General features: G+C 43.0%; 1 pseudogene; it reads right to left on the reverse strand.

Annotated features, from left to right (window-relative positions):
• Positions 1-25,767: 25,767 nt before the first annotated feature.
• Positions 25,768-27,272, reverse strand: LOC147711353 (uncharacterized; annotated as a pseudogene).
• Positions 27,273-72,089: the final 44,817 nt, after the last annotated feature.

The following is a 72,089-nucleotide window of genomic DNA, read 5'->3' on the forward strand; positions in this document are numbered from 1 at the left end:
CCATCCATGGCCTCCATGATGTTTAAATTCAAGACAACCCACAGAAAGACTAGGCCCATGCAAGACTCACTACCCCTGGGCATAAATAAAGGTTGAAAAGTAGGCAAAATGGTTGGAGGCCTAACAACAAAGCCTGCATTCAAAATGGCCACTTGCCTGCCAGCACATGGCCAGTGCCTGTAGCTGCACTCAAAATGGCCACCAGCCACATGGCATGTCCCTCCCCATGAACACCCCCAAAAATCGAAAAACACTGCAAAATCAGCACAATCCCATCCCATCCATGCCCTCCATGATGTTTAAATTCAAGACAGCCCACAGAAAGACTAGGCCCATGCTAGACTCAAATGCCCCTGGTGAAAAGGCCACAAGTACAGGCCCAAAAAACGAAAATCACTGAAAAATCTGCACAATCCCATTCCATCCATGCCCTCCATGATGTTTAAATTCAAAACAGCCCACAGAAAGACTAGGCCCATGCACCACTCACTACCCCTGGTCAAGGCCCCAACAACAGGTCAAAAATCGAAAAACACAGAAAAATCAGCACAATCCCAATTCATCTATGGCCTCCATGATGTTTAAGTTCAAGACAACCCACAGAAAGAATCAGTCCACCCACCACTGAGTACCCCTGGGCAAAAGGCCCCAAAACAGCCCAAAAATCGAAAATTCCAAAATTTTAGTTGCAGCAACTGTAATGCCCCAAACAAACTTACTTGTAAAATTTCTAATCCAACAGTGATCCAAAGAAAGTCAAAAAGGCCTCAAATCCAAAGATCCAGCAGCATCCACAAAAAGTAATCCTTCCAGCTCCACATCCAAATGAAAAGTGACCAGGAGATGGACAAAGCACTGGGAGGAGCCTGCTGAACAGGAACAGGAAGTTGAAGACTATGGGGCACTTCCTTCCTCCCACCCCCCTGCCCCCCTCCCCAAAATGGACTCCTCGCTAAAAAAGTGCAGGCAAATGTCAAACTAAGGAGTTATTCACATAAAAATCATCATTTCTAGAAGGTTTATGCTGCTTGCTGGTGGATTTCTTGTGCAGAATTGCAAATTTATATTTTCGCGCGCCGCATCTCAAATCTCGCAATTGCGAAGTACCGCGAGACGTGATCTCGCCGTACTCGCGTTCACAAACTATCGCTGGCAAGCCGCGATGACGTAATCGCGCTCGCCAATTCCCGCGGGATCACACAGCAAGATCCAAAATGGCGCAGCACTCGCAAACTATCGAAAAAAACAACTCGGCAAACGATGATAAACGCCGCGCGCCGCAAAAATTGTATCACCAACGCCGCGCGCCGCCAAAAAAATCCGCTGCGTGCGAATTTGCGGATTTTGCGGGAAATCCGCAAATCTCGCGGATTGCGGATTTCCCGAAAATCCGCAAAATCCGCGAGCGTAACGGATTTTCCGCCCATGCTTATGCATTACGAATTGGAACGGGTTCACCTCATAGGCCCATGTAACAGTGTAGCATAGGTACCCAGGGCATAGGTGCAGCCAAGGCCTACCAGGGGCTGCAGCATGTATTGTGGCACCCCTGGCCTGGCCTCCACATTTGACACAACTGGCTGATCACTCAGCTGGGGTAAGTTTATTTAATCACCTCTTACTTAGATATAGTATCCCTATATCTAACCTTAACTGGACACATGTTAACCTATAAGCCACTCCTATGGAAGGCCTCTGCAATCCTGGAGGCAGAGTGTGTGGTTACATGTGAGACGGTGCTCTAGCATGAGCTGAGCCTGTCTACAGCTGTCGGGAACAACTCCCTTAGCTGTTCCGGGATATTGCCATACCATATACTCTTAAGCGCATTATAATCCTCGCTGTTATATGCTATCTTTGGTTTGGCTTTATCAAAACATGCCGAGTAAGGTGTCATATGATTTGGAATACTATCCCCTCGACAGTTCTGTCAATGGGGATAGCATTCCACCCTTCTAGAGGGACATGTACATAACCTGAGCCCCGGTTAAAGTTAACCAGAGCCTCAGCATCACAAAATGGATGCTGCCACCACAGACACAAGTCTGACCTCCTGCTGCTGGGAGTCCTTCCAGCGAGGGAGGCTTGGACAAAGGGTCTCCTGCCTTGGGAGGTGGGAGCACCACCCCAGACAGGATTTTGTGTATTGGATAGGAAAGAGCTGAATAGAATCAGACATGCCCGGGGCACACAAGGTGTCCTCGTGCATAAGCCAGTCCAAACAGGTGCTGGGGCCTTCCAGCCCCAGTCCTGGCATGGAGCTGGACAAAGGAAAGGCGGTGTAACCGCCCCCTTCCTGGTCCCACCCAGAGGAGGGACCTAGCAGGTGATCCACCCCTCAGATTGGGAATAAGAGTGGGAGCAGTGCCATAGCACCTCAGATCATCCTGAATCAACTTGAAACTAAGAAGACGACTGGACTTCGACATTCTGCTGCACAGAAGACTGAAGAGCATCTCCCTTGTGGCCTAGGAGTGGCCACCCTGTGAACACAGGCACAATCCAGCAACTCGACGTCTGCTTTGCCGCCACCTCCTGCCGGAGCCCCAGCCCAAAGCCTGATGAGACCCAGACTCCCAGACTTCTCACAGCCCGGTCCACATTCCCTGCAAAGAAGGGACCCGTGGAGGCACCGAGATACGTGGGACCGGACATCTCGAAAGACCCCCGAGAAGCTGACTGCGCAGCACCCGAGGCACCCTCGATGCTGTGCTTGGAGGTTTGAGAAGCCCCACAACTGAGCAGCACTTGCACCAACGATCAGCCCCCCAGCATCTCCATGATCTGTGTGGGGCCCTTTTGCATCGTGCCACTTGACGCACCATCCTGGCCACTTGCCACGTGGTCAGCGGCCATCTTGGCGATGAAACCTACAACTTACACTGCAGGTCTGGTTGCTCCAGATTTGTCCTCGCTCCTGTAAAAAGGAGTACCCGCTCTGACCTTGCTGGTCCGAGTGATACGTTTTTTCCATTTCCTGTGTGGCTTGCATTAGCCAAGGCCTGTTTGCTCCAATCAAGTTGCCGACACCGCCAACAGCTAGAGCCTGCGAGGGACAGCTCGTGACCGATTCCTGGACATCCCCGACCTCTTCGTGTCCACGTGGCTGAGGAGACAAGCTGCACCTTATCGCCTGTTTGCACCCGACATCATCTGGTTCCATCCTGGTTCCACGGTAGTCACTGGCTAGTGACTTTGAACATTGTCCCCTCTGCTTTCAGGTCTTCACCACTTCAGATCCACCATTGGGTCCAACGGAACTCTTCACATCGAGCCGCCTGCATCATCTTCAGCTCCAAGCACCATCGACCTGCGTGACGAAACCCGACACTACTTCGCACCTGTGCACCTGCTTCCTGTGGGTGAGGTAACTCAGCAACGCCGGTGTTCCTACACTGGTACACACCTCTAGTGTCTGTGTCTAAAGTTTCATTCTTCTAGGTCACTCGGAAGGTTCCTTAATAACTAACTTTGTAACTTTTATGCATCATTGACTTTACATTGGTATATGTGTGCACTTTCCGCACTGCACCCGAGTCCCGCGGGCCTTTCCCGACTTCTTCACTGTTAGTCCCGAACACCTCCAGCGATTCCCCAGGCCCTAGGCCTACCTCCTTTCAGCTAGGTGGTTCTTATACCAATATTTTAGTATATGGTTTAGGTGCCCCCTAGGGCTCATCCATATTGTGCAACTTTTGTATATTTAAACTGTGTTTTGTTTTAACGCATTTGCTTCTGTGCTCATAAAGAGTATAGGGGATTTTGTAGTAAATAAATATATATATATATATTTTCAATATATATCTGTGTGGTGTCCTTTCATTTGGTATTCAAGGGGATTGTGTATGGTAAAACAGCTTGCTTCACATACCTTTACAGAGTTTGGCCTAAGACTGCTTTGTCCACGCTACTAGGATAGCTGGTCTATAAGGTTGACTTACAACCAATCATCATAAGGGTTGCTTGGCATGGTACAAGGTGATCACTAGAACTAGTGAGCATCATATACCAGGCCAACTTCTCACAACGTGGACTAACTGACCACCACCCTTGCCCTGGGACCACCCGCCGACCATACCTAACCTGACTCCGCTGCCATCAACCTCAAACAGTGGATCAACCACTGCGCCGATACCCTCGCCACACTCAAGACCTCCGCCACCTATCACAACAAGATTGCCGCATGGTTCACCAGAGACCTCAGGATCTCCAAGTGCACCTGTCGGAAGCTGTAGAGGAACTGGCTCCGCAGCCAAAAACCAGACAGCTACACCGCACACAAGAGCGCCACATGCAAACACCACCAACTCATCAGGACTGCTAACAGGACATCCTAGACTGCAACGCACACACAGCACATCAACATCGTGATTGAACTCACAACTCCCACCTACAACACCAATTACATAGCACTATCACAAGACCTGTGTGACTCACTGTCCACCTTCTTACACCGTATGATCATCGACATCCACAACAGCTTCCACTCCGCTACCCCCGACACAAACGAGTCCACCCCCCCTTAGACCAACACCCACAAAAATAACTTGACCGCCGGGTACAACATCAGCGACAAATACACCATCAGGACCATGGACTCCATCCACTCCGGATCCCCATCTGACACATGGCTTCTCAACATTTTCAACAAATCCAACTAAGCCAGCGCACCCCTTCTCCCAAAAACAATCAACATCTCCTTCGAGACAGCTACCTTCAGTGGGAGCTGGGAGAATACTGAGATCAATGTCTTAGTGAATATACAGAATGCGGACCACAAATACCTCAAGAACTTCAGGGCCATCTCCCCTTCACAGAAAAGGTCACATAGAAGATCATCAATAGACTGCTGACCGGCTACCTCGAAGACAACAACATCATAGGACTATCCCAGTCTGGATTCCGCAGCAGCCACAGCATGGACACCGCCCTCATCACCGCCAACAACGACATCAGCATCTCCATGGATAAAGGAGAAACAGCCGCCCTCATCCTTCTGGACCTATCACCAGCCTTCCACACAGTCTGCCAAGACACCCTAACAGCACGCATCCATGACGCCCGAATCCAAGCGATTGCCCTTGCCTGGGCCACATCCTTCCTCTCCGGCAGAGCCCAGAGCGCCTGCCTACCACACTTCCATTCCAAGACCACTGAGACCATCCGCAGCGTCCCACAGGGATCATCCCTCAGCCCGACGTTGATCAATATCCACATGACACCACTCACCCATGTTGCACTACAACATAGCCTCAACATCATCTCCTACGCCAATTACACACAGCTGATCATATCCCTCACCAAAGAACCACACACTGCCAAAGGAAACCTCCACAGAGGAATGAAGGCCATTGCCAAATGGATGAAGGACAGCAGGTTGAAGCACAATTCAGACTAAACAGAGGACCTCATCCCCGGCCCCACCACCTCAGCCTGTGACGACTCCTGTTGGCCAACATCCCTAGGACCAGCCCCAGAACCCACCAACCACGCACGCAACCTGTGGGTCATCCTCAAATCCTCCCTCTCCATGACAAAGCAGGACAACGCCATCTCAGCTTCCTGCTTCAACACCCTCTGATTGCCCTGCAGGATCTTCAAATGGATAACCTCAAACACGTGAGAAACAGTAATCTGGGCCCTCTCCACGAGCTCACTGGATTACGGGAACGCCCCCTATGCCGCTAAAACAACCAAACTCATGAGACGGCTGCAACGCATCCAGAACGTCTTGCCACGTATGATCGTCAATTTCCCCAACACGGCCACATCACACCACACCTGAGAGGCCTGCACTGGCTCCCTGTCAACAACAGGATCACCTCCAAACTCATCATCCATGCACACAAAGCTCCTAACCACGCCGGACCAGCATACCATAACAACCTACTCAGCTTCTACACACCCACCCACAGCCTCCGCTCTACAAACCTTGCACTTGCCACAGTCCCTCACATCCGGAAAACCACCGTCAGTGACAGATCCTTGTCCTACCTTGCCTAAAAGACCTGGAATACCCTCCCTACAAGGCTACAACAGATCCATGACCTGCTGGCCTTCAGAAGACTTCTCAAGACCTGGATTTTCGATCTGTAGCAGCCCCCCCAGCGCATTGAGACGTGCTCACGGATAGGTAGGGCGCTCAAAAAATGAATAGATTGATGTTTGATAGATGGCTTAGCCAAATTGTGTGTGTAGGATTGGAGAGCTGTAGATGATAGTTACAATGAGGGTGGTCAGGCTGTTGGTGTGATACCGGATGCGCAGATGTTTGACAATGCGGAGTGTGTCCTTGGTGTTGTATGTGATTCTGAGGGTGTACCTCGTTAAGTTGGACCAATCATAATCTGGTTTTGGTGTGTGGTCCCTTTGGGTTTTTGACTATCCGTCTGTGATGGCTATGTAGAAGTTTGTACTACCACGTTACAGTAATGAAGGCGATGTGTGGTGCTGTTGTGTTGACGAGGTAACACAGTACAATGTGGTGCTGCTGTAAGTTGTGTGTGTGCTGTACGAGGCACATGACCTGGTTGTAGGTAGACGCACTGTTATGTGGGGCTGCATCGTGTTGCCAGTATGAGTTGCACACACTGGCTGAGAAGCTGTCATGGGTGTGTTTGTGGTAGCGTGATACCAGGTGGCTGGTTTACTGGTGTTCACTGTGTGGAGGGTGGCTGGAGCAAGAGTCCATTGTGTCACAGGAGTCAGGAAATGAGCTGATTGCCTTGCAGTGTGCTTGTTGCCGGTGCTGACGGACCTGCCTTTGTCATGGAGGTTGTGCAACAGTGGCACAGACAAGCTGCGGCATGCTTTAAGAATAGATGGATGGAGGAGTATCTTGTAGGCGTGTGTGGTGCAGGATCTGGCCACTCGGTGCTGCGTTGTTTCTGGGGATGCAGCAGCAGGAATGAGTGAACACATGACGGCAGAAGGGGTGAGACAACATGCTAAACAAGCACACAAAACCAAGGATTCTAGCAGGGCACAAAGTGACATGTGTATGTGAAGGCTGGAGTGTCTGGTTACCCATGGGTCACCGCAAGCAAAATGTGTGAACAGTCACCAAAGATCATGGGCACAGGATTAGGCAGCCTAAGGCCAAGTGGGGCACAGGACACACAGCGTCAGCAGGTGTAGCCTGCACGTCGTGTGTAGCAAGCTAAACAACACATACACAACCATGTACGTCAGGCACAATATGGTACATTTGCCACTACCAACAGCATGCATGTCGTCACTGTACATGCAAACACATATGAACAATCATCGTAAACAATGCCATATTGAACGCATGCAGACTGGCAAGAGATATGCGTTGACAGCAATGAGGCACAATGTACTGTGGTAAACACACTACCTACACAATAGGATAAAGTTGTTTGTGAGGCCATGCTGCATTAGCCAATGTACATGCCCAGTGGCATTGCTCTGAAGACAATAACAGTCATGCAATGATGTTACCTGTAATGCTGCTGAAAGATTCTCCACACGACTGCCAGAGACTGTCCGTACCTTTGATCATCAGAGTGGTGCGATGCTGAAAGGGTTCCATCCCCAAATAGCCCCTTGGTCTGAGTACAAATGACAGACACAAAAGGGAGATCAGGCGAGGGACGGAGAAGATGGGAACTGCATGGAGGGAGATCTGAAACAAAGGAAAACAAGCCTAAGGATTCAATACTTTTGTCACAGAATCACAGAATACCTTCGGACCTACACTGTACCAATCACACCTGTGAAGTGTAACCACTGCCACTGTACCCTATTGCCCACATGCATCAAACTACTTTTTTGCGATTCCTAATTTGCGAAAATTACGAATCGCAAATTACGAATCGCAAAATGGTATGCATCATTAATTTCGCAATTTTTTAGCGATTCGGTAAAAATCGCACTTTTTACCGAATCGCAAGAAAATTGCGATTTTTTCATTGCGAATTCGCAATTTACGATTTCGCAAATTGCGAATTCGCAATTTGATGCATACCAATGAGGACACACCCAGGAAGCCAGTACACTGATTACACACAGCTGAAGCCCAGTTCAAACTGCAGGAGTGGCTGTTGGCAGTTGGAGCTCTGCTTGCAGCTACAGGAGGAGTGTGTTTGGTGTGCTCTTGAAGGAGTAATGGCTACTGAAAGTGCTGTGGAAGATCTGCATGCCAGAAAACGAAAATTAAAGTTTAGTGACCAGGAACTTGAAATATTAATTGAAGAGGTCACTCTGAGGCATGATCAGCTTTTTGGCAAGGATTCTTTGAAGGTCCCCGAAGGAGTGAAGAGGAGACTGTGGCTGGCCATTCAATCCGAAGTGAATGCTGTGGGGGTTGCCGACAGAGACATCACAAATTTACAAAAACGCTGGTATGATTTACGCAGCCGTGCGAAGGACAAAATTACGACCAGGATTAAAAGTGCAAACAAAACAGGTGGAGGACCCCCAAAGGATAAACCAAACACCCCACCGGAGGACATGGTGGAGGGGACCCTGCTCACTGAAGCAGTGGTAGGAGTGACCAACATAGACACCTCTGAACAGCCTGGTACTTCACAAGGTAAGTGTGTAATTGTTTATTTTATTTCTGTAAATATGTCACATAGACTTGCCTTTTGATTCAACCACAAATGATATAGGTTATCCCCAGCATCTACTCTGACACATATACAAAAAGGGTCATAGTAATTAATGGGAGTCTGCATTGAAGCATTGCATTGTGGGAGATGTAGTTTTCATGTACATTTGTTTAAAAAAAATTGAAGTAAATGATTTCTAAATACGTAAGAAGTCATAGCATATGTGAATACACAAATTTCTTCTTACACAACATGTTTATTTTGATCACAAATGTAATTTTTCCAAATTAGAAGGTAATTCACATAGATTTCAAAAAGTAAACTATACATATATTTTCCATTTGTAGATTTTCTGAAAGAGAGTGAAAGCATGGATTTGGACAACACAGTAAATACAGACATAGAGGAAATGCAAGTCCAAACTCAAAATATATCATCCCCAACAGTTGGAAAAAATAAAAAAAATAAAAGGGTTCAGCAACTGCAAGACTCTGATACTGATGAACAGATAAATACACATGCACATTTGCAACAAGCAGTTGGAAGTAATGCAAAAAAAATTGTTAATCAACGCAGAAGACTTCAACAATTTTACAGGAGAAGGTCACATCCTGCAAGCCAGACAATATCCTCACAAGATGAGTGCCAGGCCAGTGTAGTGGAGAAGAAGCTCCTCAAAGTGCAAAGGTTGCAAGGCAAAGACATCAGGGTCATGAAGGGCCAACTAAACCACATTAATAACAACATTAGCACCATGAGTGACAGCCTTGTGAGAATGACTAATGTGATGGAAAATGCACATATGGCCACAAGTACTAAACTGGAGCGCATGGCAACAGCCATGGAAAGAATGTGGGATGCAATAGAGGCACAGAACATTGCTAATGCCAATAGGCACTTGAGATTAATTTCAAGCATACACACTTACACCAGAGCAATACATCGCTTGTGCAATACCAATGGCAAAATTATTACTACTACACTGTGCATGCAAAAGGATTTAAGGAAATGTTGCAAGACCCTGTCTGAAAGAATGCTTGCCAACACTACTTCCAAGGAGGTCATGCGGGAAGACATGAGTGTGCTTCCATCAATACATGGGGGCAATGTAAATGAAGGTGCAGAAGCAACTTCTGCATCAAAATCAGAAACAGTGGCTGGACGACGCAGCACAAGACATGTCACACTGCAGAGCAACACATCTTCAGCTCTGAGGAATAATAAAAGCAGAGCTTTAGGTGTGAGAGGGAGAAAATAAATTGATAGACTAATGAAGGATTGACAACTTGCCAATACTGGCCTGACACAGTTGAAAATTAAAAGCTACATGTTGTTTTCTTTTGTATATCTTTTGCTTTCATGTTACCTTGGTTTATCATTATTCCTCTTTTCATTTTGAATTAAAGTCAATCTGAATTCATGAATATAACCTGGCTTCTTACCTGTTTTTAAAAATAATGCTCTGTGATTTCTGCTCGCCTTCGCCTTCCTTCAGCGGCATCTGGTCCGCGCATTCTTGCATGTGGTTGTTGTGGCTGGTTGTCATTGTTTGGTAGAATGTCATCTACATCCAGTTCCAAGCCTCTCCGTGTGGCAATGTTGTGCAGTATGGCACATGTCGCTACTATTTTGCAGCACACATCAGGGCGATATTGCAGTGCTCCACCGGTTTTGTGCAGTATCCTGAACCTAGACTTTATGACCCCAAAGGTCCGCTCTACTACATTTCTAGTGGAAATATGGGTATGGTTGTAGTTTTGCTGCTTACGGGTTGTTGGATTGAGGTATGGTGTAAGTATATATGATCTCACACCATATGCACTGTCTCCTATGGGTGTTAAAAAATAGAATGGCAGTTAAGTTATTTGCAACAGAATGTGATTGAAATGTACTTTGAGCAATAGAGCAATATTTACCAAGCAAATATCCATCTCCAAATTCACCAGACAACAGTCGCCCATGGATGGCACTATGTTTGAAAATGTAGGAGTCATGGGCACTCCCAGGGAAACTTGCAACTAAGTCAGTGATTATTGTTTTGGAACTGCACATTACTTGGATGTTTAAAGAGTGATAGTTTTTTCTGTTGCGAAAAATATACTCATTTGTAGATGGGGGACAGATGGGAATATGGGTTCCATCTATGCAACCTATAACATGAGGGAAATTAGCCATGTTGTAGAAGCCCAACTTTGTTTCCAACAACTCTTGTGGATTTCTTGGGAAATGAATGTGATGCTGTATCCTTATCAGTATTGCATTAAGGAAATCATGGACAAATCTAGAAAGTGCACTCTGTAAAACCCCCCCAGCAATTGCTATTACTCCCTGGAAGGAACCTGAGGCTAGAAGGTGTAGACAACATAAGACCTGCACATGGGTGGGTATGGCTAGGGTCCTATGTGTTTCTCTGAAATTGGGTCTAATTCAGCAATGAGATCTATTATGGAGTCAGCATTCAGCCTATACTTGTCATATATTTCTGCCTGTGTCTGACCAAACAAAGTGATGCGCAATCTAAATATCCTTTCACTAAGCATCCTCCTTCTCCTTCCTGCTGCTCTCAACCTCCAGCGACGTGCCAGAACAATGACTGCTGCCATCCTCAAAGAGGTCTACTGCAAATGTAGAACCCCTTAAGTATCCTACTAATTGATTTCACATGTTTCCCTTCCAAAAAAAAAATTTACCGCCTGCTCCCAGTACTTCTAAATTTAGGAATTCCTAAATACGATTCCTTGAAAAATCGCAATTAGCGATTTTTGAGGCATACACTTTTTTGAGAATTTTTTGCGATTCCTTAAAATTGCGATTTTTTAAGGAATCGCAAAAACAATTGCGAATTTGCAAAATGAGAAAAATAAAATTTTTCTTGATGCATCTCAAAAACAGGAATTGCATTCGCAAACGGCCGATTTTTGCGATTCGCACCGTTAGCGAATGCAATTCTGCTTGATGCATGTGGGCATATGTGTGATCATAGATTTAGCAATGAGACTAGATCAGATGCTTGAACACCGACACATAAAAGGTAGTACAGTTTCTCACCTAAACAAAGCATGTGTAACGCTCACAAGGCTGCTACTATGAAATTAGATTCATGCGGCTATCAAATATTTCACAGTGTATGATTGAGGGTCCTAATCTCAGAAAATCTAATGTATAGCAGTGCTACTGACACAAAGCCAACAATCCGTATTTAGCCCTGTGAATCCATAAGGGCCATGACAGGAAAGTAGACATCACCCGCAAGAGCCCTTAGCAGCTCCTCCAATGAGGAAGGGAATGACCTAAACACAAGGAAGCCCCGCAGGAGCCAGTCATTGGCTCTTGCAACTGTGCCCCACTATGCTAAACATGACAAGCAGGTGGGACCAAACTCAACAGCGAGTAATGAGGAACAAAGCCACAAAAGTAAGCCTACCATGACCATGAGATGCTGCACGGCACAAGATAATCATGAGAATAACCTCACTCGACTGGTGCCACGGAGATTTAACATTTGCTACAGCCCAACGTTGTGATGACATCAGCGCAACATACCTGGCCTCATGGGAATGTAAAGTTAACATCAACAGAGAAGGCTAGTGAAGCAGGGTTCTCCACCGGCACTGAGGTAACGACATGACAGTGACATGACATACTGGAACAAGGGGCAATGCATCCATGCAAACAGACTCACAGGACAGTTGAATGAACATGTGGGACATACACTGGCCCACACCTACACAACATGGTTTTTGGTAAATCGAACTGTACTGGACCACAAGATTGAGTGGATGATCCAGACACATACTGCTGCACACAGTGAGGCTGCAATTCCCCACAGAGGCCGAGGTTGTGATGTCCCACACAATGTTAAACCGTGGTATTTGCAATGTGTCGGGGTCAAGGTATACACACATTGATGCATTCACCAGAGTCAAAACTCAACTGCAGATGACTGTCAAGAAGGGTGACTGTCCTGTCATGGGAGTGGGGCAACATGAAATTTGAGACATGGTAACGTTACATGTATGTATGGTCCGACAACATGTGCATGAACATTTACCACACATTTGAAACCATACCAACACAAAACAGCCTGTTTGTAATCCTTACCCAAACTGACATTTCAACTTGTCTGTGCATGTACCGCTGATTCGGCTGACGTTGCTATCTTCATGAGGAATAGCAGGAGGACTAAGATGACACCAACGGACAACAGGCAAGGCGACCTGGGAATGACAGTAACCCAAGGGGTCACGTTCAGAATAATTCCATTCAGACATGGTCATTTATAATACACTAAGAATGTAGTACACTTGTACATTCCATGTTGACACATTGCACGTATTTGTGTGGCATAACATCAGCACTTGTGTGACACTGCACAACAAACAACAAAGTGACATTGCATACAGTCAGCTGGAAACACAGTATGCTACACATGCCACTCTATGGTACAAGCTTGCACAATATTTTACTAGGACTCACCATCATGAGAAGAAGTTGTGTATGAGCTGACTCCGGATATCATCCTCCTCCTCCTTATCACTTGCATCCTGGCCAAGGCCTTCATCCTCAATTGGTGGATGATCCAGCTTATCAGGATCCAGGATGAGTGGCACGGCCTTCTCAACTGCCATGTTGTGCAGCATGCAGCACACAATGAACCTGTTACACACCTTGAGCGGGGTGTATGGGAGGGATCCACCAGTCTTGTCGAGGCACCTGAACCGGCTCTTCAGGAGTCCAAACGTTCTCTCTATCACTCGCCTGGTCTGCCCGTGTGCATTGTTGTACCGCTGGTCTGAAGCTGTTCTGGGGTTGCGGAGCGGAGTCATGAGCCACTGCATGTAGGGATATCCTGCGTCTCCTACAAATTAACATCATGGCAATGAGTGTGTAATGTGATGCCGTGAGAGAGATAAACATAAAATTGAGACATACAAGAGAAACAGAGTTTACCCACAAACAAGACATGCCCGATGGTTGCGCTGCAGCATCATCTGTGGTACCCTGCTATGCCTCATGAAGAATGCATTGTGGCACAATCCTGGAAAACATGCACAAACATGTGAAATCAGCATGTTAGCAAGACACACCACCAGGGCATTTATGGATGGGTAATGTTTCCTGTTGCAGTAGGCCTGCTCCTGAGCTTGTGGTGGCACCAAAGAAACATGTGTTCCATCAATGGACCCAATTACATGTGGCATCCCACCCAGGGCATAGAAATCACCCCTGACACCTGTCAACTCTTCTGGTGTAGGGAATTTGATGAATTCATCAATGTGACTCAACATAGCAGCTAACACATCACGTAGTACACGGCTGAACATGGTCTGTGACATCCCCCCCACATCGGCTATGGTAAATTGAAGCGTACCTGTGGCAAAGAAATGTAGGGCTGCCATAACCTTTACCTTGGGTGTCAGCACAGTTGGACACCTGTGTCGTGGTAGGAGATGTGGTTCCAGCCTGGCCGTCAAGTCCTGAATCAACTGTTGAGTGAATCAGTAATGGCGGATGCAATCACGTTCCCTCATGGCATCCAAGTCTGGCAACTGCCTTGGCAGAGGGGGTGCCCTGCATGACATGTTTGTGGAATAAAGGTGTGCAACTGTCAGCCAACAACTATTACAATGTACATAGCACAAGCAACAATGCTTCAACACATCAAATCACCATTGAGTCTGGCATGGGCAGTACATCAAGGACACATTTGCCAGCTGGCTGGCACTCCTCCCTTAGAACTTATACACCTGTTGTCTGTGAAATGGACATGGCATGCTGACAAATGATATGCTGTGCTGGTCTGAATGAGCAGGACAATGTATCACGTCCGTGACACACGTCACTTGACCTGCATGAGAAGGTTGTCAACACATCCAGACAGCTGGCTGCAAGGCACACACCCATGTCACATTTGCTATTGATTGCACAAATCTGTAATATTGTGAATGAGGTTTGCATTTGATGAACTACACCACAGCCATTATCAGAATGCAGACCTGTATGTTTGGGGACAAATGTTCTATGATGCCATCACACACATAAGCAGTTGAAATGCCCCTGTGGCATGGTGTGCGTACATGGGAAACCCTTGCAATCACGGCACAGACCCTTCATAGATGCACCTACAGCAGATTAAGTTTACGGGATACAAACAGCATGCCTAATCTTTCACATGGCACACACATTACATTGTCACACAGGGTCATGCTGGGCGTCAATTTTACAAATGAGACAGTGCCCCTGTCCCTGGCATCATGTGATAGATGCCCGTACTGAATAGTGAGCTATCACAGTGTTGATGTGTATCACAACATGTTTATGAGGTTACTTATGTGACAAGTGTAAAGGTTATATGAACCACATAGTGCCCTATCACAAATTACATGTCTCAACAGCTCGTCACACATCAACTGTGCCACATGATCACATGCCCTGTGCTATATCACTGTCTGCCACACCTAGGGACTGCTGATGTAAGGATGCCATGCCAATATATACATCGACATACTCATTATGACCTTACACCTACATCCCTGCCATGTGTTTTCCTGGTATCACTATTGTAATGGTGCCATGCGTGAGCTCGTAAAACGCACCGTACACATGCATTCACAAGAGCGTGTCAAATGCCCAGTACCCCAATAGTACGTGCTTTTGCACGGGTCGTTTCACTATTGCATTCGAGCCATACGCGAGCGGACCGTACCCCAATAGTACGTGCGTGTGTTCGGGTTGTTTCACTATTGCATTCAAACCATACACGAGCGGACCGTACCCCAATAGTACGTGCGTGTGTACGGGTCGTTTCACTATTGCATTTGGCCATACGCGAGCGGACCGTACACCGCCATTGCGTGTGTGTGTGCGGGACGTTTCACTATTGAAAAAGTTGCATTCGCGACGGAAAACACACTGCACTTGTGTAGGGATCCCAGAAAATACATAGGGAACATCTAGGGGACGAGTAGAATACCCAGAATGCAGGCTAGTTGTCAAGGAAACAAAGATTTGAGTGTGTTCTACAGGTGGTCTGAAAAATTCAGTTGGCCAAAACTATACAATGTTGCAAAATTTGTTGTGGTGCTCAAGCTCAATTTTTAAACCATGCGTGTGTCATTGCCTTATGTGTAATGGGATTGGATGAAAATTAGGATGCAAACTAATCTGGCCTATCACACTGTACTCCTTGGACCCGACAGCCCCTCAGCAGCACTGATTTAAGGCTGCATGTGGCTGTGAGAGGGCACTTGCCTGCACAACATTGGAGTGAACAACACTGCTGCTGTCTCTGGACCCTGATTTTGCTGACAATGGAGAGGGCACCTGCATTCAGTGAGGAGAAGAACCAGGCCCTGCTGGATGCCCTCCTGCCAAACTCCAGCAAGCTGTATGGGAAACCAGGGGATCAGGTGAGTGATGAATGTGTGAGTGACACTACAGCCATTGTGTATTTATCGAACAGAGATGCAATGTTGTTTGGAGTGAGTGCCGGGTGTGTACATTGTGGTACCTCCCCTGCAGCGAATGATGTGGTTAAATAGTCTTTACTGCTTACCTGCATTGTGATAACTGTGACATTCAATGCAATGTGAAATCACACTTTCTGCTGTGCCACACCTTGCATGTTTTTTTGGCATGATTTACGGAGGTGTAACAATGTTCTCCCCAGAGTGACAAATTAATGTACTCACCGTTGATGATTGTTTTTCATGACCTGATGGATGTTGGAAAAATGCATGCTTTGAAGTCATGGACATTGAAGAGTGTGAATGTTCTTTGTCACCTGGCTAATTGTGTATGTGATGTTTTGCAACACTGATGCGTGACGTATGCCACAGCTGTACCCATCTGATGTGACAAGTATGCAGTGCCGTGTGCATGACTTGGACAGTTAGCATGAACCCTGTGTCACATCTCTCTTGAACAATTCCCTCCTGCTCGGCATGGTCCCCAGTCAGTTCAAGAATGCAGAAGTGGTCCCCATACTAAAAAAACCCAATGCCGACCCTTCGGTATTGGGTAACTTTCGTCCCATTTCCCTTCTTCCTTACCTTAGTAAGGTACTTGAGACACATGTGACCAGCGTCCTCAGCTCCTTCGTTGAGGACTCCAACTTTCTAGACTCCCAGCAAGCCGGGTTTAGACCTGCCCATTCGACAGAGGCGGTTATCCTCTCTGTCATGGAGGAACTCCGTAGAGGCGCTGACTCCAACATCAGTCAAGCCCTGGTGCTCCTAGATCTGTCGGCGGCCTTTGACACGGTCGACCATACCATCTTAGTCAACCGTGTCAAAGAGGCGGGTATCACTGGAACGGCCCTTAACTGGGTTCGCTCCTTCCTGGCGGACCGCCACCAATCAGTCCGTCTTTCCCAGTTTACGGCAGGCAGGATGAGGGTCACCTGTGGTGTCCCACAGGGTTCGTCCCTGTCACCCCTTCTTTTTAACCTGTACCTTTCCCCCCTGATCCGCTCCCTCCGCGGCAGGAATGTCACTGCATTCAACTATGCAGACGACATTCAGCTCGTTTTCAATCTCGACTCCTCGGATGAAGCGGCCCAAGATTTCCAGTCCACGCTTTGCCACATCAGTAATTGGATGGGCGTTCATCATCTTAAACTTAATCCCGACAAGACGGAGCTCGTTCTTGTCGGAGGCCCATCCAATCCCTGGAACTCCACTTTTTAGCCCCTTTCCCTTGGTCCCCCCCCCCTCCCTGCTGACAAAGTGAAAAGCCTGGGGGTTTACATCTCCCAGGACCTATCAATGAAGCACCAGGTTAGTGCCACTGTGTCTTCCTGTTTCTTCCAGCTTAGGAAGATCCGGAAAATCGCCCACTTTCTGACTTCTGAGGCCCTCACCCTAGCACTGTTGGCATTAGTCATCTCTCGGATTGACTACGCCAATGCCCTGTACGCTGGCATCCCACAATATCAAATTAATAGACTACAACTGATACAGAATCAGGCAGCTCGCCTGATTTATCACCAACCTAAACACCACCACGTCCGTCCCCTCCTCAAAGCCCTACACTGGCTTCCAGTCTCAGAGCGCTGTAAGTTCAAACTGGGCTGCCTGACTCATAAATCTTTGGCCGGCATTGGTCCCTCCTTTATTTCCTCTCTCCTGCATCCTTATGCTCCCTCTAGGCTCCTCCGCTCTTCTCATCTTGCGCTCCTCCAGACTCCCCGTTTTAGACGCAAAAAACACGGAGGCCTCAGATTCTCCTTTCTGGCACCTTCATTCTGGAACTCTCTCCCGCTGGAACTGAGACTCTCTCCTTCCTACCTTCACTTTAGGTCTCTCCTAAAAACTCATCTCTTCCGTAGCATCTACACATAAGCCTTCCCCCTCCCGCCCTCTGCCTCTACCAAACAAGTGATCAGCGCCAAGAAACCGTCCGGTGAATGCCGCGCTTTATAAGTAATTTTTACATTACATTACATTACATTACATTACATTACATTACATCTTTCTAAAGTGTGACATGTGCAAAGTGATGTTGTATACATTGTTGACAATGACAAGCAAATGATCTGTGCCAGGGTGTGCATGTGTGGTCTGCTGAGGGTTCTTAGGTGTAGTGGGATATTTTTTTCAGAATCAGAAGTTTTATTTGCATAATTAATTAAAATATTACAAAATTTACATAATAAAAATTACAATACAAAGAATAAAACTGCAGTTATATCTCTCTGTCTCTGTTTTGTTAGGGCCGGTGCATATCAGGTCTTTGGATTAAAAGGGTCCCTGATGGCCCGCCAGTTGGCTGATCCTCCTGTCCAATTGATTCTAAGGCTTTTTTTGCTTTAGCCAAAAATTTGACCCCCCGGCAAGCCAGGATTATAGAGGATCCTCCAAGCCAGCTTGTAACTGCGTGTCTGCAGGAACGAATTTTAAACTCGTTGAGGATAGGTTTCAATAAAAGTCGTCTCTGACTTATCAGGGCCGGACATGTGCAAAAAAGGTGTACAAGTGATTCCGTTTTATACCCACAGAGGCGACATTTTTCCATCTGGTCAGACTGTTACCAGGACGGTAGCAGGTCCTTTGCCACGTGCATCCCCATCCGATAGGCTAGAAATTCTTTTTTTAGGTGGCCGCTGAAGTGTGTTACTAAGTATGAAAGTGGTTTCAAGGTTTTAAAAGAGTTTATGATGGTCCAGCTGTGCCAACGTTTTGCCAATAGATCTTTATCCTCCAAAAAGGATTTCCTTTTTGCTGCCGCATTAGCTTGTTTGCTTAGGCTAGCTTTGTCTGTCCCCGATTTCCAGGCTGGTTCCAGCTCCAGCTTTTCCACACAAAGTTTCAGGTACTTTCCCCAGGTGTTCGGTGTATTGGTTTACCCCTGTTTTTTTTATTTCCTCCCAACTCAGCCAGTCAAGTGAATCGGGGTCCGCTGTTCGAAGTTTACAACAGAGTTTCATGAAGCCGTTCATGCTCCGGAACTTCTGGTTTAGCAGGCCGAATTCAAGCCTAACTTGAGAAGCTGAGGCGGATTTAGGCAGATTGAAAACCGCTTTATAGATTTTTATCTGTAGAGCGTTTAAAAGATCAACCTCCTTGCCACACCACGTAACTAGGCCGTAGGTTAGGGTGGGCATAATTTGTGCTGCCATTACTTTTAATAGGTGGTTATAATTTGGACAATCCTTTTTGTTTTTTGAAGAACGGTGGGCGAAGATTAAGGATTCTGCTTTTGCTTTTAGTGCGGTTCTGTGATCCTTTTGGCTTTCACCTTTTGTTAATGTTATTCCCAAGTATTTGTAATCCTCTTGTTCTTTCACTATTACCCCTTGGGCCGTCCATATGTACTTTCGTTTTTTCGGATCCACGAGCCGAACCACTTTGGTTTTTTCTTTGTTTAGTTCAAGGCTTTCTTGTTCTAAGTACGATGTTAGTCTGTTGACGGCTCTTTGTAGGCCAATCAGTGTTTGACTCAACAAAACTATATCGTCTGCGTATTGTAAGAAGTGTATTGATTTGTTTGCCAGAGAAGGGGGGTGACTGTCTACTGAGACGATCTCGCTTGTGAGATCAGAGAGAAAAAGGTTGAAGAGGGTGGGACCTAATACGCAGCCTTGTTTTGGCCCTTGATGTGTTTGAATGCTCCTAGTTGTACTGCCTCTGTTATCTAATTTCACTCTTGCCCAAGTGTGATGATGAAGAGCTTTGATGTCTGTTAAGAGTAGGTGTGGCAAACCCCAGATCTCTAATTTTCTCCAAAAGCACTCTCTGTTCACCCGGTCAAAGGCTGACTTGATGTCTATGAAACAGGCGTACAAACGAATGCCTTTCGCTACTGCAGTGTCCCTTAGGATAGACAGACAAGTTAGGTTGGTTATTGTTCCCATTCCTTACCTGAATCCTGTTTGAAATAATGGTATGATCCTTGTTTCTGTTATCCATGCTTGTAGTCCAAGTAGAAGGCAGGTGGCGTAGAGTTTATTTATTTATTTATTTATTTTTTTATCCTCATATTGCGGTTGATGCAGATAGGAAGGTTTTGGGAGTTTGACGGTCTTTTCGCAATTGTTCCATCACACTGCCCCTAATCGTCTATTGATGGATACAAGGGGAGTTTCTCACTATCTTAGTTCTTACCAGTCAATTTTCTCCAGTGCACCTTTATCTTGCTCAATAATTCCATTGTTTCTGGGGGTATCTTGCCCGTAGGCTGTTTGGCAGATTTCAAGTCATGCCTGGAATTATTGTTCCGCTTAATCATTGGAATCGAAAAAGAAAAAGAAAAAGAAAAAAGAAACAAAAAACATCAGTAAAGGAGGAGTTCTGGTTTATCATCTTGAGCTGATATAATTTTCCCAAATCTCCCAGTTCATCATTCTTTTGGGCTGTTTCCCCTTTCTATCTAATCTGCTGGTTTTTATTACAGAGTTTAGCCAGTTTTATGGGCTGGTGGTGCCGTTTTTATCCAATTAATACGAATTTCTCTTCGTGCCAACAAGATCAGAACGAACAATAAGTTTTCTTGATGTTTACTTAGCCTAATCAGATTTGGTTGAGCGGTACAATGGATCCCAAAAATAATTAAAAGTGTACTTACAGTTATAGGTGTTGCCATTACTGCAGTTAGTGTCTTACCAATCTCTTGCCAATAGTGCGTAAGTGCTGAACAGCCACAGAACATGTGAATATCACCACCTTTTCTTCACCGCATTTGCGGCATGATTTTACTGCCGTGCCTTTAAATTTTGATAATCTTTTGGGTGTCCAATAAGCTCTATGTATAGAGAAAAGATGGTTTATTTTTAGGGCTGCGGGTTTTACACACAGCCAGCATTTCTCTACTGATTTTTTCCAAATTTGATTTAGATCCATAACTTCGTTTGGTAGGTCTTTTCTCCATATCTTTTCCGGTATAGTGAAATTTTCTTCGCCAGATTCAATTAGAGCCCAATACCATTTTGAGACTTCTTTTTTTATTACCGTTTCTTTCATCATTTCTGTTTCTAAATTATTCGGATCTATTGCTCCTTTCGGAATGGTATTGGCCCAACTGCACAGCTGATAATATTTAAACTTTGAGACTTTTCGTTCTGTTATTATTTGCAGATGTTCCCAGGATATTTAAACATTTTCAACCAGGAGTTGTCCCCATTTTTCAATTCCAGATTGTCTGAGTGGGCTAGATAGTGAGTCCTTTAAGCATTCTGGGGTGCCTGGCGAGTCCCATATTGGGGCCATACTACTGTAGTAAGGTATCTTTGTGGCAATTCTTATCTGATTCCAAAGCTTAATGGCATTGTTCAAGATCTTCAGTTTTACTTTTTTGAAGAATTTTGGGTGACCAAATTTGAAGAGGAAATGATCTTCTCCATTTGTTAGATGTTGTAAGAAAATTGGGTAGGCATGATGTTCCTTTAACAAGGCTCTGAAGTTTTTAAATTGAAAGTATCTATAGTATTCATATATATCAGGGCTTGCAATTCCACCTTGTTCCTTCTTTCTCCTGAGTTTGTTCCATGAGATTCTTGTACTTTTTGCTGACCAAATAAAACTAGATATTTCTCCTTGTATTTTTTTTAGAGCTTCTTTTTTAAACTCTAACGGAATGTTATTAAAGAGATAAGTACATTTGGGGATAATTGACATTTTGATTGCATTGGATTTGCCTAAAAAACAGACCTGACCAGATTTTAAGGAGTCTTCTCATTTCTTTCACCACTATATTTACGTTTAGTTGTGGTAGTTTTTCAAGCTCTTTTGTTATAGTGATGCCTAAATATTTTATTTTGTCCTTTAGAAGAGATGAATTTGAGTTAGTATTCCAGCTCATTGCCTCTGTTTTATCGTTATTTATCAGGTATCCTGAAACCTTGCCAAAATTATTCATTGCATCCTCGATCGCTGATTTGGAGAAGTTATAGTTGTCAGTAAACACCATTAGGTCATCTGCATAAAGTGCAACTTTCTTTGTCCAATTTTTATACTTATAGGGTGTTATGAGCGGTTGATTTCTAATAGAGCAGGCCAAGGGTTCGATATACAGATTAAAAAGTAGCGGAGACAAGGGGCAACCTTGTCTTGTGCCTCTCTGAATCTTGATGTTATCTGTGAGGTTCCCGTTGACTGCTATCTTCGCTCTTGGGTTTGTATAGATTTCTTTCACCATATGACTAAAGTTACTCCCTAGTTTGTTTTTTTCTATGATTTTATTTAGAAAGGCCCAGTTGACGCGATCGAAGGCTTTGGCAGCATCGTATGTAACAATCGTTAGAGGTAGTTTTTCGCAGACAGCAACGTCGATTGCTGCCACTAGTTCATGCGTAATTTCCTGGATTTGTCTGCCCTTTATGAAACCCTTTTGATCCGGGTTAATTAATTTAGCCATACCTTTTGATAATCTTTTAGCTATCACATTCATGAACAGCTTGTGGTCACAATTGAGAAGTGATATTGGCCTATAAGAGGCGCAATTCTTTGGGTTTTTTCCTGGTTTTAATAAAATACTAATCGTCGCATCATTCCATGAGTCAGGTATCGTTTCGTGTCCCAGGTAAGTTTTATTCATTATTTCTGTTAGGTGTTCAATTAATGTTTCTTTCAATTCTATGTAGAATTCATTCGGCAGCGCATCCGGACCCGCTGCTTTTCCTCTCTTTAGGTTACTTATGGCAGTTCTTATTTCTTCTGGTGTAATTTCAGCGTTCAAGAGGTCCATTTCTTCATCTGTCAAGCTTGGAAGGGGGACGTTCTCAAGATAGTTCTTGATGTCTTTATCTGATGGATTTATGTCTTCTCTATATATTGTGGTAAAAAAATTTGAGAATTCTTGCCTTATTGAAACATCATCTGAGCAAATTGATAATTGGTCTTGGGTATAAATGCTTAATATATTATTTCTCGACTGATCCGTTTTCATCTTCCAGGCTAGCATTTTTCCGCAGCCTTCTCCATATTCATGATTTGCTAATTTACTGTTCTCCCATTTTTCTTTGACTATATTCTCCAAGTAATCCACCAGATTCTCCTTTAAGTTACGTCGCTCTCCTTCAAACATTTTCCTTGATTCTTGAGTTATGCCACACTCTAGCTGTAATTCGACTTCTTTGATTTCCAGTTCCAACTTATTAATATCCAATTTTTTTGTTTTATGCTTGTGTGCTCCCAAGCTAAGCAGTTTACCTCTTATTACCACTTTATAAGCATCCCACGTTACTCTTTTTGATGTTCCGACAGCATTCTCTACAAAGTAATTGAGGGAAGTTGTTATGAGCTGGTCCACACTTTGTTCATCTCTAAGGATTGATCGATCAACAGTCCATCTATTGGACAGATGGAATTGTGGAAGTGATGAGGTTAACTGCACCGCCGAGTGGTCTGATAAGTGCGCAGGTAAATGTTCACTACTTTTTACATTAGCTCGCAGAGATTTGTTCATTAAGAAAAAGTCTATTCTGGATTTGTGGCCTAATTTCTTATTATGGAAGGTGTACGGATAGTTTTTCTCTCCTTTTAGCTTCCACATGTCTTCCAGGTTTAGATCTTTTTTGTAGATCCCTAGCCAATCCCTCATTTTTGGTAGATTCCATTATTTTGTTGGGGGTATTCTGTCTGTTTTACGGTCCTCTATAATATTGAAATCTCCTCCCATAATAATCGGAGCTGGAAATGTTAAAAGTTCAGAGTATAGTTTTTGGAGAGGCGCTGAGTCATCCCTGTTTGGGCCGTAATATCCCGCAGTTGTGAGTATACAGTCCTCAATCCTGACTTTAGCAACTGCCCATCTACCTTTGCTGTCGACTTCTTTGGATTCTATTTTGGCATTTAGGGATTTTTTTATAATAATTGCTACCCCCTTTATATTGCATTCTTCTGATGTATGTATGCTTGATCCAATCCAATGAAGATTTTTTACCAATTGAGTCCACTCTGCATTTATTAGATGTGTTTCTTGGAGAATAATAATTTCACTTTCTACTTCTTTCAAGTATTCCACAATCCTTCTTCTTCTTGAAGGGGTTCTGAGCCCGTTAACATTCCATGTTAGAATTTTTATAGTTTTCTCTTTTGTCATCTTAAGTTGTTATTTCTTGCTGTGGATTTGAGATTGAGGCAGCCATTAACTCCCGTACTATTCCTTTTATATTCCAATTCTGAGGATTTTTTTTTCTTTTTTTCCCTACCTTGCTCCCCACCCGTGTGTATTTAAGAATTGCATTTTTGTGATACAATGTTGCTTGAGATTCCCTCCCTGAGGAAGCCTCCCTTTTTCTTCTTTCAGGTGTTATTACACCAGATTTCGTGCTCTGATTCTCCAGGTATTTTATTCTTTATTACGTAGATGCTTCCCAATATATGTCCTGCTGCAGTATTTATACATATGTATATGTATTTTCCGTTTATTTATTTTTTTCAAAATTCCTAGATTCTTCTTACAGTTTTTTAAGAAAAGTGTGTTAAAGTTTGTTCCTTCTATTACTTCATTACTGCATTATTCTTTATTTAGTTTATCAATTTCAATTTGGTCTTTTATCAGCTGAATGAGGTTTTCTACCTCTTTTGGCTCCCTTAGGTTGTGCATTTTATTTCGCCACATTATTCTTAAGGAGGCTGGAAATTTCAACTGTACGTTCGCTCCCAAAGCTTTCAGTTCTTGCATATGTTGCCCCAGCTCCTATTGCCTGTCTTGTGTGGCTTTACAGATGTCTGATCGTATACGAAATGACCAATTATCTTTATTGAAATTCCCAGTTTTGGTCCCTCACTCAATATTTTTTCTTTCAGAGAATAGGATCTGAAATTTACCAAGATTTTTCTCGGGGCCTTTCTCTCCTTGCTTTTTCTGAAGGGGTCTCTATGGTCTCGTTGAATATCTGTGGCTAAGTCACAATCTTTCGTCCAAGGAAGAAATTCTTCTAGGAGAGATAGAACATAAGCCTTACTGTCAGATCCCTCTGAGTTTTCAGGGACATTCAGCACTCTAAGGTTGTTTCTTCTTCCTTGGTTTTCCAAAGATTCTAGTTTCTCCTTGATGGCTTTCTCGCTGTCTTTTAGATGTCTTATTTCTCTTTGATTTATGTCTTTCTTTTTGCTTAAGGAACCAAGTTCATTTTCGACCGCTGTAACTCTGACCCCTAAATCAGTCAGTTTGTGATCTAGGTTTTCAACGACTTCTTGTATTTTATTCTGGTTTCCTTCCGAGATTGAGAATTTTTCTCTCATTTCCCCCAATATTTTGTCCATCATTTTGCCCATGTACACCTCCAAGATTTTCTCTGTCTTATTTTTAACCATGCATATGTTCCTGCTCTAAAGCATCCTCTTGAGTTTCTAGGTCAATTTCTTGATCATTGACTATTTCGGTTCGCAGGGAACTCAGGGAGCTTGTTTGTGATGGTTGTACTGAGGCGTAGAGTTTAGCTTCAACATCTATTAATGATATCAGTCTATAGTTTTTGGGGTTACTATGGTCGCCGTGCTTAACCTCATGCGCGCTAGCGGAATTCCGCTCCTGCGCTGAGATTTTTTAAATCGCATGTTACGTGACGAGCTGGGCTCGTCATCAGCGTGCGAGGAGGCTACGCCATGATGAGCCCAGCTCGTCATCAGCGTGGAAGGGGTTAAAGATGGGATAGATAATACAACCATTCCAGGATGCTGGTAACTCTGGTTGTCTGTATATTTGATTGAACAGTGGCGTTAGGGTCTCTGACCACAGATCTGGATCATGTTTAAAGATTGCGTTCGGCAGGCCATTTGGGCCTGCTGCGCCCTCCGACTTTAATCTTAAATGACTTTACGTAATTCCTTTGTGGAGGTAAGGTCATCTGGTTCCTTTTGTCCGTTCAATAGACTTTCATGTTCAGGATCCCTGTACTCCTTGCTGTTTGCTCTTTTTAGAATTTCTGAATTATCTTTAACTGCCCATGAGCTGTTTGCATGGCCTTGATCTGATTTGCTGTATAAAGCTTGTACATGTCTAGTCCAGGTATCAGCTCCAACCCCGGCTTCTTGCTCGAGTTTTACTCCTTGATTTAAGTCATTTATAATACCCCAGAAGACTCGGCTGTTTTGGTGTTTGCCCGCTATTAACAATTTGTTCCAGGTGGTTTCTTTATATTTATACTTTGTGGCCCTCAATGCCTTCCTGTAGATACTCCCGGCACCCCTTAGTTTGGATTTATTTACCACTGACCATGATGTTTTTTGGCTTGCTAGTGTTCGAACCTCCTTTGCAACCATTCTTTTTTTAGCTCCTAACTCCGTGTCAAACCATGGCTCCTTCTTAATGTTATATTTGCTATGGGTCCCTGGCCTTACTGGGAATTTGTCCTGCAAGACCTGAATCATTTGCTCCCATTTGAATACTCGTTCCTCTTCCTTTTGTGTTCCAAGATTTGCCAAATGGGTTTTTACTCGGTCCGTAATTTTTCCCAGTCCTTCACCGCGCCATTTTAATTCCCTCAGATTGAAATTTGAAGTGTGGAGAAGAAGGGAGGTCGTTGTTGGAGCCGTACTTAGTGCAGTGTTCAGCCTTATTAGTTGGGGAAAATGGTCGCTTTTTGTCCGCTGTTTTATATGAAAGGATTCGATACAGGGAAGCAACTTGTCACTTACTATTGAATAGTCAATTATTGAGTGCGCCCTGCCTCTCAAATATGTGATGGCTCCCGGCCTATCCCCCTTGATGTTGCCATTCAGGATTGATAATCCATATTCAATTAGGCTGGATGCTAACTTTTTTCTGATGCAGTCAATGGACTTCTTCACCTTCGCTTTGATGTCGTCAATGAGCGCGTTGTTAAAGTCTCCTGAGATAATCAACGGGTGCAGTAGGTAGGTCCTTTGCATGGCCTTAATAAGTGGCACAAGAATCGCATGCTTTTCTTTTTGAGGTTTTTTATCTGGATGAATGTAGACGTTAACTAATAACATTTGCCATGGTTTTGTCCCCCCGCGGCGGGGTTTCGATGATTCTAATCTCTTGGGCCCACTTCAGGCCCACGTTGATCTCCTCTGAACACCAGTTGTATTTGTGGGTTATATATATTGATAGTCCACCCTTAAAACCTGGAATTTGTGAAGGTTGTATTATCCATGTCTCCTGAGTCATAATTATGTCTTGTCGTAGGAAGAATGCTAGGGTTTCGTGATTGTGGGCCATTTCTCGAAATCCGTGCACATTCCATGAACAGATTGAAACTATTGGTTTCTTCGTTATATTTTGGAGGGGCATCTTATTCCGTAAGGTTACTAAAGGATTTGGGGCTGGGTTAGGTAGCTTTATTGCTCAGGACATTGGGTACCCAAGACCAGTCCGTTCTATATGCTTGGTGAAGACCGGTTGTTTGTTGAGGGTGACTTGTTCTTAGTGGCTCTGGCGTGGATGCTCGGGCACCGCGTAGACAGGAGGCTTGTTGACTCGTTCTCCCCTGCCCCTTTTTTTGCTCACGAGTATTAAATTGTAAAGGGTAGGGGTACCTCGGGTACTTATGTTGTGTTATAGATATACCCCATATTTAAAATTGTTGTCTTGCAAGGTAAATCCTTTCTACCAGGTCCCTTGAGGTCCAAGTTGAGACTGTTTCTTCGATTGCCACATTGTTTACATTTTGCCTGAATTCGACAGAGTACAGGTCCTGGGAAGTAATTTCTTTTAGGCCCAATGTTTCCTTGAATAATTTTAATAAGTTCCCTCGATTAAAGATGTCTTGGGGTCCCCTTGTAGGATATTCTGGGATAAAGGTAAGTTTTAAGTCAAATAGTTCTTGAACATTGCTTGACTCCTTTTGAGTTGGGCCTGCATTGCACAATGGCTGATTGTGAGGTTGGGTACTTTTGCGCACAGATTGGTTCTTTTTATGTTCTTGCTCATTCTGTACTGACTCAGATCTACTTATGTTTTTCTTGGATAATACTGCGTTGGTTACCTTCGTGGGGGCCATATTTTGCTCCATTCGAATTAACAAACATTTGTGTTCCTTTTCCAAGACAGTAATTCGTATTGGGGTTGACACGATTTTGGTTTCTAGTGCTGCTGCTGGTCTAATTGCCTCATATGGTTTACCTCCAACTGTTGTAGATATTTGTTGTTCAATTATGTTTTTTATGCCAGGGTTGGAGTCCTCTTTGTGAGTACGTTTTGTATCCAGGGTTATTTTCTGCAGTGCTGACGGCGGCTCGGTTTGCTCCCACCCTCCTGGAACGTCCGTTTGTGTGGGTTTACTTTTTTCTCTTTCCCGCTTTTGCGCTAATGATTGCTGGATCGATCTAATTTCCATTTGGCTAATGGCGCCTGAGGATGGGGATGACGTTGAGTTGGCTCCAGTCCTGGGGCCTTCGCCCCTTGGTGAATTTGATATATTTAATATGTCAAATCAGTCTGTAAATATTTCCTCACCTGTAGGCGGCCCGTTCGAAAAATTAGATTTTTTTTCGAGGTTGATTTTCGATTGAAATATAGGGAAGATTTTGCCCAAATCTACGTTTGGTTGTTTCTTGTACTTGAGCCTGGCCTTTCTTGCCTTTTTTCTTTAATGCTTTGTTGGCTTATCCTTAGTTATCGAGTTTTGGATTGGTTGTATTTCATCCATTTCTAAGGCTTTTTTGCCTAGATTGCCCTCCTTTGGTGCTTGTTTTTGTTCCGTTACATGTTTGGTTCTTATGAGATCATCAAGCCTTTTCTTGGGTAGTTGGACTTTCTCCGTGATAGGCTTGATTTCCTTAATCTGGCTGTGGCCGCTCGCTTGTTTAACCTCCCCTAGAATGTCCTTCAAAATGTCCGGGAGGCTTGCTAGTTTTTAGATTATACTTCCACATCCACAGTTTCCTTGATGATTACTCCGGTTTGTGTTAGGCTCTGATTTTCCGTGTATTGTTATGAGCGATGATAGGGAGTCCAGTTTTGCATTTATGCCCGAGATGTGTCCAGCCACTAATGTGATGAGGTCAGTCTGGACTTTCATTTTATTAGATTGATAATTCAGCACCTTTATCGCTTGCTCCAAAGTGCTTAGCTAAGATTGAGTCCACGGGGTGGAGGGCTCGTCTTTTTGGATTTTACTTAAATCTTTGGGTTCTAGGTCCGACGTATTCCCTGATAAAATTGTGATTGGCGCAGCGTGGATGGAATCTTTGGGTTCCAGTTCCGACGTGTTCCCTGAGGAAATTGCAATTGGCGCAGCATAAATGGGGTGTCATTTATTTGCCTGCACAATAATGCTGTCATTTGCGCAAGCACTTTGTTGGCTTCTTTGTGTCTTACAATCCCGGGGGGTTGAGACCAGCATACCTGGACTCAGATGACGGTCAGCAAAACCATGTTCTGGTTGTGGTGCTCTCCCTTGCGAGTCAATGTACTTTGTAATTCTCTCTGTGAGTTCCGCAAGTTGAGAATCGTTAGATAAAAAAAAGGGACTTTATCCATGAGTCCCCTTCTTGCCCAATTGAGTTGGATAAGTTTTTGGGCCCTATGATTCCTTCCTGTAAGCCCATGATTTCCATTGTGTGGTCACTGGCTTCAGTTGGCTCCGCAGGTATCACACTTTTTTGCTTGTTCGGCCTGATGTCCTTTACTGGGCAGTTGTCTAAGTTGTTCTTCACGACTGTACTTCCCCTTGTTTCGTTTAGAGCTAAGGGAGTATTGGGACAGTGCACCTGGGCGGTCACTAATGTTTGATTGCCTTGGAGAGGAGGACCCATGCGCGATTTTGGTGATTGACGCCCCGAGTCCTCGCTTACATTATTCTGCAGGTTGTTTGCCAGTGGGGGGGGGGGGCATTCAGTGGCGCGATGGGGCTTGGTAGTTTGCTAGCTTCAGCGGTTGGAGCGTAGATTGCTGCCATTGGGTCCTTAAGATAAAAGAAGTTTAGAAGACCCGATTTCTGTCTGATGTCTGAATTTAATTCAGGAGTTGGTGCTGATACACACCTCTCCCTTGAGGTTGCATCGGACCCTTTTTCCAATGGCATTGTCACTTCCGCAGTTGTTTTCCTCGATTTTTTTTTTTAGATTTCTTACTTTCCGCTGGTTGTCGCACTTTCCCTGATCTCATTTCCCCAAGCGGGACCTCGCAGGTCTTTGCCCTGTTTGGGGATCTGGTTGTGTTAAATAAAATTAAAATGATGATAGTCTTTGTCGAGGGTGGACTTGGCTAATGTGGGTACTTGTCTGGACGGTAGATTTGCAGACAGTATGTAGATATGAGGACTACCCGGCAGGTTTGGTGGGGGACAGAGTGACTGATGGCAAATTTACTCTGTGACCTGCTGTCAAGGGGTTACTGTCTCCAGGACCTCCAGGATCTACAGATCCTCCCCCACCTCCGCTCGCGCTGACCCTCTTACCACTCTTAAGGCCGCTGTCCGCTACTTGCACTGCGGTGCTGCCTGGCTCTCACAAATGCTCCTGCGCTCCTGCTGGCTTTCGTGGTAGGGTGGGGCTGGGTGAGGCCTGACAGTGGAGCCCCGAGGGTTCGGGGTTTCCGGCGAGGCTGCAGCTGCTGCTGTTCTTTCTGGCGTTTTGTAGTTCTGGCGTGACGACTCTCTGCTGCTTTTCTGCTCGGTTATGCCGGGTCAGTTTCCCAAACTCCAGGCCGTTAACCTCTGCCGACCGCTGGCTCTCAGCTACTTTCTGCTGTGGTAGAAGATGTCAGTTTCCCAGTCTCCAAACGGCCAGCTCGTAAGATTGTGGCTCTGGAGGGCACTGAACGGGGAATCACGCCGGCCAGCCCGGCTTGCTGCTTTTAAAGTACTTCTGCGCTTACCCCTGTTGTTACCCCTGGCCGGTGCTGCTGCGGCGGTGTTGTTATCTCAGCGCGACCGAAGTCAGTGCTCACAGTCGCCCGCAGCTCTCCGCTGCTCTCCACTGTCAGGGTACCGCAGAGTGACTCAATGACTCAGTGACTCTCCGACGGTGAACTCCCCTGCTACTCCCAGCGTTCTACCAGGTGCTTCCAGTTTTTCGCGGCTGCTGCAATACGGGTATCCGGGGGCCGCGGAAGGTTGTTGGTTAGCTGCCTTGCTCTGCCTCTCAACTCCGTGCCCCCCTGTTGGCTGCAGCAGCGATGGAATGGGGGCCACGATGGGAGTAGACAACTCTACTCTGCTCTGCTCAATGGTCCAACACGAATGCGAATGCGAACCGCTCCACTCACCTCACCGCAAGTCGCAGGCAGCTCCAGCCGCAGTCCGCTCCTCCAGAACTGTGCCATGACCGGCTCTGCAGCGAGTAAGCAGGAAGGGCTGAGAGCAGTTATCGGCAGTTTGTCCGCAGCAGGCAGGAGACGCGGTAGACTGCAGGACACACAGGGTCAAAGCCAACAGGTGTGCCCCTAGCGGTATTCCTGTCCACACACCCGGCAATCTCACGTTTGATTCCTCAGCGATACCAGGCGGTACTTGGGGAAAATCTTGGCGGGTCTAGGTCTCGGGTCACTCGCGCCGTAAACCCGCGTTCAGAGCACCTGGAACACGGCACAACCTCACCACTTGCTGCTCGCTCTCCAGACTCCAGACTCTACCGTATAAGCGGCTACAGCGTTTTCGGCGTTTTTGCCAATTTTGTTCGGTGGAGCGGTCACTTCAGCATCCTCTGCTCCCGCTCCCACCTCTCTAGCTGCTTCTGACTCCGTTCCGTCCGAAAAGCAGGACTGTATTCACTCCGGATTCCTCACTCGTTCACACCTGTAGTGTATCCCATATTATCAGTAGCGCCACCTCAGGAGTCCAGGTTTTTCCGTCTTGCAGTTGACTAGTCCCTATACCTCCAAGGATCAACAAATGTGACAAGGATTTGCAACACTTGGCACAATCTGCCGACCCCTAAAGGGACAGGGAAGTGGGGGACGGAAAGGGTAGTGGATGGGGGAAGGAAAGTGAAAGAGAGAAACAAACAACACAGGATCTCTTCTTTGAGATGACTGTCTCTCTCTTCGAAGCACTCTGGACTTTCTCTTAACTGTCGTGAGTCATAGGTTGAAGTACTGCGTTATAAGATTAACATCAATCACCACCAATTCCTTATTGTTCTGCAGCTTTTAACAACACATACTGTAAGAAGCAATCTTGTACATACCAACTTTTTGAAAGCCCATTCCTGTGCTTCTTGTGCTAGCATATGAACATCGCTAAGCTTACACTGAACTGCTTAGAAATTGTAGCACCTTTTAAAACATAAATACACTGGATAAGTATTTGTTTTATACTTGCTTTTCCAACAAACAAAAGAACTGGTTAGTTGCACTGCAAACCACACTCAGCATGCAACCTTTATCTTACCTTGCACTGTTACTTGTGCATCTGTAAATGGGGTTCTGTGGAAGATAAATACAAGAAAGAATACAGGCCCCTAATAATCACTGCAATGAACCATAAACTTTGGTCACAACCTTACAATCAGTTCTGTGCAGTTTCAATCACTGCTTTATCAAAAGACCATAAGCTGAGTTTGCAGTTTCTGTCACTGCGATAATTGACATTCAAATACTGTTCAAAAGACAGGAGATCAAACAATTATAATGTCCATAAAAGAAAAGATCCGACGTTGCTTTTAGCCAAGGTTCGTTTTTGATTAAAACATCGTTTTTACCAAGGTTCGTTTTTGCTTTAGCCAAGGTTTGTTTTTCTCGATTACTAACAACAACAGAATAGTCTTACTTAGTTCTGCGAGTTGCCGGAAGTCCGAATCTCGGGACTGGAAGGGTTGAGCAGGTCCCTCTGAAAACGAGCTCCGACTCGAAAATCGGAAGTCCCTGGATCTGTGTCCGACGGAGCTGGAAGACTGCCAGGGTGCTTCGAGTGTCAAGGAATTCTTCAGCTGCTGGATTGCTCCGAGGGATGAAGCAGGCAAGTCTCTGCTATGAGCAGGAGAGCGGGCGGGGGCCGGGGTATTTGGAACAAGGTCCTGGAGGCTCCTGAAGCGACGCATAAGCTGTGAAGCGAAGCGTCTTGCCAAGGAACCGGCAAGCCTTTTATAGGCTTTTTCACACGTGTGAGGACACGTCGGTTGAGCGCACCTGCTCAATGTGCTTCTCTCATGAATATTCATAACCTCCTAACGCTTTCATGGAATAAACATTGCGCGGTACAAATGTGATTCCTAGGAGTACAAAATAATCAAGCATTGCTACCTCCAAACACAACTTCTGCACTAACATGGTCCTTTCCTGGAAAATATGACCCATGCTTAAGTTTTCTTGACAGTTTCCCCCCCCCAAAGGCCTTCTCAGGGCTCGTGGTTTACTGGGATTTAAAGCGTGAAAGGAGCGGATCAGACGGGGGGCGTGAACATTGTTCTCTGGTTCCCAGGATCGTTCTGCACTATCATAGCCTATCCAATCGATCAGATAGTACAAACGCCCCCTAAGTCTCTTTGAATCTAGTATTTTCCTGACCTCGTACTCAATGTGGTCTCCTACAACAAGAGGAGGGGGAGGATCATCAGGACGGGTGTTGGGCTGTACAGGTTTTATCAGGGACACATGGAATACTGGATGAATTTTATAGTCCAGAGGAAGGATCAATTTTACTGAAACTGGATTTATTATTTTTTCTATGGAAAATGGACCAATGAATCTTGGTTTTAATTTTTTAGGTCCCTCAATTTGTATATTCTTGGTTGATAACCAAACCTGATCTCCAGGTTTATAAATAGGGGCAGGCGTCCTATGTTCATCAGCATAATATTTCATCCTTTCTTTTTGCTTAGTTAAGGTTAGTTTAACTTTTTCTTGGAATTCACGTAAACTAGCTAGTCTCTCTGTAACTGCTGGCATACTATTTCCTTTTTCAGGGAGAATAACAGGCAGAGTTCTAGGATGTTGACCAGTGAGAAAATAAAACGGGGAACAACCTAAGGCTGAGTGTATAGTGTTATTATAAGTGAATTCAGCCAAAGGGAGAGCGTCTATCCATTCAGTGGTTAAGGTAGTAGTTAAACAACGTAAACTTTGTTCCAGGTATTGATTCACTTTTTCGGTTTGCCCATCGGTTTGAGGATGGAAAGCTGATGATAAAGCTAAGTCAATCCCTAGATGACTGCTCAAATGTTTCCAAATTTAGACAGGAATTGTGTCCCTCTGTCAGAAATGATTTTTTGTGGAAGACAATGTAATTTTACAATGTTATCTATGAACACCTTACTGAACTCAACTGAAGAGGGAAGTTTAGGTAGTGGAATAAAATGCCCCATTTTAGATAACAAATCCACTACTACTAAAATTGTAGTAATCCCTGATGATTTTGGTAGATCTGTTATAAAATCTAAGCTAATAGTATGCCAGGGTGTTGGTGGTATCTCCAGTGGTTGCAATAAACCAACTGGAAATGAGTGTGAAGGCTTTTGTCGGGCACACACCGGACAAGTCTGAACATACAGCTGTATATCTGATTTCATACCTTTCCACCAAAAGTATCTTTGACACAATTCCATAGTCTTGTTAATTCCAGGATGAGCGACCATAGCTAAATCATGATTCCATTTAATCACTTGTTTTCTCAAGTCTTCTTTTGGAATGAATATTTTATTTTTAAAATAGAATATACCATCTGATATTGAAGTCTGTTTTTGTTCTAGCCAATCATTTGGATTCAAATCTTTGCTTTGATCTCTGAGTAAAGACAGGAAGTCTAGTTGTGTGATTTCTGCACAAATCTTTTCTACTGGTATTATACTCTGTTCCCCTTTTTTAGTTTCTTTGTCTTTTCCACAAACTAAACGTGAAAGAGTATCTGACAACAATTGCTTGGCCCCAGGTCGATAAGTGATCATGAAATCGAATTCACTAAAGAACTGCAGCCACCTCATCTGACGCGGCGTGAATGCTTTCACAGTAGAGTAAAATTGTAAATTCTTGTGATCAGAGAATATTGTTATAGTATGCTTAGCCCCTAGGAGGTGATGTCTCCATTCCTGGAAGACAGCTTTGATTGCCAAAAGTTCTCGCTCAGCGATCGTGTAATGCTTTCTGTAATAGAACTCCCCCAATTGCAGTTTGAGAAGCGTCTGCCTCAACAAAGAAAGGTCTGCCCGAGTCAGGATGGGTTAGGATGGGAGCAGAAGTGAAGGCCTTTTACAAAAGATCAAAGGCTTGTTCAGCTTCCTCATTCCACTGAAATTTCTTTCCTTTTTGTAGAAGACTGGTAATTGGCACCACGATTTCTGAAAACTTCGAGATAAATCTCCTATAGAAGTTTGCAAACCCCAGAATTCTTTGTACTTCTTTGACAGAAGTAGGAGTTGGCCAATCCAAAATTGCTTTTACCTTTTTGGGGTCCATGACTATGCCTTCTGGGGACAACCAGTAACCCAGGAATTCCACTTTTGTTGTGTTAAAAACACATTTCTCAAGCTTGACAAACAAAGAGTTATCTCGTAGTTTTTGTAAAACCGATCTAACATGTATTACATGCTCCTCTGGAGTTTTGGAAAAGATTAGGATGTCGTCAATATATACAATGACGCAAATGTCCAACAGTTCATGCAACACCTCATTAATAAAGTACTGGAAGGCTGCCGGAGCGTTGCAGAGACCAAAAGGCATCACTGTATATTCGAACAGGCCAAACTTAGTACGTAAGGCAGTCTTCCATTCCTCGCCTTCTTTTACTCTGATTAAGTGGTATGCCCCACGAAGATCCAGCTTGGTGTAAATAGTTGACCCTTTAACCTGATTTAACAGTATTGGAATCAACGGGAGTGGATATCGATTTTTTATAGTGGCCTTATTAACTGCACGATAATCGATGCGGGCCCTCAAATCACCTGTCTTTTTAGCAACAAAAAATAGGGGAGATGAGACTGGAGAAGTCGAATGTCGAATAAAACCTAATTCCAGCAATTCATCTAGGTAAGTCCGTAGATATTGGTTTTCTGGATCCGTGAGTGCATAAACACGACTACAGGGTAGTACTGCTCCAGGAATCAAATCTATTCTGCAGTCATAAACCCTATGAGGGGGCAATTTAGTTGCTTTTACCGGGTCAAAAACATCCGAAAAGTCCTGGAATTCGGTTGGTAATGCCACTGAGTCTGGTTGGGTAACGGCACAGACTAGAGGTAGGTTAGGGTCTCTATACTCCTGATAACAACGTGTTTTACAATGCATGGAATCCAAAGTTACAGTACGCTTCACCCAATCGATTTTTGGATTGTGAAGCTCCAGCCATGGAATGCCTAGAATAACTCCAAAAGCAGGAGTGTCGATCAGGTCAAAAACTGTTAGTTCTGTATGCCCATTGTCTGATAGAAGAAGTAGTGGAGGTGTGTGAAACCTGATCAAACCAGACGAAAGTGCGGAACCATCAACTGCTCGCACGGGTTCTGGTTCCTTTTTTGGGATTTTAGTTAGATTTAACCTTTTAGCGAATCCTAAATCAAAAAAGTTTCCAGTGGCTCCTGAGTCTATCAAAACAGGAATACTATGTCTTTGTTGGTTTGCTAAAATCAGAACCAGCCTTATTGTGAAATGACGAGGTACGTGATGAGCAATGCTAGTAATACATCTTGAGACCTCCAAAGCCTTATTTCCCGAGGGATCGGTCTCTCCTTCCCCCGAGAAACCTAGTTTTCCGATTCCAAAAGAGGATCCTGACTTGTGGCTAGGAGTTTCTTTTTAACTGGTCGAATCGGACACTCTTTGGCGAAATGACCAGACTTCCCACAATAAAGGCATAGATTTGCCTTCCTTCTCCTATCTTTCTCATCTTGTGATAAAGGTCCTTTAATTCCCCCAATCTGCATAGGTTCTCCTTGAGCATTCTTATCTTCACAATTTTTCTTTTCGGTTTTAAAGTGTAAAGCCCTGAAATCTGACTTGGGTCTTTCAGATCTCCTCTCACCCAGTCTATGATCTAACTTGACTACGAGATCTTGGAATTCTGTGAAATCATCAGGAAGGTTTACAATATGAGCCAAAGAGTCCTTTAATTCCTCCCTAAGACCCCGATAAAACAAAGATATTCTCTTATTTTCTGGCCACTGGGTTTCAGCTAACAAACGATTAAAGGTGGTCATATAAGAAATCAGGTCTCGAGAGCCCTGACGTAGATTCAATAATTCATTGTCAGATGCTTGCAGAAAGACATGCTTTGCGAATAAGCTAGACATGGCAGTCTTGAAATGCGTTAGATTATGCAATAAAGGGTCATTCTTATCCACCAGAGGCATGGCCCAATTTGCCGCTACACCTCCTAAATAACAAATAATGAAAGCCACCTTGGAGGTGTCTGAAGTGAAGATTTGAGGTTTGCATAAGAAATGCAACTGGCACTGACTCATAAAAGTAGTAAAGTGAGAACTATCGCCAGAAAAGCGTTCAGGGTTGGCTAAAGGAACAGGTTGCGGGGAGACTACTGTAATTTGAGCAGATTGACCTTGACCTATTCCTGTGTTAGGAGTTGGATTCTGGAAAGGGACTCCAAATTTTGGAGGTGATAGCACCGGCCTTTTAAACTCCCCTTTATCTCTCCAAGAAGTGAAGCCTTCTCTGGTGTGATCTAATTCTTGTCTGAGGGATTGGTTTTCTAACCGTAAGTCCTGTATCTCGTCATTCATTTTACGCACTAATTCTACCAACTGGGTGGCATCCATGTCTTCCATGAGAATAGTCAATTACAAGAGGGAATATGGACTGTTGTGGCTTCACTTTCTATCAGTAGCGCCACCTCAGGAGTCCAGGTTTCTTCCGTCTTGCAGTTGACTAGTCCCAATACCTCCAAGGATCAACAAATGTGACAAGGATTTGCAACACTTGGCACAATCTGCCGACCCCTAAAGGGACAGGGAAGTGGGGGACGGAAAGGGTAGTGGATGGGGGAAGGAAAGTGAAAGAGAGAAACAAACAAAACGGATCTCTTCTTTGAGATGACTGTCTCTCTCTTCGAAGCACTCTGGACTTTCTCTTAACTGTCGTGAGTCATAGGTTGAAGTACTGCGTTATAAGATTAACATCAATCACCACCAATTCCTTATTGTTCTGCAGCTTTTAACAACACATACTGTAAGAAGCAATCTTGTACATACCAACTTTTTGAAAGCCCATTCCTGTGCTTCTTGTGCTAGCATATGAACATCGCTAAGCTTACACTGAACTGCTTAGAAATTGTAGCGCCTTTTAAAACATAAATACACTGGATAAGTATTTGTTTTATACTTGCTTTTCCAACAAACAAAAGAACTGGTTAGTTGCACTGCAAACCACACTCAGCATGCAACCTTTATCTTACCTTGCACTGTTACTTGTGCATCTGTAAATGGGGTTCTGTGGAAGATAAATACAAGAAAGAATACAGGCCCCTAATAATCACTGTAATGAACCATAAACTTTGGTCACAACCTTACAATCAGTTCTGTGCAGTTTCAATCACTGCATTATCAAAAGACCATAAGCAGAGTTTGCAGTTTCTGTCACTGCGATAATTGACATTCAAATACTGTTCAAAAGACAGGAGATCAAACAATTATAATGTCCATAAAAGAAAAGATCCGACGTTGCTTTTAGCCAAGGTTCGTTTTTGATTAAAACATCGTTTTACCAAGGTTCGTTTTTGCTTTAGCCAAGGTTTGTTTTTCCCGATTACTAACAACAACAGAATAGTCTTACTTAGTTCTGCGAGTTGCCGGAAGCCCGAATCTCGGGACTGGAAGGGTTGAGCAGGTCCCTCTGAAAACGAGCTCCGACTCGAAAATCGGAAGTCCCTGGATCTGTGTCCGACGGAGCTGGAAGACTGCCAGGGTGCTTCGAGTGTCAAGGAATTCTTCAGCTGCTGGATTGCTCCGAGGGATGAAGCAGGCAAGTCTCTGCTACGAGCAGGAGAGCGGGCGGGGTCCGGGGTATCTGGAACAAGGTCCTGGAGGCTCCTGAAGCGACGCATAAGCTGTGAAGCGAAGCGTCTTGCCAAGGAACCGGCAAGCCTTTTATAGGCTTTTTCACACGTGTGAGGACACGTCGGTTGAGCGCACCTGCTCAACGTGCTTCTCTCATGAATATTCATAACCTCCTAACGCTTTCATGGAATAAACATTGCGCTGTACAAATGTGATTCCTAGGAGTACAAAATAATCAAGCATTGCTACCTCCAAACACAACTTCTGCACTAACATGGTCCTTTCCTGGAAAATATGACCCATGCTTAAGTTTTCTTGACACATATGTAGTGGGATATGTGACAGGATGTCACGTCCTGTCCACCACCCTGAAGTAGCATATCTTGTTCAGTGTGTGCCATGCTCAGTGAGTGGTTTGCACCCCTTATGGCATATGTTGCCTTTCAAAGGCATGTAGTGCATTGGTGTTTGCTCATAGGCCACATTCACATGGACAATTATGCCAGTCCGGTCAGCATTATATGCCCTGTTGTCATCGTCAATGTGCTGCAAGTGTGTGTCTTTGGGACATGGACCAGGTGTACTGATGTTGTTTCACTTTATCTTCCTGACAGGTATCTGCCTATGAGAAGGGGGAGATCTGGGCTGTCAGGTCTGTGGGGGGCCCTCGCCGAAGGATCCGTAACATCAGGAAGAGGTGGCAGGACATCCGGTGCTGGACCCGCCATATCGCCCAGGTCCAGCTGAAGTTTGAAGCTCCACGCCGGCATGGCGGCACCCGTCACCTCACCCCCCACATGCTCCAGGTCCTGGAAGTAGTTTTTCCTGACATCCATAGGCAGTTGCAGGAGGGACGGCAACAGGGAGGGGGTAGGTACATGTCTGTTTGTTGTCATGTGTGCTTCCTGCAGTGCTCAGAAGCTTGGTAACACCCCCACAGTTGGGGTGGTCCGGTCAGACAGGCAATATATACATTGTCATTTCAATGACCCATATTCAGCTGATGCTCTTTTACATCCCTTCCCCTCCTCCACATGTGTCACCTGCCGTGAGTATTTCATTTTTGCGCATGCACTCCTAGGGTGCAATGTATTAGTATGCATATTGCTTAGCATATCATCATGTTGGAGGGAGGTCTGTGACACGTGTTGGTACCTTATCTGTTCCACAACCTGTGCACTGTGTTTGCCCTTTATGATTTTTTGGCACTGATCATGAGTCTCAACATGGCGTTCAGCACGGGTCTGCCTCAGTGGCCTTTGTCCCTGGTATACTTTGTATTTCTCATGTGTTAGCTACATGTGAACACTGTCCATGTATACAATGTTTGGATTGTGCACACTCACACTGGGCAGTGCGTGTGTGCATAATCAGAAGAATATGTTGCTGGTTGTTTGTGACTAATATGGATGGGCTGCCACACGAGGTGACCTTGGGTTAATTTTTAATCGCTACACAGTTATTGATACCCTGATACTGACATGTCACTACTTGAGCTGTATCACTCACATTGACGGGGTGATGGGGGTGTTGTGCAGGGGAGGTGTGATGGGCCAGCCTGTTTCGCCTGTCAGTGGTGAGCTGTGTATGTAATTTCTGATGTGAACTCATCACTATGCACTTACCCTGTGATGCTGGACAATGATGTCATTGTTGGATTCAGAGGCTATGTTGTTGGCTCACAGAGATGATTGTTCCACATAGATTTGTGCAACATGTATGTATTGGTGGTGCAACACAGTTTTGTCTTGGTGTGTACACTACTGTATTCACATTTCCCATGTGGTTGAGGGTGTGTCAACAATGCAGCGATGTTTTTATTATTCACAATTGCAGGCACATTAGCTTAGGCATTTTCAGGATTTTGGACATATGGGTCACTTCTCTTGACAGCCAGTGTGCGTTATGTGCTAGGAACTGTATGATCTGGTGATAGATGCCCCTTGTCACAATAGTGTGTGGTCATGGAGGGTGCCTCTGTACCAATCATGTACTCACACCCAGTCAACAGGTCAGGGTTTTATTCATCACCTTTTTGTTGCACACTCTGCCCCCAAGTTCAAACACGGTCATGTGAAAATCTGTCTGTCCATGTGCATAATGGGAACAGTCCAGTCAAAAATGTCAAGCCATGCCTTCCCTGGACTGGAAACAAGGTTCCTGGGACCACTTTCTGGCATTACAGCTGTCTTCAGCCATGCTTGTTTGTATACACATCTGTGTTTCACAAAAGCCTGTAGACGGCTGTGATGCCAGTGAGAGGTGATAGAAAGCTTGTTTCAGGTCCAGGGATGGCATTACATGTCAGTTTGGGCAGGACTGTTCCAATGTGGCACAGGATCAGACAGATTTGAACATGACCATGTCTGGACTGGGGTGGCAGAGTGGGCAACAGAACGGTTATGGATCAACACCTGAGCTGTTGACATACAGTGGCTCATGATTGTGACTCTCATTCAAATTGTGGCCTGGTCTGTTACTTGTCTTTGTATACAAGGAGCGTTGTGTCTATTACAATTGCGCAATACTGGACTCAAATATGTGCTAAGTTATGTGGCATGTGACTCATGATGCATGCCATGATTAGAAATGTACCCAAATGATTTGTTGATCATATGTCTGATGTGTATCATCACCTGAAAGTGGAGGAGACACAAGCACGGACCAGGCAGGCAGAGGGACCCAGCCCCAGTGCCACCAGCTTTGAGGTGCCAGAGGGAGGCAGTGGCACAGAGGGTGAAGGGAGTCAGGCGGCCGGATGTCATAAGCAAGACATCTCATAACATGCGGACGGCTCGGCTTCGGACTCCCAGGAGGAGGGGGAATATGCAGCAACAGCACCTGCACGCACTATGTCAGTCCCCTCCTCCTCCAGACCCACTATCACACTCCCAGTTGCTAGGGCCCCTTTGGTTCTTGCTGCCCCCGTGTCTCCTTCGTCCCTGGCACCGCAGCCACTGCTCCTGTCTCCGCTACTGCCCTCAGTGCTGAGTCTGTGGGCATACTCCGGCAGATTCAAGTTGGTCAGGCGTCAGTGCTGACTGTCCTCCATGGCCAAACTAAAATCATGACAAAGTTGTTGTCATTCATGTAGGGCATGTCATCTGACATGTCTGACCAACGTCGGAGTTTGTCGTCCATAGACTCAACACTGATAGCAGCACTTGCTATCCTGCAGCGTCAACCCCCCCCCCACTCCTTCTGGCCCATCCACATACTCCTCTCCCATACCTGTCCACTATACACGCAGACGCACCAGATCACACACCCCAACAGGAACACTCAGCACACCCACACGTAAGTCAAAATGCAGACCTCCAGGCACCCAATCTCAGGGGGATGTACACACACCCACAGGGACAGGGGACAGACATCACACACCCACCCACAGACACACTACACCTGACTCACAGCCCTCTACCTCCACTCCCATTGTGTCCCCAGGTTCAGCTGGTAGCCTGTCAGAACTGGCAGCAGTGTGCAGCACCGAATATGTTGCATCCTTTTGCTCTGCACCTGCCACTGTGGAGGAATCTTCCCCACCTGCACCCACTACACATACCCTTTCCTCTCCTGTCCCTGCCGTGCCAGACACTGACTCCGATGATGCCCCCCATGTGTCCACAGACCTCTAACTCCACCATGTGCAGGCACGTTTTGGGGTGACAACCTCCACAAAGTCACCACTGTTGTGGACAGTATTTTGGACTGACCATTGGCCTTCTGTGAGCCTGGACTTATTTATTTATTAATTTACATGATGGCGCTGAATAAAGCATTTTATTTTTCTTTCTGAGCTATTGCATTTCAGGGAATTGCTTTCGGTGCTGTGTGCCTTTGAGTTGGTGTAATGTTAATGTTTTGGTATTGTGAAAGATGTCTATTTTTCTAATGCGAATGAGGTGGACCATGGTATCTCTGTGCTATCCCAAAGTAGCAGCACATTATCTAGATTGGTGTGTGTGCAGTTTGCATACAGACATTATCCAAAAGAGTGTCCCTTCCTCAGTGTCAGATGAGATCTTCACTACAGATAGTTACACAATTGTTGCGGTAACTTTTGTATGGCTTTCCCCTAGGATTGTACATTCCCTTAGGCAATGGCCATGCGTGCTCACAAATGAAATCAGATAATTGGTCAGTGCCATCCATGCTACTCCCTGTGCTTGGGTTTGTAATGTGTAGTACTGCCTTCAGGGGGTCCATCATAATTTTTCACACTATGCATGACAATGTTATCCGCCTTGACCTCATGATTCAGATTGTAAACTTAGAAATGTGTGTACACAAAACACATTTGGGTGCTTTGTATCTAGGGGTTTTGTAGCCACTTCCTTCCATGAGGGAGTACATGTTTCACCACCTGGACATTCACACGTTGTCCGGGATTTACATGACAATTTATTAGTCCATTTGTGCTTCATTTGTTTGTTGGTCTGTTACATGACTACACACTTTTGAGGAATGATGGAGGGGGGGGGTGTGACAGCAAACTACATGGGTGGATATGCATGGGGGATCTGACAAGAAAAAACACATGTGGTGTGTCACCCAGTGTGTGACAGGATACCATTCTACGTGGAGTAGGTCACTGCTGTGAGTGATGTATTGATATGCAACTATCATGAGTGTTACAGGTTAGGGATGTACACATACAGGCATGTAGTTGTTGTATGATGTTGGAAATGCACACCCCTATGACTGAGCACTGCTGGGAGTCCTATCTACACCCCTCTTATGTCCAGGCACTGCTGCAAGTCCTGTGCACCCACCCCCTACACTGTCTGGGCACTGCTGGGAGTCCAATCTACATCCCCCTCCTATGTCTGGGCACTGCTGGGAGTCCTATCCAGCCACCCCTCCTATGTCTGGGCACTGCTGGGAGTCCTATCTACCCCCTCTTATGTCTGGGCACTGCTGGGAGTTCTATCCAGCCACCCCTCCTATGTCTGGGCACTGCTGGGAGTCCTATCTACACCCCCCTCCTATGCCCCCTCCTATGTCTGGGCACTGCTGGGAGTCCTGTGCACCCACCACTCAGATGTGATGCACCGTACATCTACATTACAGACGTGTGTGCGGCACTTATCACTATTGCAATGGTCATATGCGCTAGCGTGTGGCGCACCGTACCCCGACATTAATGGCGTATGTGCGGCACGTATCACTAGTGCAATGGTGATATGCGCGTGCGTGTGGCGCAATGTATCCCGACATTAATGGCATATGTGCTGCACGTATCACTATTGCAATAGTGATATGCGCGTGCATGTGGCGCAACGTACCCCAACATTAATGGCGTATATGAGGCACGTTTCGCTATTGCAATAGTGATGTGGGCGTGTGGCGCACCGTACTGGCATACTTCCGTTGTTGCGGTACATTGTACTCACCGTCTGCGCCGTTGTCGGTTTCGATGTACGATGTCGTAGGGGTACAGGACTGGGATGACACGGACGATGGGGTTCATGTCGTGTATGTCGCGTACTGGGGTGCGGTTCGGGCCGGACTATGCTTTTACGGCAGTTTTTTCAGCTCTCGTAGCAAAAGGGCCATATGGAGTGTCGTCGACACGGATCGTACTTCCTGGGCTGGAAAGAGCGGCCTATTTACGTTTGGACGTAGCGTACCGCGTCAGCTTGATACAATCCATATGTTCTTTCTAGTTGTATGGTGTTTGGCAAGAGTCGTACAGAGTGGCGCTTTGGGTTTGGATCGTACTTGCTCGTTCTTACGGGGACATTGTAGGTGTACGAATTGTACGAGGAAAACGCTCCGTACAGCTAACCGCAGCGCTTTTTCCCAACTCGGAATCGACCCCTATGTCTTGTATTATGCTATGTGGAAATATTCCATAGTATGTCAGCAGTTTCCATGCATTTTTTGCACTATGCACTGCCACTTCCGGGCACCTGCACTTTAAAAACCCTCCTTTATGTCAGCAACTCGTCATGTGATCAAGCTTCGTGTGAGAAGCGAAACACGTCATGGCGGACCTGCAGGGCGAATGATTGGCACAATAAAGCCCTTGTAATTGGCACCAGCTATACGGGTCTGCTCATCGTCATTTTTACCTGGATAAAGGTTGTTGCAGTGGCGAAATTCGTATATATATATATATATATATATATATATATATATATATATATATATATATATATATATTACCTACTGGCCGTCGCCAGTAGGTATATATAGTTAGGATTTTTTCCCTATGGGATTTTTGAAAATTCTATGTCTAATAACTTTAGTGTTTGTGGACGGAATTGGCTGAAATTTTCAGGAAAATGGCACATTTTGTTTCTGAGCAGCTCCTGGAAATTTGGGGGGGGTTCGTCAAGGGGGGGCCGAGGTAAAAGGGGGGTCCCAAAACGCGTTTTTCCCATGTTAATTTCCATAGGGCGGTTGGACTCACTTTTAGCCCGAACGGCTGAATGGATTTCCACAAAACTTGGCAAAATTGTAGGGACTGTTAGCCCGATGTGCCTTTGCTAGGTCTCAATATATGTGCTTCAGTGGATTTTGAGAAATTAACGTTTAAAACAAGATATATATCTGTAACAGCGCTCCGGGCAGCGATCCGGTTCGTGTACTTTTCGCGCTACGGAACTTTGCGCACGGAAAGCTGATTGGCTCTTCGGTGTCTGTCAACATTCTAAACAATCCGGTGCGGCCGCCATCTTGTCTCTCGGTAGGATCGAGAGACAAGAGGAGGCCAAAACAAAGGGGGAAATTTCGATAAGGGGGCATAGTAGATCCTCCCTGACCCCCTAGGTTTTATGTGGAGGTTGTAAAAGGTCCCAGCAGGGCAAAAAAAAACAATTTTTTTTTTTTTTTTGCATGGTGAGCGCCTAGTACGCGAACCGGAAAGCGTTCTGGGCAGCGTACTATAAGGATAAAAGAATGATAGACTTTTCTAATACTGTATGTTAATTATTTGTTGTTTTTGTTGTTTTTTTTTTGTTTTCTTTATTTTTAATTTTTTTATTTTTTTTTATTGTGTTTCATACTTCATTAAACTTTCTAACAATTCAGTGTCAGAAATGTCAAAATTGAATATAGGGTGTAACATTTTTTCATTTTGAAGCAGGTTATCCACTGCTTCAACACATTGTAGAAGTTCGTGGTCTCTACTTTGATCCATAAAATCATCAATTTTGTCTTGGCTGCTCTCCTTCAGTTCAATTGAAAATGTAACTTGTTGCTCACCTTCCATTTTGCCTGAAATTTTGAATAAAAAAATATATATTAGTAGAGATAGGGCACTGTTGGGATTAATTTTAGATAGGCAGTTTTTATCAGTGAATTTTTCTTTTGGCAGTGTATAGTATCAGAGTGGAAATAGGACTATAAAAAAGTGTATGTGATTTAACGAAGAGAAGCCTAACTCCATTCATAACTATAACAGAGAAGTCTATCTAAATCCATAACTACTACAGAGGGATAGTGTATATCTATCAGAAAAAGTCTACCATATCAAGTTATAGTGCACAATATACTTCAGTTTTAAAAATAACAACTTACCTTCAGAAACAAGTTGAAGTGTTAGGTAACTATTGAAATGTGATGTACAACAAGAAGTAGTAGTCAAAATGGCTGTGTTTTCTTCTCTTCCTTTATATATATTCAGGTATATAACCAATCAAATATCAGGTAATAAAAGTAGAAAATGAAAGTAACATTTTCATTGGTTGTCAATTCCAACACTTCAGATGTGTTTTGTGAAGTAATTTACCTCAAGGTATTTAGAGAGGTCTACAGGCTTAATGGCTAAATGGAATTTCAATCAAATTTGTGAAAATGAAAGGGATTGTTATGTAGTGTAAGCTAATCTATATTTGGTGAGAGTGTCTCAAGTCGTTTTTCTGTGAATTACTTTCCCACCTTTTTTTTGGACCGCTTCCCGGGAAGCAGTCTGGTCCGCGAACTAGGAGCGTAACGGGAGTCCACCATTTTGTGTTTCGGTCGAATTAAGATATAAAATGGAGGGTAAATAATGTTCAGAAAGGGTAGAAGGGGACACGGTACAAGTATTTTGACCCCCCAGGTTTTCTGAGGGTGGCTGAGGAGGGCCATATGTGCGGAGAAAAAACATTTTTTTAAAAATTTTGCGCGGTTAGCTTCCAGTTCGCGTACCGGGTAGCGCTCTTTGAGCGTAGTTTGTTGAAAATTACAGAAATAAGTTAGAGAAAAATATTAATTGTGAGGGATCAGATGAAGGGTAGCTCTGAGAAGAGCTTTTGGGTTTATGGTACATTTAGGTACTTATAAGTAGGTACCAATGCACAGTCTTAAATTCAGAATGAAAATTCTGTTGCCCTCATCTGAGAAGTGAACTCCATCTCCTCTGTAGATATCTTGCATGTAGTAACGCAAGTTATTGTTGTACAAGGAGCCCATTCCATGGTCTCTCATGTAAGCTGAAACAGATTTGTTTACATGCTTCCTCGCTTTTTCAATTTGTGGACAAAATTGGTTGGACCACCTCCATTTCTGTCTTTGGCATATATTGGAATATACCAAGGCAGTTTGAGGAAAAAGTGCCATTAATTGCTCAAAGGTGTCCTTTAAAAGCATTTCCAGACCTACCCCTGTCAAAGTGCCCAAATCATTACCTCCACAGTGCACTATTAACAGGTCAGGTTTTGGCAAATGCATAAAGGTTTTCACCAATGGTATCAATTGGTGACATTTTAATCCTCTTTGGCCCAACCACTTAATTTCCACATCTTGTAAATTGAGGTTAGGTAAATTTCTGTTCTCAGCATACCTTTGAGCCCAGTGGATGTAACTATGTCCAACAATCCAGACCTTAAACATGGTGGGAGAAGGTTGGGCTGCAGCAGATGAAGTGTGGTAATGAAAGGGCAGTTGAAACAGTAGGAGTTTGTAAAGAAAAAAACTGTGGATTTCCAATGCTAATGATTCATTAGCAGTGATTGGTGCTTTTCCATTTCTGAAAACAGAAAGTTAGGGTGCATGGATGTGTTCTTTGAAAGATGTAATTTGAATGGTCAAGGAAGAAACTTTTAATGAAAGATTGCACTGGATACGCAGGTGCACTGAGAGTTCAGAGTTCAATTGAAACATTGTTGGGTGAATTTGCAAACATGAGAGGTCTTCCAGGAGGTCGTTGCTATGGAAAAAAGGCAGAGAGGGCAGAGGGGGGAAGGGTTTTGATTTGAAAAAAGTGAGGGAAGAGTTATGATTGGCTAATATGAGAGATATGTGAAATGAATATCTGTATTTCTGTGCTTTCAATAGCTGCAGCCTCTGGAGTGCATCCTTTTTCTTCTGCTGAAGACAATTTGGTGTATTTCTGAGACTGTTTTCAAAACTCAAAAAGTATTTGCTAAGGTGAGAAAAGATGTATTTATTTTAGATAGAGAATAGTATGATTTAAGGAGAAAATGATGAAGAAAGCTGTGTTTTTAAACTGTGGCTTTGTCTGTAGTGATATAGAAATAGATTGTGTTACTTTGAGAAATTGTAATTGCATATTCGGTGTAGCATTCTGGCATGCAGTAACACAAGTTATTGTTGTATATGAAGCCCATTCCATGGTCTCTTACGTAAGCTGAAACAGATATGTTGTTTTTAAAAACCATTTTTGAAATCAATTACATTTCTGGATATGTACTGCTAGAGCTTCATAGGTTGTTTTGGGTCATATTTATAAGGCATTTGAGTGTCTTTGATGTTATTTTTTCCTTTTTAAATGGAAAGCATTCCTCATGGGGCAAGTGTCTTGTAAATACGCTCCCACCTGCGCTTGGCAAATTTAGATTTTGATTATGGGAGTTACATAGCCATGTTAATAATGTCCAAAAAATGGTGCTAGGGCATTCCAGAAAACGCTTTCATGTGTCTCAAGGACATTTTCAGTCATTTCCTCTTGAATGCAGGTATACAATTGATTTATATGCTGTGTTTAAAAACGATTCTTTTCTATGATGTTATTTTTCCTTTTTAAATGGAAAGTGTTCTTCATGGTGCAAGTTTCTTGTAAATACGCTCCCACCTGTGCTTGGCAAATTTAGATTTTGATTATGGGAGTTACATAGCCATGTTAATAATGTCCAAAAAATGGTGCTAGGGCATTCCAGAAAACGCTTTCATGTGTCTCAAGGACATTTTCAGTCATTTCCTCTTGAATGCAGGTATACAATTTATTTATATGCTGTGTTTAAAAACGATTCTTTTCTATGATGTTATTTTTTCCTTTTTAAATGGAAAGCGTTCCTCATGGGGCCCTGAGCAGTTCTTAGCCATGTTATCCAATGGGAGGTGGATAACATGGCTAAGAGTATTTGCTGGATAATGCATGAATATCGCTGACTTTTCAGCGATATTCATGCATTGCGGCCGTTTTTTATCGCATTTGCGAGCAGTTCTTAGCCATGTTATCCAATGGGAGGTGGATAACATGGCTAAGAGCATTTGCTGGATAATGCATGAATATCGCTGACTTTTCAGCGATATTCATGCATTGCGGCCGTTTTTTATCGCATTTGCGATAAACCTTGCTAATAGCAAGGTTTATCTGCGATAAAAATCGCCGATGTGCGGCGATAATTTTTGTCTCTAAACAAGTTATCGCTAGTTGTTGGTAATATGCCCCCGGGTTTTTGCTTGCAGGAATCGGGAGGCGAGAGAGTAGCACTGAAATCAGTAGTCTGACGCCTGAATCGGGTGGGTTGGCATGTCTGGATTCTCTACAGCTAGGGCCATAAACTACATCCGCAGGGCTAGGTGATAGCTTGGGACCGGCCTGGCATGTAAAATGGCTGCCGTGCACGACAAAATTGTGGCATTGTAAAAAAGGCAAGATGGCGCAGACAATGTTTATCAATAAGGATTCATTTATAACAAAATATTTTATCGCACTGACAAATTGGTGGTCAACACTTCCTGATTTCCTTCGAATCGAACGTTAACAGACGTCACGCAGCAAAAAAAAAAAAAAGCTCACGCACAGCCGCTGGAACACATGTATCAACATATATGAGCCTCCTCAGCCACCCTCAGAAAATATAAGGGATTAGGATACGTCTCCCGCACCCCCTTATACCTAGTAATTTAATTAAAACGAAGCACAAAATGGTCTCCCGCACCCCCTTATACCTAGTAATTTAATTAAAACGAAGCACAAAATGGCGAATTCCCGTTTCGCTACCAGTTTGCGGCCCAGTTCGCGGTTCGGGAAGCGCTTCTACTGTGAATTTTTTTATTTTTTTATTTTCCCCACGGGACCCTTTAAAAACCCCAACAATATTCCTAGGGGGTCAAGAGGGGTATACCTTGCCCCCTTTCATTAAATTCCCCCTTCGTTTTTCACCTTTTCTTCTCTCTTGATCCTACCGAGAGATAAGATGGTGGCCGCTCCGGACTGTTTAGAATGTTGACAGACACCGGGGAGCCAATCAGCTTCGCATCGCAAAGTTCCGTTTCGCAGGTGGGAGCGTATTTACAAGAAACTTGCACCATGAAGAACGCTTTCCATTTAAAAAGGAAAAATAACATCATAGACACTCATATGCCTTATAAATATGACCCAAAATAACCTATGAAGCTCTAGCAGGACATATCCAGAAATGTAATTGATTTCAAATAATCGTTTTTAAACACAGCATATAAATCAATTGTATACCTGCATTCAAGAGGAAATGACTAAAAATGTCCTTGAGACACATGAAAGCGTTTTCTGGAATGCCCTAGCACCATTTTTTTGACATTATTAACATGGCTATGTAACTCCCATAATCAAAATCTAAATTTGCCAAACGCAAGTGGGAGCGTATTTACAAGAAACTTGCACCATGAAGAACGCTTTCCATTTAAAAAGGAAAAATAACATCATACACACTCATATGCCTTATAAATATGACCCAAAACAACCTATGAAGCTTTAGCAGTACATATCCAGAAATGTAATTGATTTCAAATAATGACTTACTTCATTGGTAGGCCTTCACATGTATTATCTCCTTTGTTTTCTTAAGTGAAAATCTTATCTGCAACCATGTGTTGGCCTCACCTCAAATAAACAAAACAGGCGATGGACTGAATGAGGATCAATGACACACATTCACCCCAGTCCAAAGATCTGGGCCTAAACAAACCTTTAGATAGGCCACACCTTATCGTCATCCTGAATTAATCATTTAAAATATTAGGGAGAGATTTATGATTGTTGTATGCCTGTTTTGTACCACTGTGTGTCATTTTTGTGATGCAGTGCTGGTGCAAAAGATTTGCTATGTTAAATAATAAGTAGGGCATTAAGTTTTTGATGACTGTTATTCATTTACTGTTTGGTAATAGTGGTTAATAACATTTTTTATTATATTTTTCCACAGATTCAACTGCAGATTTTTTCATATTTTGAAAAATGCCTACGAAAAATAGAATTAGAAAGGCTAGAAAACGTCAAAGACAGCAGGATGATCTTTTATTGCAGCAGTCCTCTTCCCCAAATACTTATCAAAACACCAAGAAAGCTCCGGGTAAGAGCACAAAATCATTCTTAAGAAACATTTTTAGTAAAAAAAGTATTTATCGCAAAAATGTTTCAGTTCAGAAAAAGAAGAGTAATTTAAATGGAAAGGAAAGACCCATCAAAAATGTTACTGGTAGAGGAAGAGATAACTCTGTGCATGATAGTAGAAGGAAAAAACAGTTTAGGGACATTCGAAAACGAATGTTCCGTAACAGGATAATAGTTAATTTATTAAAAAATATTAAGAAAGGCCAACAGAAAGTGGCATTTTATAAGAAGAAGAAAAATGTAGAGAAAATTATTGATCATGCTTTTGAAATTAAGCGAAAGTTGTTTATTTTGGTAATCAATAGAATTAGGAAACTAAGCAAGGTAATTTCTGATTTCAAAACAAACAGTAGATGGAAGAGAGTAGTAAATCGTAGTAACTTTTGTCAAGTTTTTTCCGGAGAATGGATGCATAGTTCAAGTTCTGAGGCATTTTTTAATGAGGAGAGTTATTTTCAGGATAATGATTTGGTGTTTGCAGTTGACACCAGTGGTCGAGCTTATGAAGTGAAGGATGGTTGTCCAGTTGAAAAAGAAAAACTTGTGACAACAGAGACAGAAGAGGCGCTAAGTGATGAGGTTTTAGGAAGACGTCCTAAGGGTCCTGTGTACATTTGGAAGTGTAGTTCTATTTGCAGTGTGCGACAGGTTTCCATCAATTTGCTTTGTGATTTTATACGGACATTTAATAAGAAAAGTTTGAAGCAGAAAATGAAGTTGTTGCAAGATTTAGATCCTTGCAGAGTGAGACAAATGACAGGTTTGCGTGGTCATTCACTGGCTTGTCTTTCCAGGAGAGTATGCCAGAGTGTTTTTCATCATTTCAGGATGCTAGCAGTGCATCATAATAAAGTGAGAAAATTAGTGAGAATGTTGTATTATGCTAAGAGTCCAGCAATTATGCTTAAACAATTATGTGCTGCTCTTTTGCATGGTTCTGAAATAGATGTGAAGAATATTTGTGAAGAAATTGAGTTTTGTTACTTTAGTAGTAAAGATGAGAATGTTCAAATTGACCCTGAAGTAGAGGGTAATGTTGAAGATAATGTACAGGTTTCCAGTACAGATAATTTTCAGAAGGAAATTGCCACGTTTCAGATGAAATCAAGTGAGAGGCCTAATTTCACTTGTGTATGTTGTCGACGCACTTATTATAAGAATCAGACTAAGGTAGTGGATTTATATGCAAAAAGTGAAAGGGAAAATAATAGTGAATGGAAGGATTTTGCCACATACTTGATGGTAGAAAATTATTTTGATTTGGGATCGGATCAACGTGTGTGTACTTATTGTTGTAATAAATTAAACCAAAACCAGATGCCTGCTAGGGCAGTTCATAATAATCTGGAATTGGTTGAGATTCCTTCTGAATTGAAGGATTTAAATACTTATGAATCTATTTTGATTCAAAGTATCCATCCCTTTCAGGCTATTGTAAGAATGGAGCCAAAGACAGGGAAGTTGCCTCCAGCAGATTTACAGAGAAGATTAAAGGGAAGAGTTGTTTATTTGCCTCTAGATTTGAACAAAAACATTAACACAATTGGAGTAGAAAAAGTGGAAGAGGAACCTCTGCTTATCTTGGTTAATGGTGTTCCGACAAAGAATAAGAAAATATGGCAAGATTTAGTGGATGTTAGGAAAGTCAAAAAGGCAACATTGTATTTGAAGAAAAATAATAAGTACTATAAGAATGTATATGTTGCAGAAGAGGAAGTAAGTGATGAAGAGGATAGCGATTTGTGTGCTGGCCAAATTGAGAAAGTAGAGGCCTCTAAAAGTGAAGAAATATATGAACATTATAGTGTTCATCCTTTGCATTCCAAGGAAGTCATGGGGAATGCTATTGAGTTGTTTCAAATGAAACAAGCCAAAGGGAGTCCCATTAGTGTTTGGGAGGAAAGTTTGGAAGCTCTGTGTTTCCCACAGCTATTTCCCACAGGTCGAGGAGGAAGATATGATGAGCGATCTCATCAAATTCCTGCGTCTGAATACCGGACTTTACGATTGTATGCAGAAGATCCTAGGTTTCGTCAATGCATTACCTATTTGTTTCATCTCCTGTTTGAAAGCGATCTGTCTGGACTGTCATATGCAGTGAACCACATCTTAAAAAGTGGTATACAGATGCGAAATATCTCAGCAAGGGACTTTATGCATAAAGTCAATGTCCAAGACAGTATTTTGGATTCTCACTTAATTAATCTCATGGCGTGCCAGCGTGGTACTAATGAGTACTGGTACCGTCGTCATGGTGATTTAAAATGTATGCTGAGGAACTTAGGAACTCCAACATGGTTCCTCACTCTGAGCTGTGCCGAGTATGGCTGGGAAGACTTACTTGAATTTCTACGAGAGGCAAATGGAAATATTGAAAACATTGAATTCAAGACACCTGGAGAACTGTGTTCTTTGGATCCTGTGAATGTATGCAGGTACTTTAATCATAGATTTGAAGCTATGATGTCTTTCATCACAAATAAGAAGAATCCACCTCTTGGAGAGGTGTTGGATTTCTTCTGGAGAAAGGAGTACCAAGCAAGAGGTGCTCCTCATATACATATGTTGTTGTGGATTAAGGATGCACCTAAATTTGGAACAGATTCGGATGACTTAGTGATGAACTTCATAGAACAGTATTCTATGTGTGCTGTTCCAAACGCAACGGAGAAGAAAAGCCTAAGAGAACAAGTTCTACGTTTCCAAAGCCATTGTTGTGGAAAGTACTGTCGTCGTAAATTCAGAAACAAGGACAGGTTCTACACCAAATGTCGTTTCAACTTTCCACGACCGGTGATTTCTAAAGGAAGAGTGAACAGTTTGATGTCTTCACTGCGACATAATGTGACGAGGAAATCACCCAAAAATACATACAATTTGAAAAGGAATGAAGAGTCCAAGTACATTAACGACTACAACCCAGTGATTTTGTCCATGTGGAATGCTAACATGGATATACAGTTTGTGGGTGACAACTGTATGGCTGTGGCTCGGTATGTGACATCTTACATCACCAAAAAAGAAAAGACAGAACTGAAGGATATGTGGGAGGACATTTCCCATGAAAAGAGCCTCAGCAAGAAGTTGTACAGTTTCAGTCTGAAGATGTTGTCGCATCGAGAAATCGGAGCTTACGAATGTTCAGATCGATTGTCTTCAGCAAGTCTCTATGCCAAATCCAGGAGTATTGTTTGGGCGAGTCTTGGTCTTGCTGCAACGCGAAATCGAGTTCTAAAACCTGTCCGGGAAATTGAATATTTGGCAGAAAAGGAACCAAACAGTACCGACATTTTGAAGACCAACATGTTGGATACATATTATCCACATCGAAGCAGTCACCTTGAGAATGTTTGTCTATATGAGGTTCTACAAAATTATATATTCAAGAGGAACATCAAAGAAGATATTGAGAAAGGAGTGTATGCTGTAATTGGAAGTGAGGGATGCCTGGTCAAGCAAAGAAAATGCCAATTAGTAAACCATCGAAAATTGAGTGGCGAATCTCCAGAAAAAAAGGAGTTTTTCTATTTAGCACTTTTGCAACTTTTCAAGCCTTGGCGTGCAGAAGAGGAACTGCTTGGAGATTTCCTCTGTTACGAAGACTCTTTCACTGCTGCTAAGGAGACCATAGAATGTCCTGCTTTTCCCAAATATCAAGAAATGCTAACTTTGGAAATTGAGCAGGAAGCAACGATTGCAGCCGAGATTGCCAGAGACAGTTCTCCGGACAGTCAGAGTTCTGTTTCATTGAGTCAAGATCCACTTGGAGGACCTATTATCGAAAATGAAGCTGCCACTGCTATGAATGAAGTGGAAAGAGCCATGGCACATGCTCAGGAGGATTCAGTTAACTTAGAAGACTTGGAAAAACAACTCAACGTTGAGCAGAGGAAAATATATGATGAAGTTACCAAGCAAATTGAGCATGGATTAAGTCATGAGAAGAAAGAGTGCTCATGTACATCGTTGAAGCCTGTCCGACTGTACGTGAGTGGAGAAGCGGGAACTGGAAAAAGTTTCCTCATTAAAGCAATTTCATGCTATCTGCAGGAAAGGACTGAGTCATCGCTGTCTTGTGTTGTCACCGCTCCTACTGGACTTGCAGCACATAACATTAAAGGTATTACTTTGCATCGTCTACTGATGCTGCCGGTGGAGCATGACAACAAATTACAATACCACAAGTTATCTGGGGATGCTTGCTGTGAAGTTTCAAGAGTCTTGAGGAAAATGAAACTACTTATCATTGACGAAGTAAGCATGGTTTCCAATGTCATGCTTGCCTTTGTGCATTTGAGAATGCAAGAAGTACTTAAAACTGAATATGATGTGTTATTTGGTGGCAAACACATCATTGTTTTCGGAGATCTTCTGCAGCTGACACCAGTAAAAGGACAACCTGTGTTCAAAATACTCACGCATGAAGATACCAGGAAGTGCCTAGGGAGCATTGGCAACGTCAATATATGGTTAAACTTCAATTATGCTGAACTGCATGAAAATATGCGTCAGGCAAAGGATGAAGATTACAAGAATATTCTACAAGATATTAGAATTGGAAAAGTGACCGAGCATGGAAAAGAAGCTTTAAATGCACGATTACTTTCAAATTTATATCCCGAACAAGAGATTGCGGCTGAGAATATTTTTCAGAAAATTACTGAGAAGAAATCCGGAATATGTTTGATGCCAACTCTTGCAGAATGTGCCATCTTCAACAACAAAATGTTGAATTTAGAAAAGCAAGAGATTGTGAAACTTGAAGCTATTGACAAAATAGAGCATATGGGATCAACAATTATTTTGTCAGAGAATTTGAAATCAAAATTGGATTCATTAGAGAAGACTATATCTAAAACAGAGGGTTTTGAAAAGACTTTGAATGTGTGTTTAAATTGCCGAATTATTTTGAGAAGGAATTTACATGTTGAAAGAGGTCTGGTAAATGGATCAATGGGTAATGTTGTTGATTTTGAGAAATACAGAAATAGAAATGGAATAGAATTTTTAAAAATTAAATTTGATGGCATTGAGGAAGTACAGCTAATTGGTCGTTGTTCTGCTAGGTTTTTGCTTGTTAAAGACTTATATGTTCGCCGTAAACAGTTTCCTGTTTGCTTGGCATATGCGGTGACAATCCATAAATCGCAAGGTTTAAGTGTAGACAGTGCATTGGTGAATATTGGCAGTTCTGTGTTCAAGGAGGGTATGGCATATGTGGCATTGTCACGAGTTAGAACTTTATCGGGATTGTACTTGATTGACTGTGATGTCACAAACATTTGTGCGGATCTAGATTGTGTTAAGGAATACAATAGGTTAAGAAGAGAGAATGCGCCACATTTGCCTCAATATCCTTTGTTTGAGAAATGTGTGGTAGGCCGGAAACGTAGAAATATCAGTAATAGTAGGGAGGTTGTAGGAAAAAGACCAAAAGTCGATGAACCGAAAATTGTTAGCAGAAAGAAAGTGGATTCTGTTGAAGATGTTGTCGGTTTTCAATTTGAAAACAGTTCTGGTGTCAACTGCTATGCAAATGTAGTGGTTAATGTTCTCTTTTCACTAGAGAGCTTAAAAGAACAGATTCTGTTGAATTCAGAACAAATTTTATGCTGTTTGTTGAATTCTGTTTTCGAGAAATGTAGCACCGATCGAACAAAAGTAGAAAGTGTGTCTGAAGTTCGTTATCTGTTAGATGAATGTTCAGGTCAAACAGACTTCCCTGAAAATAATCAGCAGGATTGTCAGGAGTTTTTAATATATATGCTTGATGTATTGCAAGATGAGGGTGTAGATGTAGATCACCTGTTTGGGCTTTCTTATCAATGGCAGCATGACTGCGAGAACTGTATGGTATCAAGTACTACTAGTGTAGACTCAGAAAGATTTATATATTTAACTTTGCCAGACAGTAAATCAGTGTCCTTTAATAAGCTAGTAAATGCAGCGGATCACAACATGGAGTGTAGCCAATGTAAATCTGATATGATGTCAACATTATTTATACGTAGATATGGCCAGTATGTCATTTTAATGATCCAACGATGTAGGCCTGATGGATCAAAATTGTCAACTTTAATAAAAAATGTTGTGGCTTCTCAGCTGTCAATATCAGGAAGGACTTTTGTAACTGTAGCAATTATCTATCACGATGGTCCTTCAACAACATCAGGACATTATACAGCTTATTTAAAGTCTCGAAACGGCTGGTCATTCTGCAATGATTCCGTTGTAACTTTCAAAAAAAAAATTGCCGTTTGACCTTAAAAATTCTTACCTGGTGTTTTTAAAACCAAAATTTTAAAGAAAGAATTTTGGGATTTCCTGTGAGGAATTGCAAAAGGTTCATCAAGTAGAGGGAATGTAAGTCTGCAATGCTGTCTAGATTATTGGTCCAAAACTTTTAATTATAATGTCAATTTAAAAATCCAACTATATAAACCTGATGCAAGTAAGTCTGCTTCATAGTAAGCAGTATCAGTGTCATAGGAAAAGGAGAACATGAGTGACAAAGAAGAGTAAGATATTAGTAGTCCAGGATTGTGAAAATAATCTCAAATGTTTTCTTTTTGAAAGTTGCGAAAATAGAAAATGACGGGATTTGATTGGAAGAATTACAAGAGGTGCGAATCGCTGCAACATGATTTGGCCTAGTGGAAACATGTGATAGAATGTGAGAAGTCTTTTCTTGTATGTAACATATTTTTCGAAACGATGGAGGTTTTCTTTCAGAAAGTGGCGGGCTGAAAATATTTATAGCACAACAGAGTGGACGCTGTTCATAGGAGATCCTTCGACGTCATTGAAAGTAAGTTAATTTTAAGGAGTTTTGAATTCTGATTTCTTAGGTTGTATGGGTTTTTTAAACACAATCATTTTGATTGTGTTTTTTTTTCCCCGCTGTTACATGATGAATACCTTCAAGTCACTGATTTAAGTGAAATTTGATACATTCTGAGAACAGCAAAAATAAACCATTTAACATGTATAATTAATGTTCTGCTTTTTGTACTTATGATATACATTTAGAAATGTGAGGTAGATATGGAGAAACTGAGTCTTCTGTAAGTGTCAATGTTAATGCTTACAGTGCTGTACTTCTGGGTACTGTTTTTTTTAAAAAAAAGAAATAGGCCTCACCTCAAAGAAAGCTCTTGAAAGCACACATCTTATTTGCATCCTGAAACAATCATTTAAAATGTTAGACACAATTTTATGATGGCTTTACATCTCTTTTGCGCTGCTATTGCATCACTATTGTGAGACATCAGCAATGCAAAAGAAGCACCATGTTCCAAAATAGGCCTCATTTCATCAGCATGAAGATACTGTTTGTTTAAAATAAATATCTTTAGGATTGTGTACGGGTCGTAGAGAAGCAGAGGCTTCTGTAAGTGTCAAAGTTGTTTAAAAACTGTTTCTTCTTGAACCTTTTCCCTTCTTTTTTCTAATTTTTAAATACATGTTTTAATATTTTTGGAAATGTTTATTCTCTCTTTTACAGATTGAAAGTATGAAACATTTTCTTTAAAAGTTAACAAGAATTATAAGGTAAATGTTTTCTACTTTTTTAACCCGCATTCCACTGCTGATGATGTCACTGACTATGTTATGAATGATGTAATAAGTGGGCATGTTTTATTACAATGGTAGGTCTACACATCTATTATCTCCTTTGTATTTTTCAACAAGCATAAATTTGATATGCAACCCTGAGTACGGTTCACCTTAAACAAATTTTTAGAGAGGACACACCTTATCGTCACCCTCAATCAATCATTTACTCTATCACATTTAACATCTATTAGTTCTACTGCTTCATTTCTTTAATCTTTAGTTTCCTGTGTTTGCTACTTCTCTCATTCCTTTCTCTATTACTTAATTATTCTACTCCTTCCAGTATTTTTCTCACTCCCTCTCTTCTCATACTTCTTCATTATTATTCACTCATTCTGTCTCTATTAATGTTACTGTTTCTGAATGATCTCAAAAAAAATTTAAAACAAGAACAGTAAGTATAAGGATAGGAAACAGACATTTATGTTACAAGAAAGACAGCTATAGGAAGTAAACAAAAGATACTGTTACTCGCAATCCACTGCTGATGATGTCATTGACAATGTCAAAAATTATGTAATATATGACATGATCAGAAGTGAATTGCGGGTAACAGTATCTTTTCTTTACTCTCTATAGCTGTCTTTCTTGTAACATAACTGTCTGTTTCCTTTCCTTATACTTACTGTTCTTTTTTTTAAAAAAATTTTTTGGTTCGCTCCTGGTTCGCGTACCAGAGTGCGAACTGGGAGCGAACTAAAAGAAATAGAGCTTGGCAGAGTTCCAAAAATTCTACCAATTTTTTTTTATAATGGGGAGGTAGTTCTGAAAAGAACTTTTTTTTGGTTTATGTTGTTTTAAATTTTTTTTATTATTTTTCTGAACATTTTTTATATTTTTTTGTTTTTTTCTGAACATTTTGTATTTTTTTTTATTTTTTGGGGGGAGGGGGGAAACAAAAATGATTCATTGAAGAGGGCTCAACAGGAGCAACAAAAAAAAGAAGAATTTATTTTTTGGGGCGTTTTGGACATACATGATTTTTTATTGCTCTTATTATAAGAGTAATGCTACTTTCTCGGTAGCATAATATTTGATTGCACCACACGCACATTTGTTTCACTTCCCCCATGTCCATTTGAATATTCGGGATCAACTCCCTTGCCTCTGGTCCCGATACTTCTGGCACGACAGATCTTCTTGCTATTGCCGGGGGATTTTGTTGTTCGTTGCGAAGCTGAGCAGCACTATAATTATTTGGGTGCCACCTACTCATGTGCCTGTGCATTGTAAAATTTCCAAAACTATATTTTTTGTCCGTCCCCCTTGAAAGGCGATCATCACAGATACGGCAGAAGACATATCTTGCATTGACTTTCTTTTGCCCTGGTGGAAATTTAAAAAATTGCCAGATGAAATTTTCCTTCCTGTTGTACCTCCTGGGCTCCTCAGCCAAAAATTCAGGCTCTTCCTCCTCTTCCTGATCTTCCTCTTCTTCAAAGATTGGTTGAGTAGGTGGTCCTTTTTTTCCATGAGGAGGTGGAGGTGGTGGTGGGGGAACACTACCAGAAGCAACAACTGAAGCCATTTCTCTAGAATGTAAAAGGGTCTTTCTCTCACCAAGATGAAAGTCAGAGTGATGAAAGAAGGAGGGGTTTTCATCATTTGGGAAAAGCAAAAGTTCTAAACCAATGAAAAGTGTTAATTTTAGATCACATGACTTAGTATTACATCATTAGGAAACCAAAAGTGAAATGAACAAATGAAAAGTGTTATTACCGAGTCACATGACCTGCTGTCTTTACGTTTCGCGCTTTGCGCCGCTTTTCGATCCGCTTCCGGGTCCGCTAACTTGGCGCATCGGATAACGTATTACGCGACAACGCAAAACGTCATGATAACGTAACAGTTACGCTAAAGGAACGATTACCGGTTCGCGTACCAAGTCGCGGCTTTAAATTGAGCTAACGGGAAGCTGACCGGTTCGCGGACTAGGAGCGCAACAAAATTTTTTTATAAAAAAAATGTATAAAAAACATGTAAAATATATTTTAAGATTTAAAGAAGAATACATTTTACAGATACAGATATTAGCTTTCAAAAAACCATTGAAATTCACAGAAAAAACCATAGGTTATAGTCCATATATAGTTAGGAATTTGCATTTACAAAACCTTGAAAATTCAATGAAAAAACCATTGGTTATAGAACATATATAGCTAGGAATTTGCATTTACAAAACCTTATTTTACTCGCATAAAACCATTGAAATTCCATATATAGTTAGATGCGCTAACTATATATCGCGCACCCGCAATCCACTGCTGATGATGTCACATATTACATCATTCATGACATGGTCAGTGACATCACTGATGACATCACTGATGACATCTCAAATGACATCACTGATGACATCACTGATGACATATCAAATGACATCACTGATGACATCACTGATGACATCTCAAATGACATCACTGGTGATATCACTCATGATATCATTCATGTGATAATACAATGAACCTCTTCAGACTCTAATATAACCTTAGATACAATCAGTGTAAACAGACACTCACAGACTGTCACTCATCCATGGAGTTAGTCACACAACTAGTCAGTCATGCAAACAATCAATCACACCTCCATTTCCTCAACTATACAGGTATACAAACTTTACTTATTCAAACATATACTAACACATATTTTCTCTCTTATACAATCCCTGATACAAGTTCACAATGATCCATACAGCCACTCACACATTCACTGGCTCTTATGCACAGTTATTTATATATGTCAACTCTCACATGTACTGTGTTTTACATATGTATTTACTTTGACATGTAGCACTGAGATATCCATTCACTCACCAATACACTCATGCACAGTCAACCACCCATACAGCTGTTTCCACATGCAGTTTTGAACCCATACATCTAGTGAATCAGCTGTTTACACATCTATGCACAGAGTCACACACCTCCCAGCCACTCACACACATACTCAGTCTCCCATACAAATACTTGGGCAACCAATCAATAACCCATATAGTTACTCATATAGCTACTGATCAACACATGCAGCAGTTTACAGAACAACAGATATAATGATGCACAAATTAATACAGTTTAATCACTAACCCATGCACTCAGTGAGACACATTTAATCACTCCCTCATACAATCAGTCATGCACCTACTAAATCCTTCATTCAGACATTTATACATCTACTCATTCTTCAATATGTAAGACATATTTTAACTTTACAGAAACATACAGTCACTGGATGTTGTCATCAGTGATGTCATCAGTGATGTCATTTGAGATGTCATCAGTGATGTCATCAGTGATGTCACTGACCATGTCATGAATGATGTAATATGTGACATCATCAGCAGTGGATTGCGGGTGCGCGATATATAGTTAGCGCATCTAACTATATATGGAATTTCAATGGTTTTATGCGAGTAAAATAAGGTTTTGTAAATGGAAATTCCTAACTATATATGTTCTATAACCAATGGTTTTTTCATTGAATATATATATATATATATATATATATAGATATATATATAGATATCTATACTACTATTATAAAGAGAGAACTGTGACCTTTGAGCCAGGTAAACTCGAAAACTACACCACCAATCCAAACACCCAATACATGTTTGAAAACGTCAGGACAATCAGAAGGACAGAGGCTATATAAAAAAAATATATATACCTTATTTAAAAAATGTACGATTAAAAAAAAAGTAGTCCCTTGGAAGTAGCGCCGGCCGGCCGAAGGTGCCTTCCTTGGTTTGTTAATACGTCGTAAGTTCACCCAAGCACACCTTGATCCAGCACTGACCAATCAGACGCTTTATTTACTTTTAGACTTTTGGTGCCTTTGTCCAATAGCAGCAAGGTTGGGATAGTGTTAAGGAACCAATGAGTGGACTGCAGTCATCCTGGAAGCTGACGCTAAAATATTTGAACGGGTGGCGGCAGTTGTTTGCTTATTTCCGAGCTGGGTTTGGTAAAACTGATGGACTCGGTTGTCCCGTAGAGCATAAGATGAAGACAACTGGAGAGTGGCAGAGTGTGGTGGGTGAGTGAATACGATGGGGAGATCGAGGGTGAGGGGCAGAGGGGGGATAGTTGATGGAACGTGGTGAAGAGCATGCCATAGAGCGGGTATACAAGCAAACACAGCCGAAGGGTGGATTGGGAGGGGTTAAAAATAAATCCCATTCTAACAGTACTTGATTTTGCAGTGATATCTACACTGAGCATCTACAGCCCCCACCAGGTCCGAGCCGCAGCCCCCGGGCCCTCCGTTACTGCCCTTTCTGCACCACTCGTAATGCTTTTCCCCACCCGCTGTCCGTGCTCTCTCGCCCCTATCTACCCTGCACTCCTGCTGTTGGTCCCTTCTCAATGCGCAGGTACTACCGTAGGAAGGCCAGACACGAGCGCTGCTTGAGCCGCGTTCACCCCCACCCTCATCTCTACCCATTTCCACTCCTCAAGCATGAAAATGCAGGCAGACTTTGAAGCCTGGAATCCCGGAAGACTCCGTACGGCTTTTGTAATCATTTCATGCCATGCACCTAATTTCTCCCTGCGCCGTCGCTATCCACATAGCAGCAGCTGCGTGTACTTGAAAAGCCCATAGTGCTATAAGTGAACGAAGCAGAGCACGGCTCAGGCTGCTGTCACAGACTCTGCCTGCTGCCGGCTTCATTTACTATTCATGTGACATGGAGTGACTCGCCCCTCTCTCACTGCAGGTAGTATTTGGTGCGTGCCTGCAACCTTTCACAAGATGCCTCTCGAGTGAGTACCATCGCAGAGCCTGCCAGGCAGACTGAGTTTGGTGCTTGCAGCCTGTAATGATCATGCTGTGTGAGTCCGGACTGGACTCGGCTGCCAGAGAGAATTTGGTGCCTGCAGCTTCTCATAACGCTGGCCCCGCCGGTCCCCCACTCTGCCAGAGCCAGACATTCACAAGTCTCAATTTGGTAATTTAAATGCTATTATATTCATTTTTAAGTGTCAGTCCTCACTGTGCTAAGCCAGTAAGTGCTTACTGCCAGGCTTTCTATTCTCTGTGATTCGATACAATACACCTGACTAGGCCCTGCTTCGGTGCACGATGCCCCACCAGAACAGTCCAGGCCAAGACTCCCAGGGAGAAAGGGAATCATCAGCCCTTCACCAGGCCTCGTCAGGATCAGAGCAAGGAGCTGTGGTGGTTGGGGAGGAATCTGACAGCCAGATCCCGCCCACCAAGAGCAAAACTGTTTAAAACATGATCTCTCATTAGAAGCTCCTGCACCAAAGTAACAAACTGATTAAACTGACTGCTAAGGCTGCCGGGCTGGGCAGTGCTCTGCGAGTCAGCTGACAGTGAGTGACATGTGATGATTTTCCGCAAACCAACATCCAGCATACCATCACTCCGCAATTTTTATAACGCGGGACTATTACTTCGCAAAGACATAAGGTTTTTCCGTCTTGCAGTTGACTAGTCCCTATACCTCCAAGGATCAACAAATGTGACAAGGATTTGCAACACTTGGCACAATCTGCCGACCCCTAAAGGGACAGGGAAGTGGGGGACGGAAAGGGTAGTGGATGGGGGAAGGAAAGTGAAAGAGAGAAACAAACAACACAGGATCTCTTCTTTGAGATGACTGTCTCTCTCTTCGAAGCACTCTGGACTTTCTCTTAACTGTCGTGAGTCATAGGTTGAAGTACTGCGTTATAAGATTAACATCAATCACCACCAATTTCTTATTGTTCTGCAGCTTTTAACAACACATACTGTAAGAAGCAATCTTGTACATACCAACTTTTTGAAAGCCCATTCCTGTGCTTCTTGTGCTAGCATATGAACATCGCTAAGCTTACACTGAACTGCTTAGAAATTGTAGCACCTTTTAAAACATAAATACACTGGATAAGTATTTGTTTTATACTTGCTTTTCCAACAAACAAAAGAACTGGTTAGTTGCACTGCAAACCACACTCAGCATGCAACCTTTATCTTACCTTGCACTGTTACTTGTGCATCTGTAAATGGGGTTCTGTGGAAGATAAATACAAGAAAGAATACAGGCCCCTAATAATCACTGCAATGAACCATAAACTTTGGTCACAACCTTACAATCAGTTCTGTGCAGTTTCAATCACTGCGTTATCAAAAGACCATAAGCAGAGTTTGCAGTTTCTGTCACTGCGATAATTGACATTCAAATACTGTTCAAAAGACAGGAGATCAAACAATTATAATGTCCATAAAAGAAAATATCCGACGTTGCTTTTAGCCAAGGTTCGTTTTTGATTAAAACATCGTTTTTACCAAGGTTCGTTTTTGCTTTAGCCAAGGTTTGTTTTTCCCGATTACTAACAACAACAGAATAGTCTTACTTAGTTCTGCGAGTTGCCCGAAGTCCGAATCTCGGGACTGGAAGGGTTGAGCAGGTCCCTCTGAAAACGAGCTCCGACTCGAAAATCGGAAGTCCCTGGATCTGTGTCAGACGGAGCTGGAAGACTGCCAGGGTGCTTCGAGTGTCAAGGAATTCTTCAGCTGCTGGATTGCTCCGAGGGATGAAGCAGGCAAGTCTCTGCTACGAGCAGGAGAGCGGGCGGGGGCCGGGGTATCTGGAACATGGTCCTGGAGGCTCCTGAAGCGACGCATAAGCTGTGAAGCGAAGCGTCTTGCCAAGGAACCGGCAAGCCTTTTATAGGCTTTTTCACACGTGTGAGGACACGTCGGTTGAGCGCACCTGCTCAATGTGCTTCTCTCATGAATATTCATAACCTGCTAACGCTTTCATGGAATAAACATTGCGCGGTACAAATGTGATTCCTAGGAGTACAAAATAATCAAGCATTGCTACCTCCAAACACAACTTCTGCACTAACATGGTCCTTTCCTGGAAAATATGACCCATGCTTAAGTTTTCTTGACAGTTTCCCCCCCCAAAGGCCTTCTCAGGGGTCGTGGTTTACTGGGATTTAAAGCGTGAAAGGAGCGGATCAGAGGGGGGGCGTGAACATTGTTCTCTGGTTCCCAGGATCGTTCTGCACTATCATAGCCCTTCCAATCGATCAGATAGTACAAACGCCCCCTAAGTCTCTTTGAATCTAGTATTTTCCTGACCTCGTACTCAAAGTGGTCTCCTACAACAAGAGGAGGGGGAGGATCATCAGGACGGGTGTTGGGCTGTACAGGTTTTATCAGGGACACATGGAATACGGATGAATTTTATAGTCCAGAGGAAGGATCAATTTTACTGAAACTGGATTTATTATTTTTTCTATGGAAAATGGACCAATGAATCTTGGTTTTAATTTTTTAGGTCCCTCAATTTGTATATTCTTGGTTGATAACCAAACCTGATCTCCAGGTTTATAAATAGGGGCAGGCGTCCTATGTTGATCAGCATAATATTTCATCCTTTCTTTTTGCTTAGTTAAGGTTAGTTTAACTTTTTCTTGGAATTCACGTAAACTAGCTAGTCTCTCTGTAACTGCTGGCATACTATTTCCTTTTTCAGGGAGAATAACAGGCAGAGTTCTAGGATGTTGACCAGTGAGAAAATAAAACGGGGAACAACCTAAGGCTGAGTGTATAGTGTTATTATAAGTGAATTCAGCCAAAGGCAGAGCGTCTATCCATTCAGTGGTTAAGGTAGTAGTTAAACAACGTAAACTTTGTTCCAGGTATTGATTCACTTTCTCGGTTTGCCCATCGGTTTGAGGATGGAAAGCTGATGATAAAGCTAAGTCAATCCCTAGATGACTGCTCAAATGTTTACAAAATTTAGACAGGAATTGTGTCCCTCTGTCAGAAATGATTTTTTGTGGAAGACCATGTAATTTTACAATGTTATCTATGAACACCTTACTGAACTCAACTGAAGAGGGACGTTTAGGTAGTGGAATAAAATGCCCCATTTTATATAACAAATCCACTACTACTAAAATTGTAGTCATCCCTGATGATTTTGGTAGATCTGTTATAAAATCTAAGCTAATAGTATGCCAGGGTGTTGGTGGTATCTCCAGTGGTTGCAATAAACCAACTGGAAATGAGTGTGAAGGCTTTTGTCGGGCACACACCGGACAAGTCTGAACATACAGCTGTATATCTGATTTCATACCTTTCCACCAAAAGTATCTTTGACACAATTCCATAGTCTTGTTAATTCCAGGATGAGCGACCATAGCTAAATCATGATTCCATTTAATCACTTGTTTTCTCAAGTCTTCTTTTGGAATGAATATTTTATTTTTAAAATAGAATATACCATCTGATATTGAAGTCTGTTTTTGTTCTAGCCAATCATTTGGATTCAAATCTTTGCTTTGATCTCTGAGTAAAGACAGGATGTCTAGTTGTGTGATTTCTGCACAAATCTTTTCTACTGGTATTATACTCTGTTCCCCTTTTTTAGTTTCTTTGTCTTTTCCACAAACTAAACGTGAAAGAGTATCTGACAACAATTGCTTGGCCCCAGGTCGATAAGTGATCATGAAATCGAATTCACTAAAGAACTGCAGCCACCTCATCTGACGCGGCGTGAATGCTTTCACAGTAGAGTAAAATTGTAAATTCTTGTGATCAGAGAATATTGTTATAGTATGCTTAGCCCCTAGGAGGTGATGTCTCCATTCCTGGAAGACAGCTTTGATTGCCAAAAGTTCTCGCTCAGCGATCGTGTAATTCTGTTCCGCTGCCAACAACTTCCTGGAAAAAAAAGCTATAGGATGGAAACTTCCAGAATCTGCACCTTTCTGTAATAGAACTCCCCCAATTGCAGTTTGAGAAGCGTCTGCCTCAACAAAGAAAGGTCTGTCCGGGTCAGGATGGGTTAGGATGGGAGCAGAAGTGAAGGCCTTTTTCAAAAGATCAAAGGCTTGTTCAGCTTCCTCATTCCACTGAAATTTCTTTCCTTTTTGTAGAAGACTGGTAATTGGCACCACGATTTCTGAAAACTTCGAGATAAATCTCCTATAGAAGTTTGCAAACCCCAGAATTCTTTGTACTTCTTTGACAGAAGTAGGAGTTAGCCAATCCAAAATTGCTTTTACCTTTTTGGGGTCCATGACTATGCCTTCTGGGCACAACCAGTAACCCAGGAATTCTACTTTTGTTGTGTTAAAAACACATTTCTCAAGCTTGACAAACAAAGAGTTATCTCGTAGTTTTTGTAAAACCGATCTAACATGTATTACATGCTCCTCTGGAGTTTTGGAAAAGATTAGGATGTCGTCAATATATACAATGACGCAAATGTCCAACAGTTCATGCAACACCTCATTAATAAAGTACTGGAAGGCTGCCAGAGCGTTGCAGAGACCAAAAGGCATCACTGTATATTCGAACAGGCCAAACTTAGTACGGAAGGCAGTCTTCCATTCCTCGCCTTCTTTTACTCTGATTAAGTGGTATGCCCCACGAAGATCCAGCTTGGTGTAAATAGTTGACCCTTTAACCTGATTTAACAGTATTGGAATCAACGGGAGTGGATATCGATTTTTTATAGTGGCCTTATTAACTGCACGATAATCGATGCAGGCCCTCAAATCACCTGTCTTTTTAGCAACAAAAAATAGGGGAGATGAGACTGGAGAGGTCGAATGTCGAATAAAACCTAATTCCAGCAATTCATCTAGGTAAGTCCGTAGATATTGGTTTTCTGGATCCGTGAGTGCATAAACACGACTACAGGGTAGTACTGCTCCAGGAATCAAATCTATTCTGCAGTCATAAACCCTATGAGGGGGCAATTTAGTTGCTTTTACCGGGTCAAAAACATCCGAAAAGTCCTGGAATTCGGTTGGTAATGCCACTGAGTCTGGTTGGGTAACGGCACAGACTAGAGGTAGGTTAGGGTCTCTATACTCCTGATAACAACGTGTTTTACAATGCATGGAATCCAAAGTTACAGTACGCTTCACCCAATCGATTTTTGGATTGTGAAGCTCCAGCCATGGAATGCCTAGAATAACTCCAAAAGCAGGAGTGTCGATCAGGTCAAAAACTGTTAGTTCTGTATGCCCATTGTCTGATAGAAGAAGTAGTGGAGGTGTGTGAAACCTGATCAAACCAGACGAAAGTGCGGAACCATCAACTGCTCGCACAGGTTCTGGTTCCTTTTTTGGGATTTTAGTTAGATTTAACCTTTTAGCGAATCCTAAATCAAAAAAGTTTCCAGTGGTTCCTGAGTCTATCAAAACAGGAATACTATGTCTTTGTTGGTTTGCTAAAATCAGAACCAGCCTTATTGTGAAATGACGAGGTACATGATGAGCAATGCTAGTAATATATCTTGAGACATCCAAAGCCTTATTTCCCGAGGGATCGGTCTCTCCTTCCCCCGAGAAACCTAGTTTTCCGATTCCAAAAGAGGATCCTGACTTGTGGCTAGGAGTTTCTTTTTAACTGGTCGAATCGGACACTCTTTGGCGAAATGACCAGACTTCCCACAATAAAGGCATAGATTTGCCTTCCTTCTCCTATCTTTCTCATCTTGTGATAAAGGTCCTTTAATTCCCCCAATCTGCATAGGTTCTCCTTGAGCATTCTTATCTTCACAATTTTTCTTTTCGGTTTTAAAGTGTAAAGCCCTGAAATCTGACTTGGGTCTTTCAGATCTCCTCTCACCCAGTCTATGATCTAACTTGACTACGAGATCTTGAAATTCTGTGAAATCATCAGGAAGGTTTACAATATGAGCCAAAGAGTCCTTTAATTCCTCCCTAAGACCCCTGATAAAACAAAGATATTCTCTTATTTTCTGGCCACTGGGTTTCAGCTAACAAACGATTAAAGGTGGTCATATAAGAAATCAGGTCTCGAGAGCCCTGACGTAGATTCAATAATTCATTGTCAGATGCTTGCAGAAAGACATGCTTTGCGAATAAGCTAGACATGGCAGTCTTGAAATGTGTTAGATTATGCAATAAAGGGTCATTCTTATCCACCAGAGGCATGGCCCAATTTGCCGCTACACCTCCTAAATAAGAAATAATGAAAGCCACCTTGGAGGTGTCTGAAGTGAAGATTTGAGGTTTGCATAAGTAATGCAACTGGCACTGACTCATAAAAGTAGTAAAGTGAGAACTATCGCCAGAAAAGCGTTCAGGGTTGGCTAAAGGAACAGGTTGCGGGGAGACTACTGTAATTTGAGCAGATTGACCTTGACCTATTCCTGTGTTAGGAGTTGGATTCTGGAAAGGGACTCCAAATTTGGGAGGTGATAGCACCGGCCTTTTAAACTCCCCTTTATCTCTCCAAGAAGTGAAGCCTTCTCTGGTGTGATCTAATTCTTGTCTGAGGGATTGGTTTTCTAACCGTAAGTCCTGTATCTCGTCATTCATTTTACGCACTAATTCTACCAACTGGGTGGCATCCATGTCTTCCATGAGAATAGTCAATTACAAGAGGGAATATGGACTGTTGTGGCTTCACTTTCTATCAGTAGCGCCACCTCAGGAGTCCAGGTTTCTTCCGTCTTGCAGTTGACTAGTCCCAATACCTGCAAGGATCAACAAATGTGACAAGGATTTGCAACACTTGGCACAATCTGCCGACCCCTAAAGGGACAGGGAAGTGGGGGACGGAAAGGGTAGTGGATGGGGGAAGGAAAGTGAAAGAGAGAAACAAACAAAACGGATCTCTTCTTTGAGATGACTGTCTCTCTCTTCGAAGCACTCTGGACTTTCTCTTAACTGTCGTGAGTCATAGGTTGAAGTACTGCGTTATAAGATTAACATCAATCACCACCAATTCCTTATTGTTCTGCAGCTTTTAACAACACATACTGTAAGAAGCAATCTTGTACATACCAACTTTTTGAAAGCCCATTCCTGTGCTTCTTGTGCTAGCATATGAACATCGCTAAGCTTACACTGAACTGCTTAGAAATTGTAGCGCCTTTTAAAACATAAATACACTGGATAAGTATTTGTTTTATACTTGCTTTTCCAACAAACAAAAGAACTGGTTAGTTGCACTGCAAACCACACTCAGCATGCAACCTTTATCTTACCTTGCACTGTTACTTGTGCATCTGTAAATGGGGTTCTGTGGAAGATAAATACAAGAAAGAATACAGGCCCCTAATAATCACTGTAATGAACCATAAACTTTGGTCACAACCTTACAATCAGTTCTGTGCAGTTTCAATCACTGCATTATCAAAAGACCTAAGCAGAGTTTGCAGTTTCTGTCACTGCGATAATTGACATTCAAATACTGTTCAAAAGACAGGAGATCAAACAATTATAATGTCCATAAAAGAAAAGATCCGACGTTGCTTTTAGCCAAGGTTCGTTTTTGATTAAAACATCGTTTTTACCAAGGTTCGTTTTTGCTTTAGCCAAGGTTTGTTTTTCCCAATTACTAACAACAACAGAATAGTCTTACTTAGTTCTGCGAGTTGCCGGAAGTCCGAATCTCGGGACTGGAAGGGTTGAGCAGGTCCCTCTGAAAACGAGCTCCGACTCGAAAATCGGAAGTCCCTGGATCTGTGTCCGACGGAGCTGGAAGACTGCCAGGGTGCTTCGAGTGTCAAGGAATTCTTCAGCTGCTGGATTGCTCCGAGGGATGAAGCAGGCAAGTCTCTGCTACGAGCAGGAGAGCGGGCGGGGGCCGGGGTATCTGGAACAAGGTCCTGGAGGCTCCTGAAGCGACGCATAAGCTGTGAAGCGAAGCGTCTTGCCAAGGCACCGGCAAGCCTTTTATAGGCTTTTTCACACGTGTGAGGACACGTCGGTTGAGCGCACCTTCTCAACGTGCTTCTCTCATAAATATTCATAACCTCCTAACGCTTTCATGGAATAAACATTGCGCTGTACAAATGTGATTCCTAGGAGTACAAAATAATCAAGCATTGCTACCTCCAAACACAACTTCTGCACTAACATGGTCCTTTCCTGGAAAATATGACCCATGCTTAAGTTTTCTTGACACATATGTAGTGGGATATGTGACAGCATGTCACGTCCTGTCCACCACCCTGAAGTAGCATATCTTGTTCAGTGTGTGCCATGCTCAGTGAGTGGTTTGCACCCCTTATGGCATATGTTGCCTTTCAAAGGCATGTAGTGCATTGGTGTTTGC

Source organism: Lissotriton vulgaris, chromosome 5, assembly GCF_964263255.1.
Source record: "Lissotriton vulgaris chromosome 5, aLisVul1.2, whole genome shotgun sequence".
Classification (NCBI taxonomy): Eukaryota; Metazoa; Chordata; class Amphibia; order Caudata; family Salamandridae; genus Lissotriton; species Lissotriton vulgaris.